The sequence below is a fragment of the Nyctibius grandis genome, chromosome 2, assembly GCF_013368605.1.
Source record: "Nyctibius grandis isolate bNycGra1 chromosome 2, bNycGra1.pri, whole genome shotgun sequence".
NCBI classification, from domain to species: domain Eukaryota; kingdom Metazoa; phylum Chordata; class Aves; order Nyctibiiformes; family Nyctibiidae; genus Nyctibius; species Nyctibius grandis.
This window is the reverse complement of record NC_090659.1, coordinates 23,871,183-23,943,271: the sequence shown is the minus strand read 5'-3', so window position 1 is coordinate 23,943,271 and position 72,089 is coordinate 23,871,183. Positions and strand designations below refer to the sequence as shown.

General features: G+C 42.8%; 1 protein-coding gene across 1 annotated transcript; it reads right to left on the bottom strand.

Annotated features, from left to right (window-relative positions):
- Positions 1-14,663: 14,663 nt before the first annotated feature.
- Positions 14,664-68,277, bottom strand: BACE2 (beta-secretase 2). The gene is made up of 9 exons (XM_068425216.1): positions 67,966-68,277; positions 42,342-42,430; positions 32,493-32,709; positions 30,778-30,906; positions 29,424-29,558; positions 26,188-26,289; positions 22,360-22,509; positions 21,023-21,191; positions 14,664-15,071 (listed from the first exon to the last, which is right to left on the bottom strand). The coding sequence occupies exons 1-9, from the start codon at positions 68,275-68,277 to the stop codon at positions 14,818-14,820; spliced, it is 1,557 nt and encodes a 518-aa protein (XP_068281317.1). The 3' UTR covers positions 14,664-14,817.
- Between the last annotated feature and the right edge of the window lie 3,812 nt (positions 68,278-72,089).

Here is a 72,089-nt window from a genome sequence, read left to right as displayed (position 1 = left end):
GCCTCCCAGGCCAGACGTAAGGAGCGTGAAACTACAGCATGGTGCTGGCAGTGCACATTTTCTAGTCTATGGCAGATAATGTGAGGTAAAGGCATTGCCCATCAGGAGCCCCACATCATGGGCTTGCTTTTCTGTTTTTAAAACTTCCAGTTTCCAACATGCTGTGGTTGATGGGTGTTTCCAGACCTGCATGGGTGCTGAGCCCCACCAGCACCAGTCAGCCCTGACCCTGAACCAAGGAATCACATCAAGGACAGCTTCTAAGGACTGAAGCAGCCACACAAACATGTTCAGGAAACTGAGCTAAAGACCCCCAAGTTGGGCAAAACCCAAACAAGGAGGCTAGTGATTTCATTTTGAAAATTGCTCAAACTACAGTGTGAATTAGTATTTGTCCTTAAAACTCCCTGATTTAATTTCCCTTAAGTTTCTTTGTTCCCTCTGCCTCTAATGATGCACAGAAATGATGTTTAGTTCACCAAACAGAATAATAAGATCCTGCAGGAGGGCATATACCAGGACTTCAGCCAGACCGGGGCTTTTGCCTTCCTCCCAGGACACCCATGCAAGCTATAAATGTTTCCAGTCCCTGGAGAAGAGGCGTTTCTTGTCCTCGTCCGTGAGTGGGATATTGTAGTATCCTATAAACGGCAAGTAAAACCTGAGGGAGTAATTGCTACTGGTTATTTTCACAGAATCACAGAATGGTTGGGGTTGGAAGGGACCTCTGGAGATCATCTTGTCCAACCCCCTGCTAAAGCAGGTTCACCTAGAGCATGTTGCACAGGGTTGCATCCAGGCGGGTTTTGAACATATCCAGAGACTTCCCTGGGCAGCCTGTTCCAGTGCTCTGTTACCCTCAAAGTAAAGAAGTTTTTCCTCATATTCAGACGGAACTTCCCATGTTTCAGTTTGTGCCCGTTGCCCCTTGTCCTGTTGCTGGGCACCACTGAGAAGAGTCTGGCCCCATCTTCTTGACACCCGCCCTTAACGTATTTGTAAGTAAGTATTGATAAGATCCCCCCTCACTCTTCTCTTCTCCAGACTAAACAGACCCACCTCCCTCAGCCTCTTCTCGTAGGAGAGATGCTCCAGTCCTCTAATCATCTTCGCAGCCCTCCACCGGACTCTCTCCAGAAGTTCCTTGTCTTTCTTGAACTGGGGATCCCAGAACTGGACACAGTACTCCAGGTGTGGCCTCACTAGGGCTGTGTAGAGGGGGAGGATAACCTCCCTCGACCTGCTGGCCACACTCTTCCTAATGCACCCCAGGATACCATTGGCCTTCTTGGCCACAAGGGCACATGGCTGGCTCATGGTGAACTAGTCCACCAGGACTCCCGAGTCCTCTGTAGAGCTGCTTTCCAGCAGGTCAACATCCAACCTGTACTGGTGCATGGAGTTGTTCCTCCCTAGGTGCAGGACCCTACACTTGCCTTTGTTGAACTTCATTAGGTTCCTCTCTGCCCAACTCTCCAGCCTGTCCAGGTCTCGCTGAATGACAGCACAGCTTTCTGGTGTATCGGCCACTCCTCCCAATTTTGTGTCATCAGCAAACTTGCTGAGGGTACACTCTGTCCCTTCATCCAGGTCACTGATGAATAAGTTGAACAAGACTGGACCCAGTACTGACCCCTGGGGAACACCACTAGCTAAAGGCCTCCAGCTGGACTCTGCCACTGATCACAACCCTCTGAGCTGTGCCATTCAGCCAGTTCTCAATTCACCTCACTGTCCACTCATCTGACCCACACTTCCTGAGCTTTCCTCTGAGGATGTTATGGCAGACAGTATCAAAAGCCTTGCTTTGCAAGGTAGACAACATCCACTGCTCTCCCCTCATCTACCCAGCCAGTCATGTCATCACAGAAGGCCATCAGATTGGTCAAGCATGATTTCCCCTCGGTGAATCCATGTTGACTACTCCTGATAACCTTCTTTTCCTCCACATGCTTAGAGATGACATCCAGAATGAGCTGTTCCATCACCTTTCCAGGGATGGAGGTGAGGCTGGCTGGCCTGTAGTTTCCTGGGTCCTCCTTCTTGTCCTTTTTGAACACTGGAGTGGCATTGGCCTTCCTCCAGTTCTCAGGCACATCTCCTGTTCTCCCAAGACCTTTCAAAGATGATGGAGAGTGGCTTAGCAGTAACATCTGCCAGCGCCCTCAGCGCTTGCAAGTGCATCCCATCGGGGCCCATGGATTTGTGGGTGTCCAGTTTGCCTAAATGATCTCTAACCCGATCCTCCTTGACCAGAGGATAGTCTTCCTTTCTCCAGACTTTCTCTCTTACCTCCAGGGCCCAGGATTCCTGAGGGCTGACCTTAGCAGCAAAGACTGAAACAAAGGAGGCATTCAGTAACTCCACCCTCTCTGTATCCTCCATCACCAGGGCACCCGCCTCATTCAGCAGCGGGCCCACATTTTCCCTAGTTTTCCTTTTGCTACTGATGTGCTTGAAGAAGCCCTTCTTCTTGTCCTTGACATTCCTTCTCAGATTTAATTCCAAGTGGACCTTAGCGACTCTCGTCACATCCCTGCAAACTCTGACAACATTCCTATATTCCCCCCAAGTGGCCTCTCCCTTTTTCCACATTCCATAAACTTCCTTCTTCCATTTGAGTTTGGCCAGAAGCACCTTGCTTATTCATGCAGGTCTCCTGCCTCCTTTGCTTGATTTCTTACTCATAGGGATGCACAGATCTTGAGCTTGGAGGAAGTGATGCTTGAATATTAACCAGCTCTCTTGGACCCCCTGACCTTCTACAGCCCTAACCCATGGGATATCCCCAAGTAGGTCCTTGAAGAGGCCAAAGTTAGCTCTCCTGAAGGCCAGGGTTGTGATCCTACTTATTGCTTGGCTTCCTCCACACAGGATCCTGAACTCTACCATCTCATGGTCACTGTAGCTGAGGCTGCCCCCAGCCTTCATGTCCCCAACCAGTCCTTCTTTGTTTGTTAGTACAGCAGCACACCTCACCTTGTATGTACATTTTCAAACATACTGGAGCTTGCAAATGAAAAGCAACATCCAATAAAACCTAGGCATGTGAATAATTAAAGTGTCAGCGTGGGACAAATAAACTTAAGAAATGAAAAGCATAGGACAAAAAGGAAAAGGAGTTATGAGAGGGCAAGAGAAAGTTAAGGACAACACTGTTCTGGGTTACTTTTCCAAATATGCAATTATTTCTGCAGGAACCGTTATCCTGGAAGATGGCACATCAGAAAATGATGTCTCTGCTAATAAATGATTGAAAATATTGAAAAGTGCATTTCTAGCTTTTAAAGTAAAAATAATGCGTCTTTAAACCCGAAGGGCTACAGTTCATGGTATCCAAATGAAAAATTCTGCTGCTTTTATTAAAGCAAGGAAAATAACTAGGACTCGTGATAATTTAATTTTGAAATAAATTTATTGTATGAGCATTGGTGGATCAGAGACTCCATAGATAAAAAATTTAAGCCCATAGGAGCTTTGTCACCACCTCAACATCGTACTGTGAAAAAACCCCATCGTTAATGATCAGTGTCTACTGCCGATTTACCTGCTTTTACCCACAAGAAAAATGTAGCAGGTTACTTAATTTTCATTACTGTCTAAACTACATTGAACTACACCCAGGCATTTGCTACAAAACCAGGCAAAACAGTAACTGGTTTGCTTGCCTGCCAAAGCCCAGGGATCCAGTGGTCGCTAGCTGAGGGGATTTTAAATACCAAAGGACTAGGAAACTTTAAAATGTTTTACTTCAGGTATCTCAGTTTTGTGTCTGCAAAAGAAACATGATACTGTTCTTTCTTTAGTAATTAATCAAAGATGTAGGATGCAGAACACTTTTGAGCTATCATTATTTCTGTTCATTCTGTAACCATTCATTCCATAAGTTGAAAGCTTAGCAGAAAAAGTTTCAAAACATTAATCTTCACTCTCGATGCATGTGAGGCTGTCAGACCCTTTGGTGATAAGGAGCACAGGAAACAAACAACTCTTGCTGACGCTAAATAAAACAGGTGAATGTACATACACAGTGCTTATGTGTTAGACTTGTCTTATCATCATAAAAGCTACAGTCCTTAGAGAAAATTTATGGGTATTTGCTAGCACTGTAGAATTACAACAGGGCAAGTTCCTGCTTGCCTTTTGAGCCGCTGTGCCTCCAGAGGTATTTTCTGCATCCACCCCACTTGGCTAACAAATTAGCAAAACTGTCATTCCAGTCCTTGTAGCTATTTAATTTACATGTTTTCTGCTCATCCACAAATGGCCAACAATATATTTTTAATCCTGCTAGGATGAGTTAAAAGAATTTAATGCTTTAAAATGGAGGCAGAGTTTGTAAGGCAGAGAAAGAATATTGTACCAAATCTTTACTTGTAGAGGTCACAAGGACTAGAAAAACTAGACCACCTACATAAAATATACAACTGATGTTTCAGTTAACTAATTTTACCTAAGGCTTGGGACAGATAAGAACATACACACGGACAACAGTGGTGGCAATGTGGAAGAGCAGTTCTTTAAGCTGCCGTAACTCAGCCCTGCTTCACTGTGTGCCTGTGCCCATAATTCAGGTAGAACCTCAACCTCCTGAATTGTGGTAGCATGAAGAGTAATGTGGAGAAATAGGGGTTTATATTTTAATACAATGACTTTTTTTTTTTGGCCCTGGTATACCTTGAACATCTTTATAAAACCCAGGAGCAAATACTTAGAACAAGATGAGAGCTTTAGGTACTTTTTTTGTGGATGCATTAAAATCTTAACACCTTCCTCCCAGATATGCAAAAATGGATCATATAACAGAAGGCAAAAAGCAAGCAATGATTACTTTCAGTTGATGCACTAGAAAACCTGTAAAGCTAGTGAGTCTAGCTCTCAGGACATTGCTGGTCTATTAAACAACCTTACACAACTTAAAATTGTTTAAGGTGAGGCATATTTGTGTGCTTTGCATATGCTTTGTTAATCCAGAGATACACAAGGAAAAGATACTCAATTGCACTTCATCCAGATAGAAGATGTTGACCGGCAAAGTTTTCTTAGTACTAGCAGCAGTAGCTCAATATATTATGGGCCCAAATCTAATAATCTTTAATACACAGTGACCCAAACTTTTCAGAAGAGGAAGGCAAGGGGAGGGGGAAGGACAAAATGAGGGAGAGGAAAATCCTTCTATTAAAGCTGGATACTTTCATATGGCTTTGCACAATCCTACAGGATCTCTGTTGTCTGTTTTCTTGAAATGTTGCTGTCAGCACACTCATTAGGCCTACAGGTCCCTATTAGCACAGACCCTGTGCAATCCCACATGGTCTACAGCCAAGTCTGGATGGAAACAATTCTGTAAGCCCACTCAATCAAGTAGAGATTTACCAGAGGGCGCTGGAATGGCAAGGTCCCTGCTATCAGCAATCTCAAGGCACTTGTAGCTTGACAAGACGACATCCCACTGTATGTCCTGGAGCTCTTCCCTGATCCATTCTGCCAACACCAGGTTGGCAGGGACCCAGGCTGATGCCACCGTGATGGGGTCAGGTCACCTGAAGGTGACCTGGAGTTCTAAAAGAGCAAAGGTGATGCTGGAGTTCTAAAAGAGCAAAAAACCCACAGTAAATTCACCTTTGAAGCCCAGTCTGCACACACAGTGAGAGAGCTGGATTTCTTTCAGACCTGTCTTCTAGAGAGGGGGAAGAGAGAAAAAAAGTATCACCTTACCTGTAGGCCAGGATGGCAACAGACGTGGGCAGTCACAGTGGGTCGATATTGCAGGACAGTGTGGGAAAAAGATGGTACAAGTTAGTCAATGAAAGGGAAGGGGGAGAGAGGTGAGCAGGTCGAGGGAGGTGATTTTCCCTCTCTACTCTGCTCTCGTGAGACCCCACCTGGAGTACTGCATCCAGCTCTGGGGCTCCCAACATAAGAAGGACATGGAGCTGTTGGAACGAGTCCAGACGAGGGCCACGAAGATGAACAGAGGGCTGGAGCACCTCTCCTATGAAGACAGGCTGAGGGAGTTGGGGTTGTTCAGCCTGGAGAAGAGAAGGCTCCGGGGAGACCTTACAGCAGCCTCCCAGTACCTGAAGGGGGTCTACAGAAAAGCTGGAGAGGGACTTTTTACAAGGGCTTGTACTGATAGGACGAGGGGTAACAGTTTTAAACTGAAAGAGGGTAGATTTAGATTAGATATTAGGAAGAAATTCTTTACTCTGAGGGTGGTGAGACACTAGAACAGGTTGCCCAGAGAAGCTGTGGCTGCCCCCTCCCTGGAAGTCTTGAAGGCCATGTTGGATGGGGCTTTGAGCAACCCGGTCTAGTGGAAGGTGTCCCTGCCCATGGCAGGGTGGTTGGAACCAGATGATCTTTAAGATCCCTTCCAACCCAAACCATTCTATGATTCTATCAATATATGAGCAAACTAGAAAACTGTGTAAAAATACACCAGCTGTTAAAAAGCAGTATAAAACACCAGGTTTGAGAATGTCCAAGACATACAACAACAACAAAAAAATCTCACACAGTAAGAATATGGAAAGCGGAAGTTAATGTTAAGCTTACGATTAAAAAAACTCAACCAAAGGAAAAGTAAGTAGTATTCTCATACATAGTACTGCGGAACAGTGCTGGGCACATGAAAATAAATAACTTGAGTAACACAGTACCTTGTTTATTCACAAAAAGCAGTTTTATCTAGCTAACAACCATAAAAATCCAATATGCTAATATTTATGTATACAGAGGCAGCATAGATTCTTGTCGTCTTTACAATAACCTGTATTTCTTAGGAAATGCTATTGAATTTCCTAGAAAAACAAATCATGAGTCAAGGTATAGACAGATGTTACTTGTAAGCCTCTAGAAGGGGGAAAAAAAACCCCAAAACATTTATTTTTAAAGAGTTTGTTTTGGTGCAGAAAGGGAAGAATAGTCAATGTTCAAAGTTTAAGTGGCCATCAGAATTACACGGCGTCCTAAAAAATTACATTGAGCACTTGAATTGTAAACCTTCACGTATTTGTCTATACTGCACTGTGGTTACCAAAAAAGCCGTACTGTTGCAGTAAATTCTTACTTTTGTGTTTCATACTCAAACTTAAAAGGTGTTTTGTCTAGATGGGTCAGCTTTAATAGGGAAAGATGAGCACGAGAAGTGGGAATGAACAGACAAGTTTTACAGTTTTGGACTCAATAAGCCTGAAGCACGGAGGGTGCTCTGAAGATGATGGCAATTTCAGAAGCATAGGAGAAGTTTAAGCACAAGAAAAAATTTGAAAACTTATACAGTGCCCGTGTGAGCAGAGTTGTGCAATAATACGTAGGCTTTACTGCATATCAGGACAGTAATAAACAAAACCAGCCAGCTTTCTAAAGTGTGAAATAAAACCACTGTATTAAACAGTTGGTGCTCATCTGTCTTGCTTGACCATTCCTCTCCGTTTATCAACGTGCATACACCATGCTACCTTTAAAGATAAAAGCTCAGGGCTTAAAAATAAAGGACTTCTTAAAAAGAGGCTTTTAAGGGGAGGGAAGGGGGATATTAGCAAATGATCAGGAGACCCCAAGTTAAGGACCTTTTTAGGCAGGATATTTAAAAAAGAAAAATTGAAAGTACTTTTTAATAGAATTCAATCAAGACAACAGAAATTGCAGTGAAAGGGCTCAAAGCTTTCCTATTTGAAAAACAAACCATGTGCGCCACCTCCCGGGGTACAAACCACAGAGCACAGTAACCACCCTCCTCCGGGCTCACCCCAGGTAACAAACCTGCACTCTCAGGGTGGCTGGCTGTCGTAGGGACAGGTGCATTCAATTTGCATGCCTTCTGGTTTTATAGTTTAGGGCAGTAGACAGCAACAGTCCAAAATATTACTTGAATCCATTCCAGATGATCAGAAAGTTAATATTTTCTGTGCCTGATTTCAGTCCAATACTGAAATGAACTGACAAAAAGTTGAAGCAAGAACGTCTCACTTGTTTAGGTGTAAGCAGGAAAAATCACCTGTGAGCCCTTTCCCTCAAGGTTCAGATAAGATCTAGAGCAATTTTGCTTTCTTATCAGAGCTAAAGCCAGAAGTTAGAATTGAAAGACCCAGAATACTAGGAAGAATTTAGATGGATATAATTTATCAGCTTGGAAGTTCATCTTAACAGAATTTAAAAAAGACACACTGAATAGGCTGAAAGAATTAATCATTTATTTTAAGCAGCAGAAAATTTGATTTTTACATAGTGTTTTTCTGAAAATGCAAGACCTGAAAGTACAAAATGTCAACTTTTGGAAAATTCAGTAATGAGGCTTGACAGTAAGTGGGATAGGCATCCTAACATCACCTGAAGACTGAATTAAAAAGACTGTACCCCTTTTTTCAAAGTTTCGATACCATTTTCCTTTCAGTCATTGTTACATCTCATCTATTTAAAAAAAAAATTAGGTGAAAAAATGCCTCTACAAGATGGAATGATTTCCTTAAAGGTGAAATCCTTTCCAGGCTTCCTACAGAACTATCAAATAACAGTTGATGTAGTGTTAAGTCCTAAAAGATTTCTGCATCTCCATATAAAATTTTCAATAAAAAATGTGAACTGCCTGTTTCAGATAAATCTTATTTAAACACTCAACCTGGTATGGTTTATACACACACAGAGTATTGGCTAGCAAAGCAATTTTTTTCCAGGCCATACTGCAGTAATCCATGCCTTGGTGCTATCAAGAAACTGTCAGTTGTCTTTTCAGTACCACTTCCACATGACTTTCTTGAATCCATTTTTTTCCCCAGAATTTTCCAAAGGATAGTTATGTTGCAAATACAGCCATTTAAACATTCAATGATATAATTCCTCTCTAACAACACGGGAATAAACATACCATTCACAGGTTTGACATAGCTCTGTGAAAATTTCCCTCTTCAAAGAGGGATGTGATGAGAGGATGGTTACAATCAATTTAGTTTATTCAAGTATTTTGCCTAAGTACATATCGCTGTAAAATCAGAGCAGGCCAAGTTGCTTAAGTGGAAAAAGCAGGAGTGTCTCAGTCAGCAAGAAGATCCAACAGACAGGGTCCACTACAGTTGGTGGTAGGACAAAAAATGGCAAGGCCTTCAAGGAAGGGGCCGTCATCTGCTTAAGGAATGGCGCTAACTCTCACAGCTCCTTGTGGTCCTCCCCTCTACCCCTGTATTTCATAAGGACAGAGAAAAAGGAAAATGTACAGGACCCGTGAGGAGCGGTTAAATATTTCTAAGTGGGAAGCGAACGAGATCTAGGAAATATAGTCAAAATGCACAAAGGAGTTCTTTGCACACAGACAAATTCAGGGACCACTGACACAGATGAAGTTTTGACTCTAATTCTCCTCCTAATACTAATACAAGTATTTTCAACCAAGAGTTAATTTCTAAAGCCTTACAAGCTACTTTAAAACAGGTCCGTGAATGGTCACTAAGAAAAACATATCTTTTGTTAAAAGGCTGAATTTTGGATATAGCGGTCTTCAGCTTTAAGGAACTTTTTCTGGGGGGAGGGGCGGGGAGTGAGGGGACCAGAAGACAATCAGAAAAATCACAAGATTTACAGCCAGTGAATTAGTAGGACAGCAGCTATACTAAAATATGTTGATTGTAAGAGATTATCATAAATTAAAAAAAAAAGGAGAGAACACTTATTGAAGGCTACTTCCTTTTAAATGCTGAAAATTACCTTCTGTGTTTTACTTTTTGGCTAGCTTAAAAGAAATTCTGCATATGCCTTCATAGTCTAATCTAAATTTCCCAGTATTTCAAAAACTACCTGACAACAAAGATCCAGCCAAAGCATAGAATATGGTGAAAAGAAAAAAAAAGCAAACACAAAACATTCTTACATTACTACTGTACAGTCACCGATGTCAACATGTTTTAAAATAACCTGTTTTGCTGCTTACAAACAGACTATTGCTAGGGATGAGACATGTCACTATGCATTTTTTTATATGGAGAGGGGAATATTCAGTAACTGGCCAATGATTCTACTTAAAGATGATTGTGGCCCTTATTCATCTGTCAGTGGATAACTCCTAGTAGCAGCAATAGGCACCTTAGAGTACGCTGGCTTTCAAAACATTTGGACAAGTGAACCCTTACCAAAGCAGCCAGGTGACTGACTGATGTTACACTTACAGCAGCTTGTCAGCAACTGCAGTCGCTCTCCCATTCTGCTCTACCAAGGTGCCTCAGCCTTAATCTGGAATTCTGGCAGAAGACTCAATTATTTAGCATCTCCATGTTTCACACCACCAGCCAGCTTCACCTCACCGTAGCCCCTCTGTTGGTTAGTGCAAGTCACAACAGTGGCTTTGGCAGTACGGATCCATCTCATCCAGGGGTTCGGTTGAAGCCAACAATTATATTTCAGATAACGTTCCTGAGAAGCCATTACCAGGACTCTGGATTACTTATAAGCCTGGCCTAACATCTAATTAGGCCCCAGAAGCCAGAAAATCTGACTGGCTCAGAAGATCGCTCATATCTCATTACCAATCTGTCTTCACTTCTCTGAACAGCAGCAAGAACTTCAGCATCCAGAAATGAACAATTTGTCAATCAGAGTCAATTCTGACAGGAACTAATCTCTTGGTAAATTGTGCAGACCTTTCTTAAAAGGATCAATCCATTATGCTCCTACAATTTTTAATGAAGTGAAGGGTAGCTTACTTATTTCTCTTTTCATAATTTCCTTTACTTTCCCCTCCATAGGTCATTGTACCAGGCCCCTTCATTATGCAGCTTATATTACTACTGATATATATGAGGCTCATGTCTGAGATCAGGCTATGACAACCAACCAACCTAGTTGTTGGAAATCTCTACAGAAATCAAAGCAGCTTTCAGCAGCACAATCATTCTGGATTATCACAAAATTTAAGAACCACTCTCTCTCTGAAAAACGTGCTATGTTAAGCAACTCTCATAAGCAGTTTCATATTTAAAAGAAAAATGTTAGTATACAAATGACTCATCCTTCAGTGAAACACAGCCAACCGATACACAGCAAGTAACTGGGTAGAATACCCATAGGTTGGCTTTAGCTGATAAAGAGTTAACTGTTGTTAAGCAATTGATATGTTAACAGGAGATACCAAAACCAAAAGCTCTGTGATTACCACTAGTTAACCTGCACAGTATCAAAGCTGAGAACCGGAATGTTACACTGCCTTGATATATTGCTTTTAGGTTGGTCCAACATACAAATCCTAAATACAAGCTTTCACCTTCAAAACTGAAAAATCCCTCTACCTAACTTCTTTTACAGAACCTGAAAAAAAGGCTTATTAAAATTCTTCATCTATTTTCTTCAGCATTTAAATTGAGCCAAAAAGCCCATGATAATATTTCTAAAACTTGTGAAGGCAGTGGGATAGAACTAACATATTCCCATGCCTGAATTCAGGTTTAACTACTTGAACTCAAATCACACATCTTCAAATCCCTAATGATTGAACTGATAGCATCAATTATTTAAAAGGCTGCATCCAATGAAACACTTTTTTTTGACATTTTCATGGTACATGATACTACATTCACATTAGGAAAACACTGTTTCTGCAAAAATACTGATACATATGCAAGGAACGATTTGGAGTCCTGTGATGTGGAGCATCCTGCCTTCCATAATAAATAGAGAATATTTTCCAGCACCATCTTTACTCAAAGCTCTGTTTTTTGGCCCCCTATTTTTTTTTAAGGTATGGTTTAATCTTATCTCTGAAGTTAGTTAATAGGAGCATAAAATACCTCACAGCATTCTCCTTTAAAAAAAAAATATCAGGGAAAGAGATCACTAGTAAGACACACTTGGTAACACTGTAGTCTATCATTGTATTTCATCTTTCATAGACAAATGCTCAAGAGCATTATTTTTCTTAATATGCTGTAGGCTAAAAATGAACCCTCAAGGGTTTCTATTGCTCTTCTTGTTGCCAGAGCAACAAAGCAATACTCACCTGAATATCTGCCAGTGTAAGTATCAATTTACAAGCCGAGTTGAAGTTTGTGCTGCTCGCAGATGTCGCTAACAGCGTTTTTACTGTAAGCCAAATTTTAGTGGCAAGGGATGCCATGAAAACTGAAGAATATATTACTGTTTCATTTGTGCTACTTGATTATTGCTCATATAATTCAAATGTTTCTACTAAAATGTCTTGACCAATGACATTCAAAGTGAAAGGGTAAAACTGAAAGACTTTAATATGAAATCTAGCACACTAAAAAGACTTCGTTAAGCAACTTGGAAGAAATCTCGCATGTCATTAGAAAGCACACTAGGGACCTTTCCCAATAAATTCTTTCCTAAAACTCTTTGTGGGAAGGAGGTAGGAGGGGGCGGGGAGAGGGAAGCAGCTAAGAAACATTTTAAGAGCATGCAAGTGTTCTTACTTTCTGAATTGAAAAAGTGCTCATCATTTACCACTGTATCAAACCGAACAGTCACACCATGTTTCTGTTTGAAACAGGTGACAGAAGCATTATACATATTACCATACTGTAGAAGAAGGAATACAACTTTGAAGTTATTTGTTATGTGTCAAACCAAACCCAGGAGGATGATATGGAACCAAATCACAGAATTAGAAACATCACTCTCTTCCTTTTCAGAGCAAAGTCTATTGCTTTAAGAAAAACTCAAGAGAACTTCTCGTTATAACGTGTACTAAAAATTCTAGTTATAAGACACAGAGAGAGATGTATGGAAAATAGAATAGGGAGAAAACACCTAAGCTCTATAGTTTCTTACATTCCTTAAAATTCATCATTTTTCTCCTGTTAAACTAAGAGGCAGAGGAAGAAGGAGGCAAACTCTAAATTTTCTATTTCCAACTCCTAATTCCAAGAGAAATAATTTTCAGACGTTGGATCACAACACCAATTATTTTACTCTATTCAGCCAAGCAATCTGAAAGTGCAAGAATTAAAAAGGAAAGAAAGACACAGGCACTTCCAGTTATGAAGTGAAATACACAAGTTTGTTTAAAAAAAACCAACAGTGCTTTATTTTCACACACATTATGTGAACCTCTGTAAAAGCACCATTCCTGGAAAAAAGAAATCTTTGCTTATTCCATGCAGAGTTGGATGCAGAGGCAGTGTGAATCAGAAAGCTATATGAGGGTATTATAGGCAGGAAATTTGCTAGGCAAGGGATTGGGAGATTCAGAGCTAAGCTTCCTTTTTTTTTTTCTCCTTGTTTCCCACACAGATATGCAAACTGGTCTGCTATCGAAATGCAAAGGAATGGTTTTTTTTTCCTTGTTTTTTTTAAAAAAAACCAACAAACCCAACAGATAGCTAATAGTTATCACTGGACTCCTCAACCTTGGATTGTTTATCTTTCAAACCCACTATGCCAGTGTTACAGAAAAGCGATGGAAGTCCTGCAATGTTCACTGACTAGATACAAAAAAAAAAATGTCCTATCTGCAAAGAAAATACCATGTTCTGATCTCAGCATTAAGATCTACGCTTGCATGATGGAGGTCTGGTCAAATATATTCTTCCCTGCTCTCTCCCACTATTTTTTCAGTCTTACCACGTTTGTTTTCAGCCAGTCAGTACACACACTTTTCATTCACACTGGTGAAGCTAAACTAAATACCTCCAGCTGCTGTTCAAGTAGAAAAACAAGCCAGCATTAAGACTTCCACTTCATAGTCTGTCCATGAAGACAGATACTTTTCCCTTGAACTTCTAGGTTGCTGAGCTCAGACAAAAAAAAAGGGCTGCCTTTCTCATTTTGTTGTTTCCTTTTTGTTACACACTCACTAAGAATACTAAAAGAGATGGCAGAACACAGACCTTTGCTTTATCATCTGTCCAGACATATGCAGACCAGCCTTTTCTAAGTATCAGTCATCCTCAACTCCAAAAAACCAACAAACCCCCCAAAATCCCACATTAGGGGGAAAACTGAAGGGCTTTTTTTTTTGTGCACCAAAGTGGAAAGTCATGAAGTATTAATTTTTATAAAATCCACTACTTTGAAGCCAAGGAGTTGCATTTGGTTGTATGGAGCGACTTATGCTTCAAGACCAGTTCTAAGCCACATGCTTACCAGTGGTAGCATCCTTGTAAATTAAGAGAGGTAGTCTTGTTTTACACTAAGGCTGAACAAGTTTGTTTCCCAGTTTTCATCTCCTCAAACTATTTTTAATGACACTCAGGAAGGGTGACCCTCTCAAGTGGCAGCAGTGATCTTGAGGAAAAAAAAACACAAACCAACATTTCTTCTTGACCTCACTTGTTTTTCTCTGCTGCTTAAGTCTGACCTTTCTCCCTCCCCCACACCATGAGCACAGTTTCAAAATGAATTGAGGTAAACAGAAAGCAGTATTCGTTTAATGCAATTAATACGAAATATTATTAGGGTTTTTTTTCTCTTTTTCTACAGTCAGGGCTCGATTAGTTAGAAAATACTGACAGCTCCTTTTTTTGTGAAGGGGAGATGGACAATTTTGTTCAGACAGTGGAAGAACATCATGGTGTGTTTTTTTCTTTTTTTTTTTCCTTTTTTTTTTGTTAAAAAGAAGGTACTATTGAGAGCATAAAGGCTCATTGTACTGAAGTAGCAAATCCAGTACCGTAGCACTTAAGAGGTGGTTAACAGTGCTTGGTTCAAACTCAGTGTTAGAAAGTAAAGCTTAAAAAGTTACGATGCAGGATATTTGGCAGGATTTCAATGGCAATTTGTAATGAACGTAGAAAAGACTGAGTCATTGGCTTCTTCCCCTTGGCAAAGTACTTTGTTATTCATTCTAAGTCCCAGGTTTCACGATCAAGTTTCTCATTTCCATCGATGACGCACTAAGGAGGATTCGTCATTGACCACGTCATTGTCGGTGTAGCGATGCTGACACCGTGGTGGAATAAGCAGCAGGATGATCAGTACAAGAAGGATAATGCCACACAGGCTCATGAGAGCATAGGAGGCAATCCACAACACTGGTTCATGGAAAGAAACGCTAGAAACACAGTTGCTTGCAACATCTCCTGTTGTGAAAGGGCCTTCAATCTCAGATACTGGAGAGCCATCAACTTCTGAGAAATTACAAAAAAGAAAAACATTTAAGTCTACAGACACCATTTAAAAGCAAATAACAAAAGATCTACCCTAATTACCTATATATCCCTTTCCCTCCATCATAATACATCTCAGCATACTCATGTTTTATTGTATTTCTCATTGCAATAAAAATACTAGTATTCCATGTTTATAAAATGGGAATCTGAAGCATAAAGAGACCATGATACTCCCACATGTACACAGGCTGTCAACAAGAAAGCAGACATTTAAATCAGGTCTCCCACAGCGCAAATTAAAGGCCAAGCCACTGGATCACCTTTTCTCTCTGGACTAACCTTTCAGAAATGTCAATGTAACAAAGCTTAAAAATCCTACAACACCTACACTGGAGTAGGTCAGGGCCTGGGCAGTTTTTGTTTGTTTCTGGCATTTGCAACAACTGGAAGAGTACCTCAGGCGATTCTTACATCTTCTGTGTTTTCTATCTTCCAGGGTATTAGGGAGCAGCATGCAGAATCATTAGCTTCACAGACACTTTAAAGGACTGTATTCTAAACACAAAGTGCAGGGTGGAAAGCAGCACAGATACTCTCGTGAGCGGAGGTGAAAATTCAGAAGGAAGAGGAGGTGAAGCAGGAGAGCTGGGTGACAGCTGTACATAAAAGGGGAACAATGGAGAGGAAGGTCAATGTCAGGAGTGAGGAGCTGTGACATGAAGGAGCAGCGCTGTTGGGCAGGGAGGGAGAAGCTAACTAAGCCGCTTGAAGAATGGAGATGACAAAGCTAAGGCGAGAAGCATGAAGGTGTGCCTCGGCAGCTCCATTTTCGAACGGCCATCCATCTTGGTAACCTCACAGACTGTGGGACTTGTTTCATTACCATCACAAACCCCTACTTGTTAAACCAGTAATTGCTAAAAAGGGTTATGATGCCCATGGTTGTCACAGTAACCATGGCAAGCGCAGCAAAGTTCTCCTGAGTTGTGGACAGGGCTACACGTATTGTAAAGGCAGAGCATGTGAGTTGCCTAGGGCAACAAAATATTCAGAGCATTTCGTATCTGCAGGTTCCCTGGCCAGGGAAGGATGGATACCTTTTAGCTTGCTTGGGGCAACTAGGAGCCTGCAGTTAGTACTGTCTGTGCATTTTAACAAGTCTTCTGAACAGCTGTAATTCACTTCTCTAGTCAGACACTTCAAGACACATTTGTGTATTTCTTATAAAGGCCTCAGTTTTAACTTTCCTGCTTCACTTCTTCATTTTACACACTCTTGCCAAATTGTAATTGATCCTGCCTATTGAAAACAGTATCTCTTATTTACACATATCTTAGACACGACTCCTGAAAGCATGTTTGAAGTGATTAGCATAAAATACCCTTTGGGTTTTGGAAAGGCAGGAACGTGGCCTTTAAGGTTCTTTGTGAGAAAGAAATGCAGAATAGGTGGGCTGCTTTACCTGCAGTTTATTGGGAGAGATTTTACTTGGTATTCAATCCCTGGCCTTCCAACACCTCATATTATTTTAAGGTTTAAGTCTCATTAGACTTAATTCAACTTAATCACAGGCTGCTGCTGAAAGAGACAGTCCTGCTCGCCTGCACTCCTGTCCCTCACTCCTTCTTTTGTATTGGTGCTAGTGCCTGGTAGGCTGCAAGGAGAGTCAGGGCAACTTGCTGATCTGATGGAAAACCAACCTGTCATAACAAACAAGATGCCCAAATGAGGAATTTTCTGGAGGTTCACTCAACTGAACCAGCGCCTTCTCCAGCTGCAAGTGTGGGAAGACTCCTTTAGCAGCAATACAGTTAGAGTGGACTGGGTGAAACATCAGGCTGCACCCACAAGCACCCTGACACTCGTGAATACCAAATACATACTCTCTCAACTCATCAGATGGTAATAAACTGGCCTAACCACCTTTGCCAAGACACTGCTGTTACATAAATACAGTAAGGGAGCTGTACAATGATGGACAGACTTGTAAAAGACTACTTAGAAGGTCTGCGGCAGAAATCTGTTTTGTCCAGAGTCCCAGTATTGCACTTTCTCTACCATGCAATTGTTTCTTCTGGACATCTCACCTCCTCACACCATTTCATCTGTCTCTATGAAGTCCTGCAGCAAAACCAAACTAAACCACATTTAATACCAATGTGAAATGCAAGGCATAAGCATTACTACTTAGGAATTTAGTATTTTGAAGAAGTGAAAAAAAAAAAGGTAGCACAATTTTCCACTTTGGAGGTAGCTCTGAAAATAAAAAGTCCCTAATTACTCATTATTTGGCTTGAGTACAATAATTACTCTTATTAAAAAAGGCAATACAAAACTCTTGCCACAGTGGCTGACATTTTTAATTACATTTTGAGAATGCTTGAGAGCAGCACAGCCTCTGCTGTCTTCCCTCCAAAAAGAAAAGTTTTCCCTCACCCTCTTCCACCCCCAGGGAAATTGAGAGAAAATCAGAAGAGGGCAAATTTGCCTAAATTGTTCAAACAAGCCCTTAACATAAACTGTCACACACACTTAGCGTGTTACACGTTAGCTGAATTAGGATGTTTTGGCATACTTTTTTTAGAACATCTGGTGGTAGCTACCTACAATAAATTCTTGACCTTGAATAAATGGGATTTTCTTCATTATTGATGATTACAGAACAAAAATGGCACCTCTCTCACTCACTCACTCTCTTGGTGAGTGAGTTTGGAAAGGAGGCAAGTCTGAAGCTAGATCAAATTTATCATAAAATTATAAAGTGCTGCTTGGAAGGGGCCCTTGGAAGTCACCTAGTCCAGCCTCCTACTCAGAGCAGGACTGTCACCATCAACAGATCAGGCCAGTGTAGCTTTATCCAGACAAGTCTCATAAAATCCTGAGGATAGAGACACCATGATCTCTCTGGGCAACCTGTTTCAGTGACGTACCACCCTCCTGGTGAAAAGAAGTTCCTCATGTCCAACTTGAACCTTCCTGAATGTAACTGCTGGTTGTTGTCCTTTGTTATGTAGTTTCAGTTGCACTCACCCTTGCCTTGCGTTCAACCTGGGGCCTAGCATAACCCCCAGTTCTTTTTCCGCAGGGCTTCTATTCAGCCAGTCCATTTCCAGACTGTACCCATGCATGGTGGTTTTCTGCTTGAGGTGCAGAACTTTGCACTTCTGTTCACTGAAACTCTTGAGGTTGCTGCTGCCCAGTCCTCCAGGTTACCAAGGTCCTTCTGGACTGAAGCTCTGCTATTCATTATGCCATCCATTCTCCCGAGTTTAGTGCCCACAAATTTGGGTGCATTCTGTCTCATCATAGTTTAGTGTAGAAGTCATTTATGATTACAGTGCTTGGTGCATTTCTTCCCTGAAAAATACCCAAGTCTTGCTCCTATGATCTTCTCACTTACTACAAAAATACTAGGGGTATAATTCTGCTCGATGCCGACGTACCATTAGGTTGCTTCACTAATGCTAACTAGTTGATCTAAACATCTTGTCTCAAGAAGGGACTTGATCCAAAACCTTTCCTAGTCATTCTCTAAACAGTAGGTTATCCCTGAAATTATCAACAGGCAACTTTAAATAATTTGAAATTAGTAACAGGCAGAATAAGTCTTAAAGGGTTTCACATATTGAGGGAAAAGCAAATTTCTTTTCCTGCTACAATGGAATAGCTTCCTGCAGCCATCTATCTAACTCTCCTCACTCTTGGTACACCCTGGAGAATGAAAATGGTGCAAGGAGAATTATGGGATAAGCCAGTTCTCATCGCTAGCCAATTCTCAACAGAAACTTGGGAGTTCATGAAATTAAGACTTTTAGTCCTGTTGCTACCATTTTTGTATTCAGCACATACCTGTTTAACATCTTATAAAAACACGGGCTTAAATTTAGTGTTAACACTATTGTAAACAAGAAAGCATAGATCATTGCAAAGCCACACCAAATGGTCTTTTATATTTCTCTATTTCTGAAGATTTATGCCACCAGTAATTCAATTTAATTTATGCCCACAAACAGACTAAAAGCTCCAAATAAAATACATTCATATAGTTGCTATGGAGGACATGGCTGGCCTCCATGGGAAGCCAGCTAGGCAGCTTAATCTCTCACACTGCACTGACTGCTAACTACTCACAGTTGTGGCTTTCTGATGAAAGTAGTGTTAATATGGAAACCACAAGCTGTGAAGAAGGGAATTCAGAACAACTGGCACATCCAGCAAAATGTGACCTGCCCCGTGTGACTGGAGTCTGACAAATCAGTATATCTTGTCTCAGTCAGTGGCTTGTGTCATCTGATTTCTCAAGAAGCTAAGTTCCCATGATGCTACATTAGACATATGCACAAAACATGGACAAAGAAACAAGGAGAAAATGCCTTCTAGCACCAGCTGGGTATCATCATGTGTCCAAGCTCATGTAAATCCAGATTTCATTTCTATTCAGAAAGCTCAGTTCTTCCTCCCTAGACAAGGCTGGCAGAACTACATGAAGTGGCCAGAGTCTATGCTTCTATGTAGCAATATTAACATTAAGGTGTTGTTATGGTTCCCTGACTCTTTTTTCTCAACAAAGACATGCTGTCAAAGCAGTTGTTACGAGCACCAGCTGGCTCACAACCCCTGCTGACCACATGTCGGTCAGTATGTTCTGTCAAAATGCCTCCTCCCCTCTCCATTAATGGCTGCAGCATGGCAGGGACAGGAGGCAGCTCTATGCTCGCTAAAATTGCAGTCAGGAAGCACAAGGAAGAATGAAAGGCAGGAAAACTTGGTCTGCAGTATTTGTCTAGTTACACTCTCCTTCCAGATGCATTCAAAATGTGTCTTTCATCACTGTATGGTACCTCATAGAGGTCTTCATTAAGCAACCCACATCAATATCCAGATTTTCTTTCATAGCAAGCTCAAAGACAACAATTTTGAACCCATTAACAATGGAGAGATTAAAAAAAAAAAGCTTTTAAAATGCCCTGGATCTACAACTCAGCTAGCTAGTATCTCTCTTTTTTCCCCTCAATTACCTGGTTGCATTAAGCACTCAAGTACTTGCTGCCCTTACCCTCTCTAACATAAATACTGGGGATTAAAGAAGCACTCTCAGTCCTAGTCCTTTTCTCATGCAAATCTCAGATGATACAATGTTTTCCAAGGCATAGACCACTTCTGTTTGGGATAGAGACTTGCATATGGGTGCGTGTCCTTTCCCTCCTCTCCCACTTGTATGTTCTTGTGGTGCCAAAGCAATGTCTCATCAACAAGGGGAGAAAACCCCAAAACTTTTGGTTTTAGCTACCCTTGGTGAGAAAAGAAAAATCATGAAAAAGCAAGAAAGCTAACCAGCATGGTAAATTCAGGCAAAAATTAACATTTTTTCACATTTTCTCAGTAGCTAATTAAAAAATTAATGGCTTTCTACTGAACACTGAGAAACCTATTTGTTTAGAACCAACACAAACACCACACAACTTAATTTGAGTGCCGTTTTCATCTTAGCTCTTTCTCTGAGTATTTCTGAGAGGCTGAAAAGGCACAATTTACATTAAGAGAAAAGCGTGAGTAAGGTGCTTCACTGCACACTGCAAAAGTTAGTTGAAGAATCCATTTATCTGCAAATTAGAACAGGAACTACACAAAAATGAAGCTGCATTAAAAACAAGGACGAGTCTCATGTAGCTGTTGGGGAAACCGCACACTCAGATGTCTCAGAAAGGAGAACTTCTCTCAGAGGGAAGAACGCAGCTAAGATACGCAGAGCTGAGGCTGATTTACTTCAAGCCAAAAGACTGCTGCGTGCCATACAGCTTTTCTTTTTCTCCCCTTGAAATCTGAATAGCTTGGGATTGCTCAAAAATATACCCTTCACACTTCACGAGTAACCACGCTTTTTCCCCATCAGACAAGTGGCAAAGGTGTTTCTCTGACAGCAGCACGTGTTTCCTCACTCACCCAGTCCTGAACAATATTTCTCTTACCTGCACACGGACTCACTGCAAAGCCCACTCTCCTCTGGGCTCTGTCAAATATTACATAGAAGCCTTCCATGACTGTAGCACCAATAACTAGAGCATTTGTGGAGGAAGAGATGCCGAATCGGTAGCACTGTAAATTCTCTCCTATTCCAAGGATGGGTTGAATATAAAGCTATTAAAAAAAAAAAAAAAGCCAGAGTGTAAGAAGCAACACCACACAGTACTTAGAAGTTCAGACCTTTTGATTTTTATATTCAAGCACTCAAACTCGACTGGAAATAGAGAATGAATAAGGACAAACAGATTTCTGTACATGATTTAAAACTGGTGAAAGCTTACATGCAGGTGAGAGGTAAAGCTCTTGGATTCTAAGCTTAAATTTGAACACAGTCAGTCACTGTGTGAAGGTCAACAGAAAATTCAGGACAGCCACTTTTTATTCTATTTTCCGCAAGGGAAAGATAGCTAAGAACTTGGGATATGAACTCAAATTAAAGAATAATTTTATTATTTAAAAAATTATCAGGATGGAATTGATTCAGAGAGCATTCAGTGTCAGCTTCAAGGCTCTAGATTCATAAATTCAAGTCACATTTTACCCCGTGTCTCCTCAGGGAAGATGAAAGATTGCCAAGCTACATGATCAATACAGAAAAAGCTTATCATAAAGCTTTATTATATTTCAAGTTAAAATATACTTAAAAGGTTCATTCTCCCCTTTGCTCCTGACCATCCCCTACGGTAAAAGACTGTATTAGTAAAGTTAGAGGATACTAGCCTGTATTGCAACCTATACTGGAGACAGAGAGGAAAAATAAAATTAGCACATTATATTCTGAAAGCTAGGATGGAATATTAATGAAAGATAAACCAACCAAGTTACAGAAACTGGTGAAGAGATCACGTAGGCTCATTGCCAAGACTGTCATATTCAGGAAGAGTGCTCCACCTCAGGATGCCATGAAAAACAAATCAATTTTCTTCCCAAAACGAGAAGATCAAAATGAGCAGAGACATTCTGTATTGACATCTAATGTGGCTAAATCTCGTGAAAACAAAACAGAAACTTGCCTATTTTTCCTGACAATTTGAAAATATCATTCCCAACTACATGGACTGCACTCGGAGGGAAACTGTTTTTATTTTTGGTGTTAGGTTTGACAAGTTTATTATTTTCCCTATTTAAAATTTAATTTTTAAAATGTCATTTAAAAAGATTTCCATTGCCTGCAATAAGCTAGTTCTCTATTACTGGTAAAAATAGCTCCTATTTTTTAAGACCATGTGCTTTATAACAGTAAAAATAGATGAATAACTCAATAAACAAAGAAAGTTGAGACCTGTGGTAGGACAGAGATCCGAAATGACCTACTGGAGTTTTCATCCCTCAGGTAAATGGAGAGTTTAGGAAATAAGGACCAGGGTGTTTCAGTTTTATCCCAGCATGCAAGCTGTGAACCAGTCCAGAAACCGGAAGAGAATTCTTGTATCTATGGAAAAAAAAACCCCGACACATGCAGATTACGTACATTTTGATAGATTTTTGTAATTCACTGCCACTATTTGATAGTTCTTCCACTCTCATGGAGAAATTCAAGCATGAACACAAGTCTGACAAGAGCTTTTTCTTTAGGGATCAAAGCAAAAACCCAACACCCAAATTGAGGTGCATCGTAACCCATTATGACTTGGAAGAAGGGGGAAGAGGCAAAAGCAAGTTTAGCTCTCCTTTCCCTCCATCATCTGTGTCTCACTACTTCCACTTCTGCAATGAACATGTATGACCTCCCTGAGCAATCAGTATCACAAAGAGGCAAAGCATCAACGGGCTTTTACTACCTATCTACCTTTTCTCTGAACAGCTCTGACCAAACACCAACGTTTTGAAGCAGCAGACATTGTTTTAAAAACAGAAACCAAAATACAAACCACAGGAATACCATAGAATCATAGAATCATTTTGGTTGGAAAGGATCATCGAGTCCGACCATTAACCTAACACCACCAAGCCCACCACTAAACCATATTCCTAAGCACCACATCTACTCATCTTTTAAATACCTCCAGGGATGGTGACTCCACCACTTCCCTGGGCAGCCTGTTCCACTGCTTGATAACCCTTTCTGACTCCATATGTAATGGAGTCATCTCTCTTCCTCACATACCTACAGCTTCTTACTCAATTTTAGGGTTTTGAAGCCAAGGGCTAAGCCAAAATCTCCTGGCATCTATGGGAGTCAAGGTCTGCTACAGACAATGGAAAGAAACACATCCCTCTCTCTCTGTCACTGCCCTGCCACTCGCTACCAATACAACTTGACATGTTTTTGAAATAAGGTTGATTAACAGTACTTCTTAATATATCCATGGTACTAACAAAGCAAAAAGCAAATCCCTATAGAGCTTGTTTGCCTAAGACAAACATCTTGTCTAATGTTCGTGCTCCCTGAAGCACACAAAGCTGATCTGCTGCCAGATCAGAGGAAAACTCTTCCTTATTTGAGTGCAATACTTTGTGCTGGTTCTTATGCCCATGCGAAGCAACATCCAAGGCAGTATCTTGTTCTGACACTGCACATCCAAAGCCTCCCATTTGGGTGAAGAAGAAAGATGGAATCCAGTCTGTCTGCTCCCCTCCTTTGTATTTATCTGTAATATCAATTATTTTGTAAACATCAGCTCATATATTAGTTATACTAGTTATACCAGTTTACAGGTAACAAATATTCACACACCTCCACATACCTGCCCATGAAATATTTGTTAGGATTGCACAGTATTAGAGACTTAAAACTTTCAGGTGCTCATGTCTGTTCTTGGGCCAACAAGCATACACTCATGAGACTTACCGACACAGACAGACTGCTTTTACCCTTAACTCTCAATGCATGCTTAAGTACATCTCTTGGCACAGGACAGAATGCTCTGCCTCTCACAGCTAAGTCCCAGGCCAGACCTGCTGAAAAATATAGTTCTCCTCTCTTTCTATTTTTCTCTTGGAAAGCAGAGCTTGTGATCTGAGAAAAACTGCAAGATAGCACCCAGACTAGACAGACCAAGTCTATAAAGTGAGTCTTACTTCTGTATGCTGAAGAAATGCATTGGGGGTGATTTGGCTGTACGAAACCTAAACGGTTATTAAAATAAAGATTTTAGGTTTACTTGAGCCTTCCGTTCTTCAACTTATTAACTTAGCATTATATCAATGCTGTGAGTAGACATGCTGTTCTGACTTCAGCTCAGTCAGGTGTAGTAGCTGCCACCCCTCTATGGCTCATCTCTGCCCATCTGCCAAAACCACCAGACTTCAGACCTGCCAACATCAAACTGCATCTATAGCTGCTCCCTAAAAGACTTCGATCCAAATAAGTATGGTTTAAAAAACAATCGGCACCACTAAAGAGCATAAAGCTTACAGCCTTGGTTTTCTATGGAGCCGAATAAAGGAATGCTTCACATGCAGCTATCCCAGTATACCTGAGGGGGCAATAACATCTTTCTGGGAAGCTCATAACAAGCTGCTAGGAGCAGGAACTTGTTAACCTGGTTCACCTGTGGTCAGAGAAGTATGTCTGACTACAGCAGATGATTTTATGTTTCAGTGATCCATAGCCTGCCAGAAGCACAGAGTGCTCAGAGTACAGTTGTGATGCCATGGTACAATTGCTGAAAATACCCATTTTTGCAACATCATTCCTACATGGCTGGAATCTGATCCTTACATCTTTTAACTACTTTCTTATTTATTAGACTATCTCCTTTGTTTAGAGCTGTGAAAGTAACTTTTGGTGTGTGTAGAGGGAAAGGGGTACAGCAGCAAGGTCCTTGAGATTGAAAACAAACCCTAAAAGAGAAGAGTTAGTTAATGGTTTTTGTTCTGCATAAAGTAGAGTGAGTGAGTGGTTCCCCTCTAATACCTTATTGATCAGTTGACTGACTATTTACTTGTTATGTGGAAGGCCCTAGTTCAAATGTCCTTCTGACCAATGTCAGAGAGGAGTTTGGAGCGCTGTGCCCCACTTCACAGGAGCCAAGGTGCCATTACAAGAGCTCTTGGGTAGGCTTCTTTCAATTCCCTGCCGTCGACTGAAATTGTTCCAGTCAATACTTAAGTGCTTTGCAAAGAGTAGAACTTTTCAACGAGGGAAGCTGAGCTACATAAGATAACTGGCACATTTATTTCAGATACTGGACACCTGCAAGCAGTGAAGAACACTTCACGCCAAATCTCTGCTCTCAGTCAGGTAGGAAAAGGATCTCAACTTGAATCATCAGCATACAGGCAAATACTCTGTCTTTTGGGCAGCTGGCCAATAGCCCGGTTACTGTATTTCCTGTGATTTGCAATGAATACTGCTGTGTGATTGTGAATCCATGACAAAAATATTAAAATTGCTCACATAGAAATATCTGGGATTTATTTTTCATCTTTAACCTTCTTGATGCTGTTCATTGTATTCAACCAAAATTTATGAATAGTTTTTATTAACCAGAAAATTCTGCTTCAGTTACTCTGCACTCAGAGAAATCCACCATCCCCATGCCCTACTTGTAAAGCTTACTCTATTTCCAAAGAAAGACGCTTTTGAACATAAATAATTCAATAATGAAGGTCAAAAGCAGCTTTACTGATATGAGTAATCCCAATGAATGGCATCCACCCTATATAACAATAAGCATTACACTTGGAAAGGAACTGCTTGCAGTAGCAGGTTCTTCTACTTTATAAATACCCTGTTTTGAATGAAAGTGATTTTTGCACTCTTAATACTTTAAATTAGAGCAACAGGGATTATGTCCATGTTTCTGAAATGCTTAGAACAAAATACTTCATCTCTGCACTGTTTCTGATGCATTTCCATACCTGCACTTTTTGCCTGTATTTGGACCTCCCTCTTCGCTCCTCCCTTCCCATTTTCATAGACTCATAGAATAGCTGAGATTGGCAAGGACCTTCTCACCTCTTCCTTTCCCTTTTCCATTTCCATCAAAGACTATCAGTCATTTTTCACTTATTAGCAGAAGTAGACCAGGAAAGATTCTGCTCCTCTCAGGTTAAAACCCTATGACTTCCAAGGCAGACAGCAAAGATGTCACTCCTTTCAAAGATCATGTGAGCATTTAATAGGAATTTAACATTTTGAGCAGATTTAATGACATTAGCTTACCAGGGACGTCCGAGCTATTGCTTGCACAACAGCACTGAAGACCTTCTGGGGCAGACGGAGGAGTGTGGTCCCACTGTCTACTATCGCTTTATCAGCATTATACTAGGGAGAGGGGAAAAATGGAGAGAAGTTACACACTGTAGTTAATGTAATGCAGATTCCACTGTTTCATAACAATAACAAAGCTGTTCCTTTTTGGTAGCTGCCTTCCCAAACCTCCATGTCATATCTGTCAGCAGCTCGCTATAGTTGATAGCTTGAATTCAAATGAAGTCTGAGAGCAAAAACAAGATATGGTCAGCCTAGACACAAGAGTGACTTTATCTGCACCACTCAAGAAATTACTGCGTGTCACCTCAGCTGTTGCAAATGGCCAAACCACTGTAAAAAGATGTAAAGCCCGGCCCCTCTCAGAGGTGTGAACTAATCCACTTTACCTCCCATATGCTTTGGGCAAAAGCACTCTCATGGTCAGCGCAGACAGACGCTAAGCACACTGATGGAGCTGACGTACATGTCTAAGCTCTGGATCAAGGTCTCTGCTGTCATGAAAACAACTCTAGTTTAAACACAACACAGCAGCCTACTTTTAATGACTGGCGTATCTAATTTAAGAATAGTCAGGGAACATTAGGCCTCATTACATGTCATGTTTGGTACTGCCTCAAGAGTACAAATGCCGAATGCCACACCTTTCTCTCTCGACTGCTGAAAATTGCTAAAACACAGACAAAAACAAGTACAAAGAAACTTGAAATTTCAATCTTGCTGTCTCAAAATCTGCACTAAAAAACCTAAGCAAACATTCATCTTCATTATTAAAGTCCCAACCCTCAGATTAAGAGAATTCAGCAAACTTCAGATAAAGTAAACAAAGAATAAACATTTTAAAAGGTACATCTTTTTTCATGAACTCCTTAAAAACTATGATTAATTGGGGGCGGGGGGAGAAGGGAAATAGCAGTGGCAGCTGTTTGCATTAACTACTTTTGTTACCAGGTTAGGCAGCAGGATCAGTATAACTGAACAGTGACATGTTTATGGCATAATCATAAGACACAAGGTAATATACAGCATAAGCTTTTTAGGAAGAGGTCAAACAGCAAGTGAATTTAAATATATTGGTTTAGATGTTATCAAGTCACATGGAATATCTTTAGCACAGTGACAAAAATAAAACCCACCAAAAAGTAAAAAAGTAATTCTGACTTAGTTATTTTCTTTTTGTAAGAGATGCTATAGGCTGCCAAGCAGAGCTGAAAGAAAAGCAAACAGGAAACCATTTATTATACACTCAGAAATACTTCTAAACAGCAGAGAGAAATATCAAGGTATTGTGGAGTCCATTTTAACAGATTTGTACCACAAATACACAATTACCAACATCCCAGAGAGCCACTCTTGGAAAAAAGTAGGCAGGAGGCACAGTCAAGAGGGTCAATCCCTAACATAAAACTATGCAAAATTGCCTGAAGGAGCAGGATCACTCGGCCAGGGACTAAGCACCTGGATTTTCATGCTGTGTACAGTGTACTTGCAGCAGGCAGTAACTTCTTGCCTTCTTAGTCTTCCCAGTTAATATTTAACAGTGCACCCTACGCAGCGTGCGCTGCTGGCAGCTCAGTCCTGCTCTCAGCCCCAGTCTGCCAGGCTCAAGGCCACAGCTGCAGTGTAACACTGGACAGGTTCCCGGCATTGAAGCGAGGGGACTACTTTTCCTTTGCAAGGAAAGGAGTAGTCTCTGGTTACAGCTACAAAAAATGTTCCATTTCCTAGAAAACAACTAAGAGGAGAGAGGGCACATAGTTCATCATCCTATACAGTGAATTATGCATCCTCTGCAAGCCAATAACTAGCCAAACCTTAATCATACTAGCTCTAATTTGCTGTTCTTCCTCTAAATTTTTGCAGGAAGATCTCCTTTGATCAAGGAAGGAATGATGCCTTCGGTAACAGTGACTAGCATACTGTGCTAACACATACAATGTGAAAGCAAACCCGGGCTCAGAAAACAGCGACAATAACAGGAAACTTTCGTAACACCGCTAGGTTTTTAAGGGAGTTGTTTTCTGGAAACAGCATGTAATAAACCGTTAGTACAAGGGCTCCTCTTCAAAAACAGGCTGACTGTTTTTTAAGGCAAGAAAGAAAAGCAAACACAAACATTTATGTTTGAGGACCAGAAGTTTTGCTTTCCTAACAGTGTAATAGAGAGAGGCATTTAAATAGACCTTGTTTGGTTAAGTTAAAAGGTGATATGACTCATTTTAAGTACGTTATATGCCAATATGATTTCCATATTTTGTATGAAAATAAAATATTTATGCACATGTAAGGTTTTTATCATAAATTTCACTTAATTTGTATGAAGTAGAAAAACTTTAGAATTATCATGTCTCAATGATTTCCAACTAAGAGAACAAGCATAAGATAAAATTAAGATGTCTAATGAAAACAGAGCATGCAAATTATAGAACTAAAATCAAAACATGAATAGCAACAAGCAACAGTAAGAAACAAATAAAACACACACATAACCTCCAGGAAAAAATGAAACAGCTTTGGAATAAAACTGCAACAACACACTCTCATTAGACTGATTCAGAGATAGCAGAACATTATTCCTAACAAAAACAGAAAACATATCCATCAGGAGTAATAACTTTCATAGCTGAAGAGAGCAAAAGTGGAATACAAAAATAAAAAAAAAAAAAAAAAAAAGGAGGAGGCATAGGATGAGATGCTTTTGGAAGCATCCCAGGATGACACCTGCCCACTGCCACAGTGAATTACATGCTTAGACATCAGCACAGGGGTCAGTCCAAATCTTCCCTTTTCTTTGTTTGACCAGAATTGCTTTAAAACCCTTTGGTTTGATTTTACTGTATAACTGAAAACCATAAACTGCAGTCGTTTAAAGACGGTTACTTCTTGAATCAATGAACGATCTTTAGTGTTTAGACATCTTCGTTGCAAGTGAAACTGCTCAAGAGGCTGAGCCCTTCCAAACCACAGCTGCCTTATTTAAAGTCCTCTTTGAAGCAATCTTAGTGTGCTTGATGTACACACTGCATTTCACATGGCTCGTCCATTTCTTTTCACACTTACCATGCAGCCCTAATTCTCAGAGGAGACTGCAAAGTCAAAACTGCTCGCAAAGACAAAACTGATCAATTAAGTGTTTTTCTTAACCAAACTTGTGTTTTATATAGACAGAAACACATTATTGCAAATACCTCTCTGCAGTCCAATTCCAGGTTCTGTCCGCCGACCTCCAGTTTGAGAATTTCAACCTGGTAATACCACTCCTCTTTGATCGGTGTGTACCAAATATCTCCCTTGTACAGACTTGGTTCAATTCCACCCAGAACCTAAGGGAAAGGAGAAAAGAATTCACATGCTTTAAAATCCCAGATGTTTAGTTTTGCAGCAAGTACAGGAAAAAAGGGGAATATTTAATTGTGATACACAGGGCATCAAAATTTTAATTTAGCACCATTTGTCAGGATTTTACTGACAACTTCTTTGTCAATAATAAAGTATGAAACATCTATACATTATATAGATCATGCTTCAGTCAAACAGAATTCCCATATTGGGCCAAATTACCAGCATCTTCATCTACAAGCTCACACTGATTCTCTTACGAAAGCTCCACTGTTTAAAATCAAAACAGTATCTTCAGTGGTTTAATCTAGGCAATGTATAAAAATGGGCAGAATATTAAATCTGCACATCATAAATGCACTTTATCACATCAGAAAAGCCTTAATACTGCTTAAGGATATTTAATTTTTCTTACACACATCCAAAATGGAATATGACCATCCTATCATTGCTATCACTATTAGCTTCCATCAAGACTTATGTTGAAGCTGACTGGGAACATTCTAGACCATCAGAATTTGAACTGGACTAACGTAAGTGAGTTCTCTCTTGGGCTTCATCTATCTCAAGTGTGTTAACATTTACAGTTCGTGAATTTACAGCAAAATAACTACTTGTGATCAACTCCTGTGCTGATATGCTTATTTCAGCATAATTCAGGAACAGTCATTCCAACTCATGATCCAAATAAAGGCCAATTCTTGGTCCCACTAAAACTTATGGAAAGACTTCCCAGAGTAACAACACGGGGAAGATCTGGTCTTTAGATTATTTCCTTTGCTATGTTGTCTGCAGAAAAAAAAAAGGAAAAGAGCCTTGATTCCTCTCCCCCTTTTCACTTCATGTAAAAAAAAATTACAGTAGCATTTTGATGAGTTTGAACAAGCTTAGCAGTTGAGTAAGGGACTACTCAGATTAAGAAAGGAAGCAGAATCTGCCCTGAGGAAACACGACAACATTTATGTTTTTCTTTATTAAAATTAAACTTGAAATGCAGAAGTTTACTCAAAATTGAGAGAGAAAAAAAGAATGGAGAATAAAAATAGACACTTGAGTTTTGCCTAAATGCTTAGCTTTTCCTTAAAAATTAGAAAACATTTCATATATTTAAACACTAATTTTGGAATAATTAGGAGAGTCATAGAAAAGAGGGAGAGAGATTAACAAAGATACATCTTCCCTCTCAGATTGACAGATACCCACAAGACTACCTCCGTTGGTACCACTTCCAGAAACTGGCAGTCCAGCACCACACATCTGCAAGGAGAAAACGTTGGGGATCTTTGCCTGCCTCACAAGAGAATCAAAGAACGTCTCCACAGAACTTGAAGGCTTGAAGGTGTTGAAAAACAAAACAAAAAAACGAAAGAATTACAGAAGTATTAATTAAAAGTTTCTTTGCAGAAATGAGCAAATAATTCAAACAAGACCACTTTTCGCAAGTAAATTGAATTTCTGACATCCAGGTGATAAGAATTCCAGATGTAGTAAGTCATTAAAAAACCAACATCTGTAATTTCTCTGTTTATTTTTAAAAACATTTTTACTCTTGACAACTGTCATAGAAATCACTAAAGCATGAGAGTATTTTTCAACTGCAGTTTTCAAACTCAAATACTAGTTTCAGTTTCAGGCAGAAACTCTCACCCATGCTTTCTGTTGGAAAAGGCTTTGGGTTATTAGAACAGTCAAATGTAACTTGCCCTTCCCACTTTTCCAGAGTTAAAAGGCACAATTTTAAAGTGAGGATTTTCAGTTTTTAAACATAGTTTACTTCTAATGAACTTTGAATTCAATGGCCCTAATTTCCTCTTCTTTCTTTTAAAGAACTTCGTATCCAAGCACACTCACTTCAGCTGATTACTGGCCAATAGGTTCTTTCCTACACTGCCTGTCATGCTTGCCTTTGCAGTTGAGTACTGCAATTTCATTGTAATTCAGATTTCTGTGCAGGTACATCTCATGACAGGCAGAGACCCTGGCGAGCTTGCGAGATGCCAAGTGCTCTTATTATATAAAGCACAGAGCAGCCTCAGAAGCCAACAACACTTAAGTCTTTGGAAAAAGGGAAAAATAAATGCTCTGAATACACTATTTGCCCAAACCAGAGTCTGAGAAGCAGCTCCTCTCTGTCTCTCTATTGACAGTGTATGACAGCAGAAGTCAATACAATGATCACACAACTCTTGAATAAAGCCTTTTAATTCCAGAGTTGGCAGGCAGTATTGAATCATTTGTTCTAACAGGATATATCTCAGTTTGTGAATTTCTCAGACAGTTATGTGTAGGTTGAAAACTATGACAATGTAGTATTCCAATCATGTTTTCAGTTTTAGATTATAAGGTTGTAAATTTTAGACTATAAATTTTAGATTTAAATTTAAACTTCTACCTGAATTTCCTACCTCGACAAGAACAAGATGTGCTTGGTTCTATGTTCATGAAAACACTGTAGCTAGAATTTGTTCTGGAATTATCCATGTATGCATTCCCTCTCAATTTTTACTTGATGAAGGAAGAATGTCTTAGGATGAACTGTCAAGGGCTTTGCCAAGTAAGCTCATCAGTCCATTGACAAGTCTTGAGGGAGATCATCAAAGCCCTAATACACACCCTCCACACACATACCAGAAGCCTTTACTCCCATACTCCAGTACTACAAGCTCTATAAAAGCTTATTTATTCCAGAGGAGCTAAAATTGGAGCCATCATCACCAGAAAAGTCAAAATCCTCACATGGGAATGTGGTACCATCACAAGCCAATTTATTCTTTCTGGAACACACACAAAGGATCTGTAGGAAAGAGTGGCTGGAAGGGAGTCTAATGCTGACAGATCATCTGCTCACTTTATTTTAATAGTTAGATTTCTATTTATTGTCATTGTGCAAAACAATAGCTCGGAAAAGGATAATTTACCTTGGCTAAGGCATCATAGGCAAGACCAAGAATCCCATGCCATTTAACCCCTGGTAAGAAGAAATTCTCTGATTCAAGAATGGTAGCAATGTTGATGGTGTAGCTGCCATAGATTCCTTTTGGCATAGTAATGACATCTGTACCCAGCACTCCAGTCCAGCTTCCTTGACTGTACTTAACTGTGACCTCAATCCCTTGAGATTTGTATGTACTTGACCTTTAAAAGGAAAAGATACAGTTATGCATGAGCTGTTCATTTACAATGCAAGACAACAGAACATATTCAATCTCAATTTTTCCCAGAGAGGAAAAAAGTGAAGTCTGCAAAGTCAATCACATAAACTCACAGAAGAAGGGGGATGGATTGTAAAAGCAGTAAAAATCAGTAATTAAAAAAAAATTGAGGCCCTGTTTTTATCCCGAAGCCTCAGGAATGACTCAAATCTTCACAATGTGTGTCTTTTTTTTTTTTTTTTTTTTTTTTAGATCTAAGGTATTATGCCATCTAGTGCAATGTATGTATCCCTGACTCAGACTGGTCCATCACAATAGGAGCAACACTGTTTAACTGGAGACAGAATGTATTAAGTGACGCTAGGAAATGAAAAGCTTCTGAACTCCAATCTAAAATTGAAATGCCAAGCTAACTGAATAGCTGTAGACTAATACCTCATTAATATTATTATAAAATCCATCTTGGGTAAATTAGACTATTATCATGAGTATCAGCAGTAAGACACAGGTTTTCTAAATCTGCAGTTTGGTCTATCTATCAGGAAGTAAGTAGACCTGGATATTATTAACAAATGATTCACTGACTTGGAGGAGGAAAGGAAGGAGTTCCTTCTAGACCAGGGCAGCAAAGGCAAAGGAGCAATTAAGTATGGAAAGCAAAGCAAGGAAAAGAAGGCTTAAGAAGGCAAGTTTAGAAGGCTTAACAAAAACATTAGAAAAAAATCAATAGATTTTTCATTTTAAAATCCTGTAGTATAAATACAGTAATCATCTTCCACCCGCATCACTACTGAAGAGCTACAAAAGTTGTAGATCTCTTAAAATTGATTTTGGTCCCATTCCTCAGCATACAGCTTCCTCTTCCGAAGAGACAGATGACCATGCTCAGTTCATCTGAACAGACTTTTTGCTTGTCAGCTTTTTCAAAAGTAGATTAAAAAAAAAAAACCCTAAGTTTAAAATAATTTCATAACACCTTTACATGTGTGTAAAGCAACAGAAAGTGCAGGTGATTTATCAAGTGCGGACAGTTTTATCAACCCAGCTTTAATCTTACAGCCGCTCTGACAGAAACAGCCACATGAAGTGGCTTCACAGCCCCCTGTACCTCAGCTTGCCAGAATGAAGTCGGTGTGATTTTGACTATTAGGGGAACAACCTTTAGGTGGCAACGCAGACAACTTGCATCCATACGAGCAGACACTTTATCTTGAGGGACAATTTGGCCATATGGACCATGCAACTGATCGTCTTCCTAGCTAAGGGAGGGAGGGAGTAGTAAGAGGTCAGGCTCTAACCCTGAGCAGTTCTTGATACTCCCAGCACCTAACCCTTCAAGGGTCTTCAGGGCTCAGTAGCTTGTAACATCCAGGACAGCAGAAATACATGAGATAATAGGCCCCACAGATTTTATTTCAAAATGCAGGAATTCCAGAGATACTGTTACTACCTGTATCTGGTCACTTCTACTGCTACCGCTGTTTTACCTTTCTGTGTAATTCTGCATTTGTATGACACACAGACAAAGGGACATCTCTGCTCAGGCAGGGTCTTCAGAGCACCACTGCGATACTAGCAGTGCATTTTATAAATCAAAATAGAGTCTGAATAATTAGCGGTATAAGAGAAACTAGAGGGAGGCAGGAAAAGCAAGGGAAAAAACAGGGTTCTTCATGTAGAAAAGTGTCTGGCTGTGCAATAGAAGAGGAAACATCTGAAATCAGAGAGAAAAGTGAGTGCTGGGAGAATAAAGCGAAGCGAATCTGCAAATACAGACGCTGCATGACTAGCAACAGCAGCAGCACATAGCTCTTCTTCTGTAAGCGGTAACAGTCTGATGGACTGAGCTGTGGACAAGGACACAGAAAGACTGGGTTCATTTTCCAGCACAGCTGGTGAACTTTCCCGTGGAAAGGCAGGACAAGTCACTTCCTCACCCTCTGTGCCTCAGCTTCCCCATCTGTAGAAATGGGTATGAGGATACTCGTCGCATTTGTAAAGTGCACAAAAATGTCATATTGAAGAGAAGGCCTTATTATTTCTTTCAAGGAGCAAAATACCTAGGGTGGAAAGGCATCTCACATGATCCTTGTGGCAGTAATTATATTCTGTTCTGAAAAACCACTTCCTGCTCCATCTTCTTGACCGTAATCAGCCCATGTTTTTCCACTTCACTGATCCAAAGGAAGAAAACTTCTTTAGAGGTCAAAACTAGAGACTTGTTCTAATTCATAGGCTGAGTGTTTCAAACAAACACACAGAACAAAAAATTCCAAACAAGCCGTGGTTGCTACAATGAGAAAATAAGAAATTCAACTCTTCCAGCAGGACAGTGTGTATCTTAGCCAAAGGCAAGGAACAAGGCTCCTAGATTATGGTGCTGTAGTGCCACTACTCTCTTCTCCCTCTCCTTCCTGGTTACTACCTTCTCTCCAAAGCAGCCAACAGAAATGTGGTCCTCAAACCTCGAATGGATCTCAAGCCTCAGCTGAGAAAACTAGCAATGGGTTCATTTTCTCATGCAGAGCTACTCCTCCCTACCAGCATATACCACTGAACAAAACATAGCCAAAATACTATTTCTCATGTCATGCTTCATTTGAAGGAAGCTCAACACGGCAACAGCAAATCCACTATGCAGAAAGCCCTGCTTAACACTGATCTCACCAAACACATGCAATTCCTTCTTAATTCCATCCTCTCTTGCCACTCTGCAACAAAACAGGACTTCAGATTTTCCTGCTTACCTATTCACTTTGTCCTAAGCACCAAATCAATGTCTCCACACAGAGCAATGGCAAAGAGGGGACAGAAAACAGTAACGGGCAAAAAAAATCTGAACAGAAGTTTTGATCTCCTTTCTAGTGATAGATGGATGGCACAAGATAAGTGATTCAGGGCCAACAACTTTAAGAAAAAGCAAACTACTCCACAACATAAATTATTGATTTTTAACCAAGAAGTCCCATATACTTTGCAGGGGTTCTGGAACAAGAATGGATGAGGGAAAGGCTGTGGATGTTGTCTACCTGGACTTCAGTAAAGCCTTTGACACCGTCTCCCACAGCATTCTCATGGAGAAGCTGGCTGCTTATGGCTTGGATGGGCGTACGCTTCTCTGGGTAAAAAACCAGCTGGATGGCCGGGCCCAAAGAGTTGTCGTGAATGGAGTTAAATCCAGTTGGCGGCCGGTCACAAGTGGTGTTTCCCAGGGCTCAGTATTGGGGCCAGTTAAGTTCAATATCTTTATCAATGATCTGAACGAGGGGATTGAGTGCACCCTCAGTAAGTTTGCAGATGACACCAAGTTGGGCGGGAGCATTGATCTGCTTGAGGGAAGGAAGGCTTTGCAGAGGGATCTGGACAGGCTGGATTGATGGGCCGAGGCCAACTGTATGAGGTTCAACAAGGCCAAGTGTCGGGTCCTGCACTTGGGGCACAACAACCCCATGCACTGCTACAGGCTTGGGGAAGAGTGGCTGGAAAGCTGCCTGGCGGAAAAGGACCTGGTGGTGTTGATCGATGGACAGCTCAATATGAGCCAGCAGTGTGCATGGGTGGCCAAGAAGGCCAACAGCATCCTGGATTGTATCAGAAATAGTGTGGCCAGCAGGACTAAGGAAGTGATCGTCCCCCTGTACTCGGCCCTGGTGAGGCCGCATCTCAAATCTTGTGTTTGGTTTTGGGCCCCTCACTACAAGAAAGACATTGAGGTGCTGGAGCGAGTCCAAAGAAGGGCAATGAAGCTGGTGAAGGGTCTGGAGAACAAGTCTTATGAGGAGTGGCTGAGGGAGCTGGTGCTGTTTAGTCTGGAGAAAAGGAGGCTGAGGGAAGACCTTATTGCTGTCTACAACTACCTGAAAGGAGATTGTAGCGAGGAGGGTGTTAGTCTCTTCTCCCAGGTAACAAGTGATAGGATGAGAGGAAATGGCCTCAAGTTGTGCCAGGGGAGGTTCAGATTAGATATCAGGAAAAATATCCTCATGGAAAGGGTTATCAAGCATTGGAACAGGCTGCCTAGGGAAGTGGTGGAGTCACCATCCCTGGAAGGATTTAAGAGATGAGTAGATGTGGTTCTTAGGGATATGGTTTAATGGTGGACTTGGTAGTGTTAGGTTAACGGTTGGACTTGATGATCTTAAAGGTCCTTTCCAACCAAAACAATTCTATGATTCTATGATAAGTTTATAATTTACCTCAAACCATAAACTGTACAGTGTACACAACCAAACTCACAGGATCATACTGCGAAACAGCAGCTTACTTTTGATTGCCAGTATATACCTTACTGTATTACCTCAATTTATTGCCCATAATTTTCTTACCTCCCTATCTCTTGGAATGATCAGCTCTTGAGCAGTTTGCTTTTGAAACTTTAGGTAGTGAGGCAGGAGTACTCACACTGAAATAAGAACTGAATACTGTTGCTGAATACCGACAGCACTGAGGTATGTCACTCTTTCACATACCACTACAGAGCCATCACTGATAATTTAGTTTCAAGTGTAAAAATCCCTTTATACATCTGTTTAAGTAGCTCTTTTATCATAAGTAGCATACTCAACAAAAACTACTTGTTATTTTGAACAGCATGAGGAACAAACGCTGTGATTTCTTTTCAGTTCGGGACAAATTAGGCCATTTCCCAAAACCTTATACATCACGGTGACTTTACAGCATGATCATCACAGCAGACTCAGAACTTTTCATCGCAAAGTTTTGTTAGAGCCACTCAAAAGTCCAAGTTGTGAAAGAGTTCATGATAACAGCTTTATTCGTTTTGTACAGAAAGACCCCGATAACTAAACAATAGAATTATATGACATGAATTATAAAACACACAACATCATTTAACAACCTAGTTCTAAAGTTGCTCAAGGAGGGCTCTTCCTGAACAACATACCCTCTGGGTCCTTTGAAACAAAGATAATGCCTTTCCTATGCACCCTCCTCAATTTCAGTCAAAAAACAATCATGCATTTAATTTCAGATTTTGAATCATTGATTAAAATTAAACTAAGAGCGTGGTAATCAGGAAATTCAGACCTATCACTCTCTTTCTTCAACACAATATTAACATTCTAATACGCACACATCTATAAGTCAGTCCCATTAACTTAACAAATTACTAATCCTTCTTTCCCCTCGTCTTCAATTTGCAGTTTATGACTTTGATATGGAAGCAAGTCATGACAATATAGGGAAAAACTGCAGGAATGGATTACCAGATGAGAGGAAACCTCTTATCTAGCATTGAAGTTGTCCACATAGTGTGGAAGAAAAGTGCACATAGGTCATTTATTTCATTTACACATGGGTAAATGTCACTCAGGTAATTTTACGCATCCGGCTGATGAGATATCAAGGGCCCTGTCTACCATCTATGCAAAATCATGACAACCAGGGAAAGTAACCTGACTACTGGGAAAAGGCTATCATAAGACTAGTCTCAAAAAGGGATGAGCAGCAGGGCCCAATGAACTATAGGCCATTGGGCTTCACCTCAGGTCAGGTACAGTCTCAAAGAACAACTTCCTGGAATCCGTTCCCAAGCACATGAAGGACAAGAAGGTAATCATGGACACTCAACGAGGAATTTCAGGCATATCATACCTGACCAACCTCATTGCCTTCTACAACAAGATTACTGGCTACACAGATGAGGAGAGTGCAGTGGCTGTAGCGCATCTTGATTCAGTCAAGCTTTTGACACCACCTCCCACAGCGTTCCCATTCGGAAGCTGAGGATGTGGGGCTGAACAAACAGACCACTGTGTGGGTTGAAGATGGGCTAGGCCACTGGGCCCAAAGGGCAGCGACCATTGGCTCAACATCAGGCTTGTGACAAGCATAGTGCCCCAGGTGTTGTGAGCGGAAGAAAAATTGTTCAACATCTTCATCAAGAACCTACATGATAGACAGACTGCACCCTCAGTGGATTTGCACAGGGCACTACATTAAAGGGAGTATTTGACATGCTGAAAGGAAAAGCTTGAATCCAGAGGAATCTTGTAGAACAGGAGGACTGGGCCAACAGAAACTTCATGGAATTCAACAAGGAGAAGCACGAAGTTTTATAGCTGAGATGAAACAACTCCATGCATCAGGACAGACTGGGAAGCAACTGAAAAGAACAGAAAAGGGCTTGGGGTGATGGTGGACACTAGGCTGAATAAGAGCCAACACTGTACTTGCCATGTTCATACAGCAAACTCTACACCAGGCCACATTAGGAGGGCCATGGACAACATTTCCAAGGAAGATGTTCTCACCCTCTGGTCAGGACTGGTAAGACTACACCTGGAATAGACTGTGGCCAGCTGTGGGAACCCCATTCAACAGGGATCTGGAGAAAGGGAGAGGGACTGGCAGAGGGCTACCAGGTAGGTCAAAGACCACGAACACAGGACCTGTGACAAGAAGCTGAGAGGAGCTGGGCTTCAGTTTTGCAGACAAGAGGCTAAGGGGAGGTCTCATAGCAGCTTACAACAACCTGAAAGACAGTTACAAAGATGACACAGGCAAACCTTTCTCTGCAGTGCCAGACAAAAACACAAGGGGCAACACCCATGAGTTACATTTGGTGAGGTTCAGGTTGGACAACAGGAAATAATTCCTTCACAGGAGAGCGTGGCACAGCACTGGAACACACTGCCCAGAGACAGCATGGATTCTCCACCCTTAAGGGTTTACAGGACTTGGCTGGACTCAGCCATGGCTGACCTGATCTGGTGACAGCCCTGCCTCATTTGGGATATGTACTAGGTTGACCTACAGAGGTTTCTTGCAAACAACGTTTTTGAAACATCTAACTGATTTCAGTGGGGCCAGGATCCCTCCTAGATGACATTTATTTAAACGTATTTAAAGTATTTAAAAAGGAAGAAGCATGGTGTAGCCAGGTTCAAGCATGCTAATGGCTGCACTTTATTCTAGGCATATTGCAGTACCCCATCAATCCAACCCAAACCAGAAATTGCTATTGTAATTGCTCTGTACTACAATGACTTGAGTTCAAATCATTTTACAAAGCACCCTTAACTCTTCAGGGCCTAAATTTCGAGGTTTCATTACTAACTTTATATCAAAGTTCTCAAAACACAGAGAGAACACTGAGTACACTGAGAACACTGACAAGAGACTGTAACCTTCAAGCGATTTCACAGCCTTTCTCAACACGCCTCTACCGTTGTTGCTGTTTCTAATGGTTTATGGTTCTTATGAGAGAGGTCTTGCCCTTCCAGACAAAATAATATCACTTAAGAGAAAAGGGAGAAGGAATGCTTATGCTTTCAGTTCCTTGCAATTAAGTTTCCTCTAGCCACTATTTATGGAAGGGGATAGCTGCCACGTAAAACTCTGCAGTAGTGCAGAAACAGCTTTCAAGTGCACATTCTGGACGTTCCAGACCTGTGTCATATCAGAGTGAGATCTGAAATATCTCCATGAACATCTGAATATGTGACAGGAGGTAAGGCTATTCTAGTAAGTAGCATGGAAATATAGGCTTTCCCTCCATTGCCAGTGTATCTTATTGGAAAAAAAGTGCAAAATCCCATGTTAAAATACATAAAGAGGTAATGACAACGGTGCTACTCTCCAGCCTCCCAGTCCTATAAGTTTTTTTATCCATATGCTTCAGCTAAAGAGAGACACTGTGTTTTGGAGAAGTTTTACCTGAAATAATTGGAACTAGAGAAGGGCAGAAAGAAAGGAAGAAAGGTATGAGAGTGATTCAGACAAAGCTGTGCTTGGCTGTGACTAATGTCAGCTCATGCTAAACACAGCAAATTTAGTGCATAAAAAGCAACAAAACCACCAAGTCGTATCTTATAAAAAAAATAGATTCAGCAGGGTCTGTCCAGATCACTAACTGATCGAGGCCCTTGGCCAAACTAAACAACAAATTAGTTTTTGACTAATTAATTTTGGTTTTGGATGAAATGTCAAGTAACAGAATTACTAGGTTTTAATTTTTGTTTTTTAAACAAAGGGAAAGTATATTTAAACTTTTAATTCCTTCCAAGACTATTTGGATAAGAAATTGGCTGAAATTGGTGTGATTTTGCAAATGATTTTTACCCTGTTGTCATAGAATCATAGAATGGTTTGGGTTGGAAGGGACCTTAAAGATCATCTAGTTCCAACCCCCCTGCCACAGTCAGGGACACCTTTCCTCTACACCAGGTTGCTCAAAGCCTCATCCAACCTGGCCTTAAACATGGCCAGGGAGCGGGGAGCCACAACTTCTCTGGGCAACCTGTTCCAGTGTCTCACTTCCAGTGTCTCACAATTTCTTCCTAATATCTAATCTAAATCTACCCTCTTTCAGTTTAAAACCATTCCCCCTCATCCTGTCACTACTTGTCATTGTAAAAAGCCCCTCTCCCGCTTTCCTGTAGGCCCCCTTCAGATACTGGAAGGCTGCTATGAGGTCTCCCCGGAGCCTTCTCTTCTCCAGGATGAACAGCCCCAACTCTCCTCTGAAGACAGGCTGAGAGAGGTGCTCCAGCCCTCTGACCATCTTTGTGGCCCTCCTCTGGACTCGCTCCAACAGCTCCATGTCCTTCTTAAGTTGGGGGCCCCAGAGCTGGATGCAGTACTCCAGGTGGGGTCTCACAAGAGCAGAGTAAAGGGGCAGTATCACCTCCCTTGACCTGCTGGCCACGCTGCTTTTGATGCAGCCCAGGATGCGGCTGGCTTTCTGGGCTGCAAGCACGCACTGCCGGCTCATGTTGAGCTTCTCATCAACCATCACCCCCAAGTCCTTCTCCTCAGGGCTGCTCTCAATCCATTCTCCACCCAGCCTGTATTTGTGCTTGGGATTGCCCCGACCCACATGCAGGACCTTACACTTGGCATTGTTGAACTTCATGTGGCTTGCACAGGCCCAGCTCTCAAGCCTGTCAAAGGTCCCTCTGGATGGCATCCCTTCCCTCCAGCGTGTTGACCGCACCGCATAGCTTGGTGTCGTCGGCAAACTTGCTGAGGGCGCACTCAATCCCACTGTCCATGTTCCTGACAAAGATGTTAAACAGGACCAGTCCCAATACCGACCCCTGATGAACACCACTCGTCACTGGTGTCCACTTGGATATTGAGCCGTTGACTGTAACTCTTTGAGTGCGGCCATCCACCCAATTCGTTATCCACCGAGTGGTCCATCCGTCAAGTCCATGTCTCTCCAATTTAGAGACAAGGATGTCGTGCGGGACAGTGTCAAATGCTTTGCACAAGTCCAGGTAGATGACATCAGTTACTCTTCCCCCATCCACCAATGCTGTAACCCCGTCGTAGAAGGCTACCAAATTTGTCAGGCATGATTTGCCCTTGGTGAAGCCATGTTGGCTGTCACCAATCACCTCCTTGATTTCCGTGCTCCTTTTTTCTCTACCTCTTAGTCAGCGCTGCGTTCAGAGCTCAGTGGGACTGTTCATGGTGTCAGGCAGGGCTTTGCATCAGGCAAGGCCAATCTTCCCATTCAAGCAACAAACATCCCACTCTCATGGGATGTCACAGGAGCCCCACAAACTGCCTTACCATCCTCTTTCGCATGGAGAAGTCAGAATCTAAAAGACACCCTAACCCATCACGGCGTGCAGAACAGGTACTTACAGCTTGGAATTGAAGTAGGAGGTGACATCAGGATCAGGCACACCTGCTACAGCAAAATTACTGCTCCCAGTGTCAACCAGAATATTTAACTGCCGAAACAGAAGAAAGGAGAGGTGTTTTTCATATCCAACTAAACAAACAAAAAAATCATTAAAGTTTTTGTCTAAACTGCCTTCAGTTTTACAATTATAATGAAAGTTGCCCTGAAAAATAAATACCAAATGTCACTTTTGGGAAAGATATGCCGCTGCAGACCCTGAAATGCTTTAAAATAGTCCCGTTCCTGGAAGGGTGAAAACCCGACAAGCTCATATTCGCACAGCAGAGGAATTCATGACCATCTCAGATTTCTTTTTGGCCCAACCCATGTGTCTCGGCAACCTGGCTCCTCCGGGTCACACGCTGAATTGCATACAGTTTAAAGCACTGTTGCCTTAGAGCTTATGAGGTTTCTAGGTAGGGGCTGGGTGCAAGTCTGAACAGAAATAAGCAGAAGCACGAAGCTGCCTCATGGCTTGGAGAGCACAGGAACATTGCCCAGTTCGTCCCGAGCAGCAGCAACCTACCACAGCTTTCTCTGCCTTTAAATAGGAGGATGGCAGATTTATAAACACTGTGAAAAGCATGGACTGAAAGCTGGCCTAAGATTCAGCCACTTGTTCGGTTAATTGGGAGGACAATTTAGGCCAAAAATTGCCTAGCAAAACCACACGGACAAAACGAGACGCCTCCTTTCCCCGTTTGGCTCAGGTTAGCAGGCTGGCTCACCACAGCTGCGTGACGGCTTATGCTAGCACAAAGCAGAAGGTAACAGCACAGGAGCAAGCAGCTGGACGCAGGATCACCTCTTTTAGCAAGACCTTGAAACTACATTAAATGTAGTGTCATTAAATGATAATTCAAGTCAGTCAGAGACTGTACTGCTACCAAAAGCAGTGGTCACACTTTTCCCCTGCTCTTGGCTGGAGGCTTCCCATGTCATCTTGGCATAAGCACTCGTACCCATGGGGCTGTGATGCCAATCAGATTAGGTTCCTCACCTACAGTTACCAAAAAAAAAATTAGCAATCATCTGCCATATCAGACAGCTACCTGAAAAGAGATGGTAGGAACAGATACTAGAGAAGGGTGATTGCCTCCTTTGGTCACAGTGTGGTCTCAGGTTGGCTTAATGAATGTGAAATTATGCCCTACGCAGTAGGGGACATCTGCTCCCCAGAAAAATGTTAAGGAATTAAGAATTTTCCTGTAGGAGGGAGTGAGACATGACATGGGTTGCCCATGAGTTAAAGCCAACACAAACCAGCCGCTTTGCTAGTCCTCATCACTCCTTAAGACATGAGGTAGCTAAGGATCTAGCACTGAAAGTGAATGTGGGAAGGGTAAGAGAGAACCATAGGGGAAATGAGTTTAGTGTTGAAAAAAGAAGTGGAGAAAGAGGGATGAGCTCAGAAAGAAGAGTAAAGAAAAAGGAGGATAAAGCATTTGGAGAAGATATGCTGAATCCTTCTTTAGTAAGTTTAAGACCAAGCATAGACAAAAGAAGTGTGAGTTGATGTTCAAAAACATCTTTGGTTTGCATATGGAGGGGGAAGGAGGAGACGGTTACCCTTGTTTTACCTAGTTAACACAGGATGGGTCTGAGGAGCTCTGAAATTAAAACATGAACACAAAACCAACTAGTAATCCATGGGACTCCCTTCCTAACTGTGCATACACTCTGTCACTGGTATTCCCAGTCCTAATCACACAAAAATTTTAAGACTAAAAAGAAACAAACACACAACCTTAGTCAAGTGCCTCACTGCACCCCAGATTTTAGATTAAGCAGAGACAATATATTAACATTTATTTTGCAACCACATGAGCTAGACACAGATATTTAAAAACAAAAGGACATCTACAAGTTCACCTGGCTCCAGGAGCTGAGGCTTTAAAAGAAAATAAGAACCTCTGAGGTATGACTTGCAATAAAATCCAAAGTTTGCTACATCCTTTATTTCAACAATATCAAAAACCTAACATTTTGTCAACTACCTAACAAAGTAAGAACTATTCATTTTTCCCCCTCTCTGGGATAAAAATAATATTAAAAATAAATAACAAAGAGCAGCTACAACGTGTGCATCTATCAGGACTAGCGAAGTTGCCTCAAAGGGGTGCTGCAGGGCTTAAATTAATTAGCCTTTGCGAGGCAGTCTGTGATGCTTGAGTAATGGGCACTACACATCAGCTGCATAAATACACATAGGTAGCTTCAGTAATATGCATGACACCATACATGGAGGAGGACTTGGGGAAAAAAAAAAAAAACAAACAAAACCTCAGTCACTAAATATGACATATATGAAAGATATTTTACCCCCACACCTTAAATACAATGTTATCATCACAGAATTCACAAGTCACTGAAGAAAAGGGCAAATTTACTACCCACAGTACAGAGCAAATCAACATTTCCAAAAGAAAATAGATATCGCCCACAAACGAAAAAAGAAAATACAAAGCCAGCTAACCATGCAAGTGCCAGCCCACTCGGACACAGCAGCATTCACATGACAGATCGCTATTGAGGCTGACATTCTCTATCCGCATGTTTGTGCGTAATGAGATGCAGGCGGCCAGGGCAGACACTGATTTATTGTAGTCCTCACAATAGCGCCAGTGATTAGCAGCTCATTTTGGGGTGGGTATAACTTACTGAGTTCCTTTCTCTCCTGGCTACCCTTTGGGTCTGAATTTTCTTTAGTGCCTTCATGTCTCATTAAGAACCACTTTCATGTTGTCACCACTGGAGCCTACTTTATTCTGTACTGCCTGCTGCCAGTTTAATGGTGCTGCTGGGGCAGCTTCAGGCAAGCTCTGGTGAGTCACAGTGTGCCAACTGAAGGATCTATGGTCCAGGGCTGCCCACCCTGCCCCATTTCCAGAGGTCAGCCCTGCCCTCTCCCACAAGATGAAGCCAAATGCACTGTGTGCTTGCTCCCCAGCCACTACATTTCACCACCCAGCCTACTAACGAAAACTGAAATCAGTGGCACCTCAACTTGATTCACTGAGCTATGCACTGTGACAGCTGGAGAGCGGTCATACCTCTCTGTGCCTTTACCTTTCTGCCACAGGGAGAGAAGGCCCTGAGGCAGAGCCAACAGCAGTGGTAGCATCCTCTCCAGCTGCCTCCTCATGAAGCCCCAGAGATGGTGAACCAGAGCTCCTGGGCAGGCGGAGCAGGTTCCTGGGGTTTATTACAGCCACCTCAAGTGAATCACTTCCTGTCACCAAGAGTTGATTATTTAGTGATCAGGCTGCATTGTCACAGATTGTCATATGAAGTCAGATTTTGCGAAAGCCAAGGTCAGAGAGACACGGCTGAACGAGGCTATGAAGGAAAAACTGCCTAAAGACTGCTGACGTGCCCAGCATTAAAAACAATGAAAGACTATTTTCTGTTCACTTTTGGAGGCACAGAAGGAAAGCCTTGGGTTTTTTTTTATTGTGGTTTCCAAGTTCGATTTCAGACATATATAGCAGAAAGCAGACAGCAAATGCAAAAGGCTGCTTTTTTTCCCCCTGAAGGTCACCTTTGCCATAGCCGTGGGACACAAAATCTGTACCTAGTATCATACCTGGAGAGTATTTTGCTGGATGCATTTCCTATACGGAAACAGCATTATTATTAATAAGAGGTTCATAAAGATCCCTAGCTATAGAGTACGCAAAATAGTAACATCCACCTCCGCCATGACAAACTTACAGTGGAAATCTGACACCCTATCTATATGACATTAAGTTGTGCTTATGAAAAGAAAGTCCAAACCTGTTTACTAAAAGTCATGAACACTGAAAGCAGAAAACTCCTTACAGAATCACAGAATCACAGAATCACAGAATGTTAGGGATTGGAAGGGACCTCGAAAGATCTTCTAGTCCAATCCCCCTGCCGGAGCAGGATTGCGTAGACCATATCACACAGGAACGCATCCAGGCGGGTTTTGAATGTCTCCAGAGAAGGAGACTCCACAACCTCTCTGGGCAGCCTGTTCCAGTATTCGGTCACCCTCACCGTAAAGAAGTTTTTCCTCATATTTATGTGGAACCTCCTGTGTTCCAGCTTGCACCCATTGCCCCTTGTCCTGTCAAGGGATGTCACTGAGAAGAGCCTGGCTCCATCCTCATGACACTTGCCCTTTACATATTTATAAACATTAATGAGGTCACCCCTCAGTCTCCTCTTCTCCAAGCTAAAGAGACCCAGCTCCCTCAGCCTCTCCTCATAAGGGAGGTGTTCCACTCCCTTAATCATCTTCGTGGCTCTGTGCTGGACTCTCTCTAGCAGTTCCCTGTCCTTCTTGAACTGAGGGGCCAGAACTGGACACAATATTCCAGATGCGGCCTCACCAGGGCAGAGTAGAGGGGGAGGAGAACCTCTCTTGACCTGCTAACCACACCCCTTCTAATACACCCCAGGATGCCATTGGCCTTCTTGGCCACAAGGGCACACTGCTGGCTCATGGTCATCCTGTTGTCCACTAGGACCCCCAGGTCCCTTTCCCCTACGCAGCTCCCCAACAGGTCTGCCCCCAACTTGTACTGGTACATGGGGTTATTCTTGCCCAGATGCAGGACTCTACACTTGCCCTTGTTATATTTCATTAAATTTCTCCCCGCCCAACTCTCCAGCCTGTTCAGGTCTCTCTGAATGGCTGCACAGCCTTCCGGTGTGTCAGCCACTCCTCCCAGTTTTGTGTCATCAGCGAACTTGCTGACAGTGCACTCTATTCCCTCATCCAAGTCATTAATGAATATATTGAATAGAACTGGTCCCAGTACCAACCCTTGAGGGACTCCGCTAGACACAGGCCTCCAACTGGACTCTGTCCCATTGACCACCACTCTCTGGCTTCTTTCCTTCAGCCAGTTCGCAATCCACCTCACTACCCGATCATCCAGACCACGCTTCCTCAGTTTAGCTGCGAGGATGCTGTGGGAGACCGTGTTAAACGCTTTACTGAAATCGAGATAGACCACATCCACAGCTTTACCATCATCTATCCACCGGGTTACGTCCTCATAAAAGGCTATCAAGTTGGTTAAGCATGACTTCCCCTTGGTGAAGCCATGCTGAGTGCCCCTAATGATCTCCCTATCCTTGATGTGCCTAGAGACAGCACCAAGAACAAGTTGCTCCATCACCTTTCCGGGGATGGAGGTGAGGCTGACCGGTCTATAGTTACCCGGGTCCTCCTTCTTGCCCTTTTTGAAGACTGGAGTGACATTCGCTTTCCTCCAGTCCTCAGGCACCTCTCCCGTTGCCCACAACTTAGCAAAGATGATGGAGAGTGGCCTAGCAATGACTTCCGCCAGCTCCCTCAGCACCCGCAGGTGCATCCCATCAGGGCCCATGGATTTATGGACGTCCAGATTGCTTAATTGGTCCCTGACCCAGCCCTCATCAACCAAGACAGATTCCTCCTCTGTCCTGACTTCTTCTGGGGCCTCAGGGGTCCGGGGCTCCTCAGGACAGCCTCCAGCAGTATAGACAGAGGCAAAGAAGGCATTCAGTAACTCTGCCTTCTTTTTATCCTCTGTCTCCAGGGCCCCCACCTCATTCATCAGTGGGCCTACATTGCCTCTAGTGTTGGCTTTACCTGCAATGTATTTGAAGAAGCCCTTTCTGTTGCCCTTGACCTCTCTTGCAAGGTTTAATTCCAAGGAGGCCTTAGCTTTCCTAGTTGCCTTCCTACATCCTCTGACAACAGACTTATATTCCTCCCAAGTGGCCAGCCCCTCCTTCCATGATCTGTACACCCTCTTCTTCCACTTGAGTTTGCCCAGCAGTTCCCTGTTTAGCCATGCAGGTCTCCTGGTACCCTTCCTTGACTTCCTACCTGCTGGGATGCTCTGATCTTGAGCTCGGAAGAAGCAGTCCTTGAATGCTAACCAACTATCTTGGGCCCCCTTACCTTCTAGTACCCTGTCCCATGGGATTTCCCCTAGCAATTGCTTGAAAAGGCCAAAGTTGGCCCTCCTGAAGTCCAGGGTTGTAATTCTGCTAGCTATTCTGTTCCTGCCACATGAGATCCTGAACTCTACCATCTCATGGTCACTACAACCAAGGCTGCCTTCAACCTTCACCTCTTCAACCAGACCCTCCTTGTTAGTGAGGATAAGATCCAGCAGCGCTCCTCTCCTAGTTGGCTCATCCACCATTTGCATCAGAAAGTTATCATCAATGCACTGGAGGAACCTCCTGGACTGAGGATGGCTGGCTGAGTAGGCCTCTCAGCAAATATCAGGGTAGTTGAAATCCCCCACGACAACCAGGCCCTGTAATTGCGAGACTGCTAGGCCATGCATTTTATATATTTTCTGCTCTGAAGGGGTAGAGACACTGAAAAAAACCCAGTCATAATGATTTATTTCAACTGGAAGTCAAACACATTGTCAGTACTTCAAGGACCCCTCAAACTTTCCAGTGCTTGATTTAGCTCCAACATCAAACAGCACTTACTGTACGTCATCCTGCTTCAATAATTTAACTTACCACTGTCTTTAATATTTTTAAGCTTTCCATCACTGAATATTGTTGTATTTTGATATCAGAAAAAAAAATTGCCTATTGATCTGTCATCTTTTTTTCATTCAGCAAAGCTTCATCTGTCTGTGGTTCAGGCACCCGCCCTATTTGTTACAGCAAGTGGCATCAATACGACATCATCAACACTAGGCATTACCTATGCCTCATTTAACTGCCTGGTGAACAGCAATTTGCAGTTACCCCACCATACTTCAGAAAGTGACTTCCTTCCCATTTTCAAGGAAAAGTGATAAAATGTGGCAACCATTCAATTTTTGTTGCGTAGAGGTTGCTAGTATCCTCTAGCAGGGACAGATGTTGCCTCTGTTCTGATCCACACCCTACTCAGACTTTGTGTAAGTTTCTCTTTCTTGTTTTAGTTTGAGGTCAAGATTTTTGGCAACTTTCAGAAAAATATACAAAACAAATCCCACAGGCTACAAGTGCCTAATGCATTTCTTTGAAGCAGCTCTCTGCGTGATTTAGCATACACAGCCTTTTCCAGGTGTGGAATCCTAGGGCTTGCATGGAACCCTGTCGCGCTGTTGCTTTTGACGTCATTCCCTGGGTAACCCACACTGAGCTAGTGATAATCTTCATTCCCATTAAAAGACTGGCCCATGGAAAAATCCACTGTAGTTTTTTTCAAGTTAACAGGTCTGATCCTTTTAGGTCAAGCAATAAAGTTTCACCACTGGACAGAAGAAACCAGACTGCAAAAATGTATTTGGCTCTTCATCCCTGCTTCAGCTGAAGCATAGGGAAAAAAAAAAAGAATAAGATTTGCACCGATAGAGCCATAAATATAATAATCAATCTCATTCAGCCTTACATTTTACTCTGGGGTTCAGTCAAAGTCTTAATGATAGGCAATTGATAGTTTCCACTGCACAAGCCAGCAGACCAAAGAAGCCGGCTCTGTAAGAGTTCATGATGAAAACTACAAGCGATCATGCCTTCTCTGGGATTTTAACTTGACCCAAGGGGGCCCCTTTCTTTTCCCTTCTCTCCCATCCCCAAGCAAGACAGCGACCATTCCACACTACTAACATTCATATGCTGTTCAAAATCTTGTCCTGCTATGCTTTCATGATTTCTCCCACGCACACACTTAAAATAGGGCTTACAGCCCTACTCGGCTTGATGGAGTATGCTAACACAGTGAACTATCACAAAGTGAGTATGTTTTTTTGTCCACATGTAGAGATTATAAATGGGAAACATCCCATTACTGGTTCATAAGCTGTTACTGCACATCACGATGTACTGGCTTAGTGGAAGACCACCCCATCTAACAACTCCTGAACTTGTAACATCTCTTAACTCCCTCTCTTATTTTGTCCCACACATAGTAAATTCTACAGAAAATAATCTGCTAGACTGTGCTTAAAAAAAGGTGCAAAGTGCTACATTTCTTGTTAGGGATTAGCAGCTAGAAATCATTTGGGTAACAGCTCTTCTTTTTCAAGCTGGTTAATAGATAGGAAAATTAGTTGCCAATTTAAATACTGCCTCATTTAACACAATGATTCCTAATTACATTATCAGCCCATCTGGCAAGAATTGCTTACAACCATCATGCGAAAAAGAAAACACACCAGCAACTACACGCTGTGTTTGCCCACAGTTATTATGCGTTATTATTGGCACAGACTGTCAGTCACGTTATTTCAGCAATTTGTTTCTACAAAATAATAACATTACAATATACAGCGCCTTTTTAAGCACAGAGTTACTGTACTTTGTTTTCTGTGTTACTTGGAATTAGCATTTACAGCCTACTTGCTAATAAACAAATTCAGAAAAATAGGCTTTAATATAGATTCTTCATCTGTTCCTCTTAAGATACAGAAATGAAACCTAATTAAAAGATGAGTTAGAGGAATCTTTGGAAGCGTGTCTAGATGTAAAGGCCTGCAAAGTTAGACATAAACTGAAAAAGCCTCCACAACGACACATTTCAGCTTGCAGAATAATACATATTTTGCTGAACAGGTAAGACTGAAACCATAAAGGGTTAAGTTTTTTGATCTGTACGACAGACCGGCACACTGCCCCTGAACACTGGGGCAGGGACAGGACTCTCCCATTTTTCATTGCTCGTAAGCAGTCCCTAGGCCGCAGCAGCCCAGTCCTCATCGCTCTGCACCACTTCACAGAATGACTGAGGTTGGAAAGGACCTCTGGAAGTTTTCTGGTCCAACTCCCTGCTCACGCAGGGCCACCCAGAGCCAGCTGCCCAGGACCATGCCCAGATGGCTTTTGAATACCTCTAAGGATGGAGACTCTACAACCTCCCTGGACAACCTATGCCAGCGCTCAGTCACCCTCACAATAAAAAGACGTTTTCCCTTATGTTTAGAGGGAACCTCCTGTGTTTCAGTTTGTGCCCACTGCCTCTGGTCTTGTCACTGGGCATCTCGGAAAAGAGCCTGGCTCTGTCCTCTTTGCACTATCCCTTCAGGTATTTCTATACATTGATGAGATTTCCCCCCTTGAGCCTTCTCTTCTCCAGGCTGAGCAGTCCCAGCTCTCTCAGCCTTTGCTCATGTAAGAGGTGCTCTAATTCCCTAAATGTCTTTACGGCCCTTTGCTGGACCCTCTCCAGTGTGTCCATGTCTCTCTTGTACTGGGGAGCCCAGAGCTGGACCCAGCACTCCAGCTGTGGCCTCACCAGTGCCGAATAGAGGAATCTAGAAAACAACGCAGCTTTTTGGCTGACAGCTGCACGGCCACTGGTGACGACGGAGAAATACCCCACCCAGAGCCAAATGACTCTCTGCAGCTTGGACAGTATCACAGTTCACCTTTGGGGAGGAGGAGGAAGGCCCGCATGTTACACTGAATCTGGGAGGAGAAGTATTTCCCGTGGTGCCCTGAGGGAGTCACTTCACCAGACAAAACAGACCTATCTGCTGCTATCTCCAAAAAAAATCCTCCCGTAGTCATAAGAAGGGTTTAACCATACAGCCAAGATAACAGAGGCATTGTGAGAAATGAAAGTGGAACAGAGATTAATGATTTTCTAATGCTGTTTGTTCAGCAGGTGGTGCCCACGTTTCACTGCAACGTCACACTGGGGACGCAGAGAAAGGTGATTTATTGCAGCATGAAAACTTGGCCAAACCAAGAGGTCAAAGATAATTCCTGCTTTTGTAAGAGCAAAAGTTTGTCACAGAAACTGTAGTATGCTTGTAGGTTGTGGAGTTGCTTGTAGGCAAGAGAACACGTGGCAAATGGAGGCTCTTCAGGGCAGCAATAGATCAAGCCCACCAGAACATGTTTGATGTTCGCTGTCATTACCCTCACCACGTGATGGAACAGATCATCCTGAGTGCCATTACACGGCACATGCAGGACAATCGGGGCATCGGGGCCAGCCAACATGGATTCATGAAAGGCAGGTCCTGCTTGACTAACCTGGTCTCCTTCTATGACAAAGTGACCCACTTAGTAGATGAGGGCAGGGCTGTGGATGTAGTCTATCTAGACTTCAGTAAGGCGTTTGACACTGTCTCCCACAGCATCCTCCTAGACAAACTAGCTGCCTGGGGCTTGGATGGGTGGACTCTTCAATGGGTTAAAAACCGGCTGGATGGCCGAGCCCAGAGAGTGGTGGTGAATGGGGCAAAGTCCAACTGGTGGCCGGTCACTAGCGGTGTCCCCCAGGGCTCAGTTCTGGGGCCGGTGCTGTTCAATATCTTTATAGATGATCTAGACGTGGGGATTGAGTGCACCCTCAGCCAATTTGCAGATGACACCAAGCTGGGTGGGAGTGTCGATCTGCTGGAGGGTAGGAAGGCCCTACAGAGGGATGTGGACAGGTTAGACAGATGGGCTGAGACCAACGGCATGAGGTTCAACAAGAACAAGTGCCGGGTCTTACACTTCGGCCACAACAACCCCATGCAGCGCTACAGGCTGGGGGAAGAGTGGTTAGAAAGCGGCCTGGCGGAAAGAGACCTGGGGGTGCTGATCGACAGCCGGCTAAACATGAGCCAGCAGTGTGCCCAGGTGGCCAAGAAGGCCAATGGCATCCTGGCCTCTATTAGGAATAGTGTAGCCAGCTGGTCTAGGGAAGTGATCGTCCCTCTGTACTCAGCACTTGAGTACTGTGTTCAGTTCTGGGCCCTGCACTTCAAGAAAGATGTTGAGGTGTTGGAGTGAGTCCAGAGGAGGGCGACCAAGCTGGTGAAGGGTCTGGAGGGTATGACCTACGAGGAACGGCTGAGGGAGCTGGGGTTGTTTAGCCTGGAGAAGAGGAGGCTCAGAGGTGACCTTATGGCAGTCTGCAACTACCTGAAGGGAGGTTGTAGTAGAGTGGGAGTCGGCCTCTTCTCCCAGGCAACTAGCGATAGGACAAGAGGACATTGCCTCAAGCTTCGCCAGGGGAGGTTCAGGTTGGACATTAGGAAGAATTTCTATTCAGAAAGGGTTATTAGACACTGGAATGGGCTGCCCAGGGAGGTGGTGGAGCCACCATCTCAGGATGTATTTAAGAAAAGACTGGACATGGCACTTAGTGCCATGGTCTAGTTGACAGGGTGGTGTCAGGGTAACGGTTGGACTCGATGATCCCTGAGGTCTCTTCCAACCTGTTGATTCTGTGATTCTGCGATTCTGTTCCCAGCTGATGTCGAGACCTGGGATTTGACCCCCTATCTATACTACCTTTACATTCACTCTCTCCCCTGGCCACCTAAAACACTCAGCTATCCCTGGACATTCTCACACCTGCAATGGGTCCAGCAGAAGACCAAGAGTCTTGCCCTCAATCTTTTCATGATATGCACTGCTAGACTGTGAGGAATACTTAATTTTTTTTTTCCTTCTGAAAAGTAATAATCTCTTTCATTGCCAGAAGTTTACAAAGTACTATCTGGATTAGCCAATCCGTGCATAAGAGCACTGCGTGCTTCTGTAGTTGAGATTTGTATTAAAAACACAAATGCTAAAATGACTGATTACTCTGAAGTATAAACTTGCTAAACTAAATTGTGAGTTGAAATATGAGCATCTGACTGGGACTGATGAATAGTCATTTTGAAGAGAAATATTACAGGAAGTGCTTTATATATATTATCATTTTGACAATAAGGGAAGGCTATTATAGTTTAAAGACAAAAAAAAAAAAGTCAGCCAATCAATCCTGGTAACAAAACAAAACATCTATTCTTCATTTCTGCACTCTCCTTTCCGCCAATGCCTTCGCTTCCCTAAACATTAGCATTCTTTCTGCACATGCCGTCTCATGTGGTATCTTATTTTTCAGGCTGAAATTTATTTGCTGTGTCTAGATTTATCATACAACACATCCATCCTATTCATGCTATATGAACATGCTTTGCTGTTGAACATGAGCTATTACTTGCTTATCTTAGAGCTGTGTGAATTGTAGCAATTTTGTCTCATTGCCTTTTCAGAAAAGATTAACCTTTTTTCACTCTTTTTTTTTTTCAAGATACAAGTCCCTCTCCCATATCACACCCTACAGCTGACAAAACACTAGGTGTGTGAAGCAACCCTCTAGTTCACAGCTCAGGCCCTGCTCTAGGAATTGGGTTTTAAGGAAAATCTGGACTCATTAGAGAAAGTTCAGTAACAACAATAATCTAGAGGTCTAGAAAAATCTCACCTGTAAATAACCATTGAAAGGTGTGAAATGGTTTGAGAAGACTGAGGAAACTGCAATAGTCTTTTAACAGACGTATGTTTGCCACAGGGACCCCCTGGGAGCCGCACCTTTCAGAAAAAAGGGGTTGCATGTGAGCTGACTGGTATCTTCATCAGCCTTTCCCAGTGTAGCCAGCAACGTACGTTAACATCAAGTAGACTGTTAGTCCTTACTAAAGCAAAGGCACCCAAGTGCTCACAAATTTGAGTGAGGAAAATCTCTCTATATTCTATATCTATACTAAACATGTTCTTGAACTGGAAGATTAATGAATGCCTAGATAAATGGAAGATTAAAAAAACCCAAGAAACACACCCTGAAATTCAAGAATGAATGCAGGAGACATCAGCTATTTGCACTTAAGTACACACAGAGCTCTTGTTAAATCCAAAAACATGTTTCCACCTGTTAGTAGGTATATAGGAATTAAATTCAACAATTTTCTGCTAATTACAGTGCAGCACTGATGAGACAGGGAGACTGTAAGCCGAATGCCACTGGGACCAACTCTCATGCCTAACTGCAACTCACAGGGAATCCCAATGCTCACGCAACCTTGGTTTAGAGATGGGCTATGTCTAAACTCTGTGCCACATCTAAATTAGTAGGCGTCTCATCTAGAGCTCACTCCTCCATTCCCAGAGAACATGGTGGCCAAAGGTGTCGGAGAGACAGCTATTAATTCAATAATTCAACAGCTAAAAAGAAACTGAAGAAACTCCTGAAGTCCATCTCTACTACCAGCCTGACTCTTGGATATACGCTCGTGAATGCCATTACCAATTTCATAGTCACCTTCTCAACTTAAACCTCTTTCTCGCTTTGAAACCACTGAGCATAGCCATTGCAGAGCAGAGCTGCTGGGCACTGCTTGGCAGGATTTTGAACTCTTTGGAGCAATGGCCAGCCACATCAGATGGCTATTAGTCCATGGAGCTATGAGTGCTGTAGGAGGACCTGAGGAGAGGGACAGCTTCTAGCTCCTTAGTAAATAGGAGGGTAGCGGAGGTGAGTGAAGGGCTGCACAACTGTATTTCACGATACGGGGGCACAGACACCACCAGCCAGTGAAAAAAGGTTTTGCTGTCCCCAGACGGCTCCCTCAGCAAGCCTCTATTGCACTTGTACCTTTGCACTTAACCACAGCCTGTCTCGCTTCGTTCCTGAAGAAAACCACTATCAAATTATTTCAGTTGACCTGAAGCTAAACCTTCTCTGTAAAAAAAGACAACCACGTCACTGAAAAACAACAAACCATCCACCTCAAGTGTCTTAGGTTAAATGTCTGCTACGTCTGTTCTGTTTACCAGTACTACTTAGGGCATGATGCTTCTAAAAAACATAGTCTTATGTCAAACAGTTTTAGTGGGTTTTTTTAAGGAAAAATAAAAGGAGAAAGGGACTCCTCACACTAATATACTACCTTTCAGAATATGATATCCACAGATGGCTTTTTGCTTTGTTTGCTTTTTTTTTTTAAAGGAAATGAAATCAGTAAGTCTACGTTAATGTATTATACCCAGTGAATGATTACAGTTAGAAGCTGCATACAGTTCAGAATTTCAATTTTCTGAGGCTTTTGCTCTCCAAAATTAGCTTCCAATTTATTTTGTCAGGTCACCCTTTTCTTTACCTCTGTTGTTCATTAGACTCAGAGAAGCTGCTGTCTGAAAAAAAAGGCAGTTTTAGTTCTTCTTCTTTACCTAGCTTCAGAAGTTCTACACTGTGGGGAAAAAAAAAAAGGTGTCTTGAAACTAAAGCAGCAACCCTCCAGGTGCAGTATCTGTAAGGCTGAAACAGTTTTACACGTTTGCACAGAGCCAAGCTATATACTGAGGAAACTCAAGAAGGCTTGAACTGACTAACCTTTAAACCTTCCTCATGCTGTACAAGCTTCTACATCATGAGTCACTGCCCATGTTTACTGTGCCATTTGGAAATAACAGAATTAATCAAGGGCCACGTTTCAAACTTCAACACGTCTTATGAAGACCATTCCTAATGTTCTTGAGCGTAGGCTAGGAGGTATCTCTAGCCTCAAGCACTATTATGTTTTTTTGTAATGTCCCTTTTGTCAAAGACACCACAGTACCCTTGCCCTTCAGTAGCAGGCAGAAACCTCTCAGGAGAGATTCAGTCTCACTGCTTTATTTCTACCTCCATTAGAAGGTCTCTCTCGCACCAAAGACCTGAACTTCAATCTCAAATTTTAATAAGACCCTGGATCTCAAATTTCACTGGAGATGTGAAACAAGTGCCAAAGCTGCTCCTGCAATATTTAAGAAGCTTTTGAAGGCAGCGATTAACTTTTGAAAAAGGGTACATTTCGGAGACAGGTAGGAAGAAAAAGAAGTTTGCAGGACAGCAGTGAGAAAAATCAGTGCTTTGAGAAGGCTGCACACCGGGTCTGATCTCTTCCCTCTCCTCCCCCTGTCAGCTCACTCTCGTAGTGACACGATTCTTCTCAGATTTTTTTCCTCTCTTCTGTCAAGATGTTAGTTTTGGAGATGGGTGTTTGTTAGCAAAGGCTTTCCAAAGCCTGGAGAGCTGCGAGAAGGAGAGGTGAAGGCAGGACACTCCTGACACATCAGGTTGACCTGTTCTCCCCAGAACAGGCTGTTCCCAGCGGCGCTGCTGTACCCACACAGTGGGGCTGCTCATTGCAACATCCTTCTTGCCACACTTAGTGCCTGCTTTCAGGAAGGGCTTGCTTATGTCTTTTTTAGTATTTTTCTTCAAGAAGGACACTGAATGCTTATTCTGTATTTTCCAGTTGTTCCCCTAAAACACCATAACAAAGCCAAAGTAGATAAGCATAATTTTTCTTGGGTTTTCTCTGTCCATATGCTGCAATGGTGAAATGATCAACCTTCCCCAAGCGTGAAAGCCAACGAACGTGATTACATGCGAACCCCCACCTTGCTGCTTAAGTCAAGTTCATGGCTGTGAAAGCAGCCTCTCCCTCCTGGAGGCCAGGAAACTACCGACAATCCCACATTCACGCACTGGGATCCCTGATTAGCCAAGATTGTTGGACATGGAGAGGTAAATAAATGAGCACACACCTTGGAAAACCAACTTTGAACTCCCTGTACTTCAAGGCATGACCTCTACTATAAAAATGCCACAACTTGTTCTTCAGGACTGGACTTGTAGCACTGCCAGATCTTGTTTAACATATGAGAGCTGCTACAGTATTTCGTATTGCCAAACTGGGATGTTTCAGTTGGGGAGCTGAAAAGACTGGTCCCTGCACTTACCCATCCTTTAACTCCCTTGAACTACCTCTTCCCCACCTGCCATAGCAGCTCCCACCTCCGTTCCTCCCTTTCTGCCCAGAAACAGCCATGATCACATACTTTCACATACCTACTGCGTTGCTGCTATATGGACGGCGAAGGGACATGACTGGATCTGCTGCGGCAGGCAAGGGGAGGGAGGGAAGAGATCAGGGAAAAAAAAAAAAAAAAGCCCAGTTATGTCAAGCACAAGGACTGGAATTTGGTTATTCTGATTGTATTCCCTGCTAGAAAAGCTGTGGCACATCTCTGGGGAAAGGGGTAGGGTCAGGCAGCTGCCCGCTGGTCCGTGCCATCTTAGGAGGCCTCAGGTCTCAGAGCACAAACAAGGTGATGCAACTCGAGTGTTTTTATTTCCCTGGTAATTAATAAAGGGAATACAACAGACAGAAGGCTTTTGCTCCCCATTCCACCTGACCTATTTAGGATACTACCAAAGAGCAGAATTTGATTGGCATCACGGGTATTTTTGGAATTATACAGGGGAGTTCAAAGGCACACACAGAAAGCAGCTTTCCACTCCATTACACCAGGAAGGAATATTTGAAGCAGGGGGAAAAAAAAAAAAGCAAAAAAAAAAGCTGTTAAGCAATGTCACAATAATGTGTTTGACTTATTAAAAATAAGAACAATCTTTTTTATTTCTAAGTATTCTAACATTTTTAATTAAATATTTGGCAGGGCAATTTAAAAGGCAGATTTGATTCTCAAGTGAAATAAGATATGATTTTTTAAATTTTTTTTTTTTTTAAGCAGCAGTGTTCATCCCCCTGCTATTGGACTCATTTACTTGCCTCTCTCCTTCTCAAACATGCACTTTACTCTTTACCCTGGCTAATACTGTAGAGGCAGCAGCTCTGGGAAATGAGCTAGCTTCGCCTGTGGCTCATACATCATTACAATTGTTAACCAAGTTCCACTATAAGAATCTTTATTACACAAGAGAACACAGAGGCATGCAGGAACACTGCTTTATTTTCAGATACCAGGTTAAGTTTGTAGGGCAGGAAGTTAAAAGACTTTTTTATGCTCTCAGGTTGACCAAGCCTGCTGCTATGCACTGCAACATCACACAGAAGACAGCTTCCTACTATCCATACTTCCATGTATCAACCTGTATGTAGGACTAAGCTATCTTCTACTTCAGCCAGGGGTTACAATCCATTGTGTGATGATGGTACCTCTACAGCAGCCCAGGGCTCCAACCTTGTATGCACTACAAGGAACGCAGCAAGTGCAGCCGCGTTGCTGCCTACACGCTGGAGCTGATGGTGCTCAGGCTGGTGGAATTGCGAAGTTCACCCATCAGCAACAGCAAATGCTGTCATGCACATCTGCTCTGAAGGAAGTTCCCAAACCCGACCAAAAACATGCAGGTAGTATCACTAGTATTCGATCACTTGCCAAGAAAATGTTAACCCAAAGGCTCAGCAGAGTGCAAATGAAAGTTAACTTTAGCTGGAACTTGTAATACACACCAGCATTCATAACTGAAGCAGCTGAGACATTTTCTGAACTTTTTTTCCCCCCAGACATTATTTATCTCAGCAGCCCAAATGCAAAAATCTGGCACTTTGGATCATGCAAAATGTTTGTGTTATTCCCTGAAGGACTTTGCATCTGTGAAGTAATGAGAAGATTATTCTGTGACAGATAAACTGAAGCACTGTGACTGCATCAGATGTTATCTTGCTACAGCACTTCTCAGACTTTTGAAAGTGTGACCACCTTTGGGCTCCTCTATCTTATTTGCAACCCGAGAGTCACTAAGAAGAAAAACGAATGAATTAAATAAAAATCTCTTTAGTCACAGAAAAGCATCAGTAGGACTGATGAATCATTTTCTGACATGCCTCACATTTCACTCTTACCCATAGCAGACATCTACCAGACAGCACAGTGAATGAAAACATAGGTCTTTCCATACCACGCTTAAGCAGCATGGTAATACTGCCCTGAAGACCTTCCAAATTGGTATAGCGTGCTCTGTCTTGAAAAGAAGCTACAACTGTTAATTTCTTATGCCGCAAACACTGACTGTCAAGGTTCCTGTATTGACCGGTATCATAATGGAATTTTGGAAGTAAAGTTTCCAATTAGGTAGAAAAAAAATGAGAGAAAAAAATCTCCCTCAAGATTTTGCAAATTTGCAATTTTGAAAATAGATCCAAAGTTCGCAATCAAAATAGACACCCTAGTGTATTATTTTCTATGCCAAAACTATTGCTGCCAAAGGTAATCTTCAAAATTCACCTTCTGATGACCCAATGTATTTTTTTTCTTCCCTAATACCACAATAGAAGTTCCAAGGGGGGACATGCAGGACCCATACGATGGCTTAGCAGGTAAGCCTTTTCTTTCTATAGAAGCTCCTAATAGCTTATCTTCTCTGGTATGAAGCTTCCTAGGGTAGCAAAGGAAGAAACAGAGCGAGCCTGGGTGGATGAGAAAATTCTCACACCTGGCCTTGACGTGAGCCTGAGCACAAGCTGCAGCACCGTGGCGAGTGCTGAGGCGCTCATCTATGGGCCACTCTCACAGACAGATCTCCAAGCAAATATCAAGGAATTATCTGAGAGACGGCTATCAAAACGAGCCGATTACTTGTTCCCGGTCAAATGGCAGGAGCTGGCCTTTAATGCAAGAAGGCTCACGGCCCCTCCCTCAAGTTCAGGGGTGACTCTCAGTTCTTGAGTTGTCTTTTTTCCTTTAAAAAAAATCTAATGGGAAAAAGTAGTGCTATTAAGCAGTTTTAGATTCCTAGGAATTCATTTGTGTCTTTAAAGAGAAGCAGCTTACCAAGTGCTACCACAGTGTTACTACCTTTCCTCTTTTAAAATAAAACCAGATTAGCAACAACTCTGAGACAAGCATTTTCCCTAAACACATGTAGTCTAGCTTAACAGCAGTTTTTGCTAGGAAGTAGGTACAAAAATAAACCAACCATAGAGCTAAATAAAATCAACTAATTTTAGTACTCACAAGCTGAGCAGAGGAGAAAATCTACAAGTAATTTATTTTTCACAATTTCAAATTATTAGTAAGCAGTGGTGAAGGAGAAAAAGGATTGTAGAGTGCAATTACTGTCTTAACAGATTCCCTTCAAAAGAGCCTTTTAATTATGACACATTGTATTCAATGAATTGTAATTTTCACTCGAATAAGATTTTTTTTCCCCATCTAGCTTATTTTTCTCAAATTCCCTCTCCCTCATACCCCATAGGTTTCATCTATTTGAGGAGGACTCTTAAAAAACTGAAATAAAGGTCCAGAACATGTCCCCCCCGCTGCTCTCCCTGTAAAACACTCTTTGATGTAAAAAGGCAGCGAGAGCGGAAGAAGAGACAGGCAAAAGGAAGAACAAGGGAACAACTCTGAGGGAGGAGAGAGAAGAGGGGGAGACAGGTATTATTTTATCAATCTTTGGCAAAAGAGGGAGCAAACATTGATTCTGGCCCAAGGCTTTCTGAAGGCACGAGAGCTGACTTTGCAACATGACTACTCTTGGACGAGCATGGCCAAAAGCCCATCGACGGCCAGGCCTGGAGGAAGCCCACAGAAAGGGCCAGGCATCTGGGCAGTAGCAGGTTCAGTGGCCAAACTTCCATCCCAAGAGGAAGAAGTTTACCAAGCTCCTCGGCAAGGCTCTCGGGTGGTTCTGGGCTGCTGCAGCCTTTGCTCTACACAGCACGCAGCCGCTGCCATAGCAAAACCAAAACACGTGGTTGATGCAGACGTGCTCAAGCTACCTCAGGTGCTGCCAGCAGTAACGGAGCTTGCTGCGTGTTGCAGAGCCACCTGGAAAAGCACAGTACTTCACTCATGCAGAGGTCCCTGTTGTCACAACTAGACCGTTACCAACCCAAGTTAGCTGGTTTCTACTAGCTCAATTCTTTAACACCACAATCCAATCACATGAGTGGCTGCGATGTAGGCAGATGCAGAGAAGAGGAGACAAATATTCAACTAACTTGTTAGTTTAAAACTAAGGGAGTTCACATGCAAAAAATTGCAAATAAAACCTATTTTAGTCCTGGGCTATTTCAAGTGCTTTGAAAGACACTGAACTAACAGATACAAATTAAAGTGTAAAACTTTTTATTTTAACAGCAGCCTGGTATCCGTAGAACATGTACTGAATTTGCTTCACAAGCTCAGATCTACATAGCAAAACCAAGCTGAAAAGCAGCAAGATATATGGCAGTTCCATCAATGGCAGGAAAGAACACTTCCTTTTTCTGGGGTGGCTGAGTGCCACCTCCTTTACTTTGAAGATCTGATCTCAAGTCCTAATCTGGACAAAAATAGGAGCAATAAGTTTCTTCACTTACTTCCACAAATTATGATTAAATCTGTATTTTACCGCAAGTAAGAAAAGAGAGAGAGGTATGTCTGATTTATACTGGAGATGCACATGCACAAGGGTATGCCATTGTATCGGCTTCCTTTTTCAAATGTAGCTATACTTGACAATGACCAGATAACATTTCAGGTCAGACTTGCTTCACCTACAGTAAGTGAGAAATCTTCAAAGATAATAAAATGTGGAGGCAATGTAATAGCTAATGTGTCCTCACAGACTTGAAGTCTAAGTGCTCTTCACAAAAATAAAGACCCCTGCAGGGTGTAGTAGTTTTTAAATCTGTCTTGCCAGACACTATCCCTAGAGCTCACTGCCCTCTGGCTAGAGGAGGGGAAAAAAAGAAAAAAAAAAAACAAGAAAAAAAAGACTCCTTCCTTAATAATCCCAAACATCCAGGAATTCCACATGGCCTTTCTTTTGTCCACTGGTTTGTTGTCACCTCATTTCTACTCCATATCCGAACTGATTTACTCCTTAACAACAGGCAAAATAGTTATTTTCTTACCCTCTACTTCACTCTTTCCAAATTTAACTGATGCTTTTACCTTGATAGGGAATGAAATGCAAGGAGCGGTAAAACGTGTGAACCTGACATCTATTGCCACCACCCCTGCTCCTCACAAGAGATTCTCCTGCCCCAACCGACCAGGATCTGAATGCATGATTGCTACAATCATCAACCCTGGATAATGAAGCTTCCACCATTTCTCTGAAGGAGAGAAAGCACCTTTAAAGGAGCAGTTAGTGGGGCTCTAATCCAACTGACCCTGGGAGACAAGAACATCCCAAGGAACGACCACGATGAACCTCTCTACCTCCACGCAGTCCCTTTTGCGAGGGCTAATTTTGTACGGAAGGAGGTGCAAGAATGCTAATTTGTAAAGGCAGGGACCTTTCTGTTAACCAAGACCTGGTATGTTTGTTTGCTTTGTCATTGAGCAAGAATACATAACACCCCACCGCATCACAGTAGATCACTATACTAGTCCTGCCTCTTATGACTTCCAGGTCCTTGTCCTTTTTATTTTGCAGGCATCCAACTATAACAACCAAAATCTACCCAACTCATCATTTAACAGCAGCAGTATTTTGCGTTTCAATAGTACTTCCATTAGAGGGATCTGGAGGGATTTTGACACTGCCACCTCAAAATACTCCAATATGCCACAGCACTCATCTTTGCTCCTCAACCCTTCTTTTTTTTCAGCTTTCATAAAGAGCTCAAAAATAAACACGAAAGACCCACGTAATTATTTTTTAAAAAAAGAAAGAGAGAGGGGCTCGATTTGGAGCTTACTTTCTGCTATTTGAAGCTGGAAAGATCACATTTTCAAAACTTCTTGTATCTACAAAGACGGTAAACCCCCTTTCATCAAAATTAAGAAAGCAGAGCTCAGCTTCTCAGGGAATAACACAGCTCCATAAATCAGGCCCTTATCACCTAATATAGCAAGACTAGCGAAGCGATGAAATTACAAGAGCAGTTGAATCCTTCCTCACAATCTTCATTCCTTCCAACACTAGGGAAGTAAGAGCTATCAACAATTAACAAAGAATGGCTGCCGGTTCAGAAGTTGCTAATGTGTGTGTTCATCACCTTCAAAATACCTAGCTATAAATTATAACAGTCCATGGCACACTTGAGGTGTTTAATACATACCCTTCTTTTCTTTAATAGCTGGAAGAAATTGAAGGAAAGATAACCTCCCACCAATTACATGGAAATTGGAGTTTGTGTTTCACAGTGAAGGCCATTAGACCCAACATTCCCATTGACCTTAAAACTTCAGAGCAAGTTGACAGGACAGGTTTTTGTTCACCCCCTGCACAGAACAAACTGCCATTAGGAAAAACAATAGACAAAACCTCTTCATGCACAGAATGAAAAATTGACACTGAAATTTCAAAAAGGAGCCGTGGCATGCAGAGCACAAGTCAGATCCTATTGTGGTTTCAATACCTGCTAATCAGACCACAGCTACGTGACTCTCAGCGCTAAGGAGACACGTGCCCAGCCTCTCTTCGCAATGAAGTTGTAGGAATAACGTTTACCTGCTCTCAATAAAAGCGCAATTTGGAACCGCAGTGGGACTGGCAGGACTACCACTACCTCACACAATGAAGACCAGCACAAGAGGCAAGATGAGGCAACAGTACTTTCTTTGCAAACATTTAATGCAGTCCAGATGGACTTCAAGAAATCTGTGAAGAACGTGAGATGCTTTAAGAGTTTGACTATTCTATTGATCAAAAGCTCGTAAGAGAAACAAAATTAATATGAAGAGAACTGCAGCGAAGATAGCAAAAACCCCCTAAATGATCTTTGATTCAATTCCTCACAGTGCTTATAATCTCAGGGCAGGCAAAATAATAAAAGATAGAGCAAAGGAATTCCATCAGATTATTTAAAGAAATATGAAGAAAGAACAGTGCACACAATTCATATTGGGCTCTTGCTACCTCCTATTTAAATCTGGAATTGGAAAAAGTGCACCTATACAGACAGATGTAAAGCACATAATCCGTCAGAAGTAGGACACATACATCCATGAAATAAGAGACAAATATATCACACTCTTCAATACAACAGGCCTTCTTTTTCACCTTTCACAGAATTCTTAAGTGGAGCTGCATATGAATGAATGAGATCTAATGGAGGTAATGACAGCTGACATCGACCTGGTAGTTAGTCTGGAAACCTGGTATGATTAGGATACTGTATTATAAAACTGGAAATGGTCAGCAATAGATTGGCTGCAAACACTTTGCAAAACTGGACTGACTGTACTGAAGTTTCTTTTTTTGAAAAGAAAATAAATTTGACTTCACACAGCTGCTCTATTTTTATATCATCAGAATAAGTATTTCAGAACTGCCATCGTGAAACTCAGTTCTGTGCTGTGTTTATCTGCTATATGACAAATCAGAATTCGAATGAAAGCCAAACAGTGTGCCTTAAATGACCTGAAAAACAAAATTCTTTCATAGTAGCTTCCTTCCAAGAACAGAAATTAAAAAAGGAAAATTTCTAAAAATGCAGCTGATCAGCAATGCAAGCTCAGTAGTGCTGAAGTCTTTCACAAATGCTCATTCCCCATACTGGCACAGTAGGCTTTCAACACTTAACGCACACACTTTCAAAGTTACCAGGCACCAGCACTATCGTAACCGCAACATTAAATCTTGCGCCTCTTCTCATAACGTGCTGTTTGGTCTTGGTCCACTACTGCCTTGTTTGCATTTACCCATCCCCTCTCTGTGACACCTCCTGGAGCAGCAGCTCTGCCATCCACCTTTGTGCTCCGACAGGGCGGAAGAAAAGCCGTGCTGCTCTGCCGCTCTTCTTCATTGCCAGTATCCTTCTTCCTCCTTGGCAAAACGTCAGGGCAGTGTTACCCTGAGCGGAGGCTCGGCTGTCCTGGGAGAGGCCTTGGTGAGCAAGGGAGTTAGCTTGGGGCAAAGTCCTGTGCCAGAGGAGTGCAAGAGTAAAGGAAGGTGTCCGAGCATCACTTTACACTGCAGCTTCTAACATGAGGCAAAGTCAGGTAGGGAGAAGCATTTAAATCAGTAAGAGACATCTCTCCTTTTCTACCTGCTCATGGCCCGCTCTGACTCCAGTGACTACTTGCCCAAGGAGTTTAACACGATCCCAACACTTGGCAGTATCAAGATACTTGCTTTTCATATCAGCACTGTGAAGGATTCAAGTAGCACTAGCCTGTAGCGGCTTCGCAGCTTTATACTATTCATTGCAAAGCAGAAAAACAACAAGTACATTTGTGATCTTTAAGTCTTCCAGTTTCGGGCAGGGAAGGAGATAACAAATTCATCTCCATCAAAAGTAGAGAATAAATTTTAACTGCACTCTACTGAGTCACTAAACACCAAGATCTGATTTTGGAAACACAAGCGCATTTATAACCTTACAGCCTCTGTGGGCCTACTCGTGAATAAAACTTCACACGTGCTAAACACCAGTGGCGGTCTTTTAAATAATTAACTTCGCAAGAACTCAGAACTAGTTCAAAATAGTAAAAGCTTTGCAACCAGATTCAGAGCTTTTTTTTTCAGATGGAAAAAAAATTATTGGGGCAAGTTTATCTGAAGCCTTATATCACATGTAATACAAGTAATACTAGCTGTTACACGTAAGTGAAGCCTCCAGGTGCAGAAGGCAGCATATTTCTCCCTCTTAGACCTCCAGTCACATTAGCAAAAGCCTATCATATTTTCCTTCTCCATTTCTTCCAATTTTAGAATCCCCCTAGACATGTAAGAAGATGATATGCTTGATAGTCGCTTTTTCTACCTAAAATTATTTTTTTTCATTTTAAGACATACTAAACTAGATTATTAGTCCACTCAAATCCAGTATCTTGATTCTGGCAAAAACCAATATTGAATGTTCCCTGGAGTAATGAAGCACACAGAACGCCACACTAATAGAACTAGCCAAATACGCAGTGCACAAGACAGAGGAAAAATTATTTCATGGCCTCTGTGGCTATCAGGCCACACCTTGAGACATCAGATGTAGTTAGCTTTTTTTTTTTAAATGCCATTTATTGATCATAAAACACAACCTCCCTTTCTCAACACATGTATTAATCATACCATCATACATTTCAATCAGAGTGACGATGTGGCCAATCCTCTTACATTCAAGGTGTAAAAAAGAACAAGCTCACAGAAGTCCAAAAATGTAACAACGGCTGAGCCCTCCCTGTTGGCTAGGCATTTTGGCATTCATTGGCTTTTTATTATGGTAAGGAGCTAAAGCAGAAGAATAGGATTTTTTTTTTTGTGTACACTGGGAACACAAGGACCTACTCCCGAAGCAAACACGAAGTTCTGAGGGAAAGCCCCGAGGGCTTTCAGGAAATTAATCCCCACTCAGCTGACTAGTCATCCCCACCAGCAGCCCAGCACCGCTCCTCCTGGGATCTCATGACACAGATGAAAGAGCAACTACATGACAAAAAAAAAAAACAACTTCAGCAATGCTGGTGAAGGCAGATGGGGGAGATTCAAGGAAACACGGTCTGTTTGAAAACAATATTCAAAACGCACACGCTCTCTGTGTTATTAATGAGTAACACATCAATTCCCGAAAGCAGGGGCTGATTTTGCCTAGCCATCACTTAGTTGAGCAGGAAGATTTCGAGTGATTCTCCCGGGGGCACCGGGAGGATCGATCAAAGCACCCAATCACCATGCAAAGCAGCTTAAAAAATGAAGGATTTTTTTTTAAAAAAGGGCACCCTCCGACTCTAAAACACAGTCATCTTGACTGACAGAACAACTCGCGTCGAAGCAAAACGCCATGAGACAGCCTGAAACTGGGGACGGGCTCCGCAGGGTTTCCCGAGCAGTCCCCGGGCCGGCGCTGGCAGCCGGTGCCCTTCGCCGCTCCCCGCACCGCCCCGCCGCCTCCCCCGGGCCGCTGCGCCCGCCGGGGCCCCGGCAGGGCCGGGACGCGCCTCCCGCCCGGCCCGCGGAAACTCGGTGCCGCCGCTGCTCCCCCGCGCCGGGCACCGGCACCGTCTTTCGGGGGGGGTGGGGGGGGTGGGGGGGGAGGAGGCGGCAGCACTGAGCAGCGGGAGAAAGTTGTGTTGGGGCGGGCCGGGGGGGGCGACACACTCCCGCCCACCGAGGAGAAGTTTGGGCATCCACCCCCTGTCCCAAGTCCGCAGCCCCCGGCCCGCTACTACCGCCTGCGGCGGGGTCCCGATCAGCATCTCCAGGTAGTAGCCACGGCCGGAGTCCCCCTGCAGATTCTCCACCATGGCTAAAAAGTTGAGGGTGCCACCAGGATCCGAGGCCAGGGCCAAGCCATCCGCGCCGCCGACGGGATCCTGCTGCCGGCTGCCGCTCCCCGGCCGCAGCACCACCGGGGCGGGCGGCGACCCGCCGGGGGCGGCCGGGTGGGAGACATGGAGCGGGAGGGAGAAGAAAGCCCGACAGAACCCCGCGGTGCCGGCCAGGAGGAGCAGGAGGCCGGGAGCCACTAGCAGCGTCCCCATCCCGGCAGCAGCGCGGGGGCCGGGGGGCGCTTCCCAACTGCAGCGGCTCCGGCCGGAGGCAGCGGCCGCCTGGCTACCAGACTGGAGCAGCCGGGGGGAGGAGGAGGAGGAGGAGGAGGAGGAGAAGGAGGAGGAAGAAGGGAGCGGCTTCCCCACGCCCCGGCTTCATCTCCCCCTCCCTCGAACCGAGCTCCTCCTCGCGTTTACTCACGCACGGTCCCCGGGCAGCCGGAGCGGCCGGGGACCGTGCGGGAAAGTTGCTCCGTCCCGGGGCCCGCGGGAGAAACTTCCCGGCTCGGTTCAGCCCAGCCTGCAGCCCCGCTAACGGAGCGTTACGGCACGCTGGGGAGAAAAGTTTCTGAAAGCCTTACGGGGGGGTGGCGGGGCGGGCGAGCGGGGATCCGCGCCGGGGGAGGTGGCGGGGGCGAGCGGGGCTCCGGTCCCCGCCCGGAGCGGCGGCTCGACCGTCACCGCCGGCGGGGCCGGGCTCCGGCAGCCTCCCTGGGCCGCCGCTCGCCTCAGGACCCCGCGGGAACGGAGCCTGCGGCCTGGCGCGGGGTGGAGGATGCTGATGATGAGGAGGAGGATGTGGGAGCGCGGAGCCGGGTCCGGGGATGCCGGAGCGGGTGGCCGTGGCGCGGGTGGCCGTGGCAGTCTGTGGCCGTGGCGCGGGTGGCAGCGGCCGCGTTTCACGGCGGTGGCACCTGGTGTGAGGAGCGGGTGTGCATATGTGGAAATTAATCTGCTGTACTAATAAGAGCGAGGCATGAAAGAGGTCTGCTTGTTAGAAAGCCTGCGAGGCTTTAAATGTCTTCATCATGTTCAGAATTAATAACTGCAGTCAAGTGTGGCCTTTCGAAAGATGGGAACACTTAGGACGGAATTAGTCTGTACACCTCTGGAGTAATAGTGCCAGAGAGATCATTAGATGGAGCAGATAGTCCAAAAGCCTTGAAAAATAACAGTGAGCAAACCTAAGCAGAGTCACTTTGTATGTGTTTGTTCCTGACCATTCCCCCCATCCTCTAGAGCAGATGAAGTGAAAAATATCCAGCCTAAGTCACACATACTCTCGGGATCCCCTGACTGATTTGCTGTCCTAGGCAACCACCTGGTCTGTCCTTGTGTGTAAATCTCCAAGGTGCGTGGACTGAGATCCCTCCCCTGCCATAGTAAACAGCAAGGGCTCCCTGACTTAAGAGGGAATAACCATCTGAAACGTTTCCAAGTGTTTCACACCGAAGAGGCAGACAGTACTAGTGTTCACTGCGGGGAAGGCTGAGCAAACTATTTGGTGGAAGGGTACTCAGGTGAGGCTGTTATTCGTAGTCATTACCAGAGCTGCTGGCAGAGGATAATCCTTAAAAAGAAATTGGAATCCACCTACCCTTGCTTAAGGAAAAAAAGGTGTTTTCACTTTTTTCACTGATGGTTTCAGTACTCCAGCTCTCTATTGCTTAAAATCTGGAGCCCTTGCTCTCACTTTGTCGTGCTTCCCTTAGATCAGTTCAGTGCCAGTGGTGCAGTTCAGCACTTTCCTCTGCATCCACAGCAGGAGGTGGATGCTGTCCCTGTAGCCCACAGGGAGGAGGAAAGCGCTGTAGTGCTCTTAACCTCGCTTCGCTGCAGCTGGGGAGGTGGGAAGCCTGCAAGGGGCTTGGCCTGGCTGAGGGCTTGGGTAGAGGGTACAGATGATGCTCAGGAGGTTATTCTACTTGTGGGAAACTACACATCTTAGTAAAAGGTGAAGTTGTGCAAACTTCCCCAGCTGCAAGAAGCTTTCTATTTGCCTGACAAGTAGGAATGTGAAATATTGCAGTCCCAGTATGTCTAGTCTCACCTGCTCTAGACAGCTGGAAAACGCTGCTCTAGGCTGATGGCAGCTGAACACCTGAGGGAGTGGCAGCCTGGCTCACATGAAAAGGTTATCTCCGGGGTGCTACAGTAATGGCTTTTTCTAATGTAGGTGGGATAGTGGCAGGTTATGCTGTAAGGTCTGTCTAATCAGAGCTGAAGGGGAATTAAAATGCTTAGGGCTCTTCAGGGGTGAGCTGAAAACTAGAGAAATGCCCCCACCCCTTTGAAAAAGGAAATGTGAAAAGTAATCAGGAGTATAATTGAACACCCCCTTGGAGTGGTAGGGATGTATTTATAACAGTCAGCAGCTATATACATTTTGTTTTAATTCCTTTACAGTACAGTAAGTCTTCCCCCTTGCCACTGTTGCTAAGATACGTTACCGTGCTTCTGGGTAAAGCAATCCCAGTCAAAAGAAGTATATAGTTTTCGAAGTATAGAAGATATAGCATAGCCTTCAAGTGTTCAACAGAAAACTTGTCTTTTTTTCATACTGTTTGTTGAAAGTTCTTCTTGTCCGGTTTTCCACAGACCTAGATAAGTCTCGTAGTAAATGTGTATCAGACAGCTGCTGCATATGAGTAACCTTTCTGTCCTCCCATCGCATCATCACAGCAGGGCTCATGTTTATGCAGCAGCGTGTTGTGAGGTTTCTGCCTTGCCTTGTCTGCTCCTTTATTTACCTAAGTACCAGATAAGGCTTAGACTGTGCATGTGCAGGTGAGTAGTCCCAATGCATTTATGAACAATGGCAGGAATGGGCCTTAAAAGAGCAGTGTAAACAACTGCTTTTGAAAGAAGACGTTATAAAGTCCTCCCAGAGAGCTGAACGTAACCATATCCAAAATGTTCCTCAGAGGAGAAATCATCTGTATGCAATGAATGCCGCTACAGTCAATACGCACATTTATTTCTTTGTTTATCACATACAGAAAATAAATTAAATGTTAGACATAGTCTGACACAAGTTTAAGTGTCTGTACTCCTTGTTTGCTAGAATATTTGGAGAATCTTGTTTTCTGTATATTTGTTATTCCAAATATGTATTCTTTGAGTAAATAATTTTTAAAAAATCTTTAAATATCAACCCCTGTGAATAAGTCTTTTTAAAAAGTCATTTGTCCACATATAAATTTGCAGGTATATCTTGACTTTGATCCATCTCTGCATTAGTTTAATTTGATGGTATTGTGGTGCTTTAAACCTTGAGTCACTTGACAGTGAATTAACATATGTCTCTGTAACATAGCCTTCCACCAGTATTTACAGAATACAGCACATCATAAAAATGCAACTGCTCTGTGTTGTGGACAAGGTATATTAACTACGCCAGAAGGACAGTTGCTGTACGGAGATGTTAAATCAGGACTGTTGAGAAAACAGGCAGGAATGGAGAAGGCAGCTGAAAATGCAGAGGAAGTGCTGGAGCTGATCCAAGCAGAGGAACTCTGGATGACTAAAAAGAGATCCTCTCCTTCCAAAAGAGGAAGCTATTAGGAGACTGCTCGGACCAAAGAGGTTCTCTGCTGTGCGTCTGAAGAAGTCAGGCTGACCTGTGCTGTCGTTATGCAATGATAAGAGCAGATGGGCACAAAATAAAGACTTCTGTTCTAAAATTGCTTTGTCTACTTTCTGTGTTCCTACTGTTAGCAAAATCGATACATTAGTTTTAAGAAGACTGATTGCTCTTTAATGCTAATGGCACACTGGTACTGACGGAAACCCATCTGGACCTGCAGTGTGCAAACAGTTAATTTGCAGAATGTGGTAGCCTTAGGAGAGGGGAGATTTTGCTCTTCCTGGACCTGACTGGGAAATGGTCATTTCTGTCTGTGGTCGTCTTGCCACCAGCTTTTTCATGTTTTGCGCCTAATCCAGTGAAAAGTTGCTGGTAAATGACAGAAAATGACAGAACAGTAAACAATCAAGTGGCAGCAGAGGCCACAAGATTTGGC

Excerpts from the sequence above, each read along its gene's own strand:
- BACE2 (XM_068425216.1), bottom strand. The coding sequence starts at position 68,277 with ATGGGGACGCTGCTAGTGGCTCCCGGCCTCCTGCTCCTCCTGGCCGGC. Across the intron at positions 29,559-30,777 it reads GTACCAACGGAGGTAGTCTT|GTTCTGGGTGGAATTGAACC; the intron begins GTGGGTATCTGT and ends CCTTTCCCTTAG. Across the intron at positions 15,072-21,022 it reads TGCAGTGAGTCCGTGTGCAG|AAGTTGATGGCTCTCCAGTA; the intron begins GTAAGAGAAATA and ends GTAATTTCTCAG.